Below are 68,098 nucleotides of genomic sequence, written 5' to 3'. Positions count from 1 at the left end.
GATGCTGAAATTTTTGTGTCTCACAATGATTTCTCTTGTCTCCTGCGGGGGAAAATATAGCAATAAACCAGGAGCCATCAGAACTACTTGATTTACCAGTGTTGGGTTTGTTTGCTTTTTACTGACATGCACGGTGGGGTCGAGGTGGGTTACAGGCCATTAGAATTGCAACAAAAGCAACCCTTCTGGAATTGCAACAATAGTAATGATCATGTCTCTGCTAGGCCACATTCAGGTGCTTTCATCCATTGTCTGTTGGATCCGAATTTCCCAGCCCAGGTGCATCAAGCATTCAGACAGTACAGTGACATGTAGCCAGTTACTGGTCCAAACTTCTCATAGACCAGGGTCACATGCGTAGTTGTTCGGTACCTCTACTGGCCACATTCAGAAACAAAAGAGCATCATCGTCTGTTTGATGAGACCTTGCACATATGGTGTGTGCTCTATAAAATGGCCTCCTGACACACACATGTCACAGTTACCAGTGGGGATCTAAAGCGTGAATTTCAGCCCTGAAATCACAAGCCCAGACCCCTTGCCTTAAAGCAGTAACTCGTTTGAGCTGCGAGCCATGAGTTGGTTGTTCGTGACTGGGGCTGGCCACTAGAGGGACAAGATCTCTTGCACTAAGCCAACGTATGAAATAACCACATAAAGCCAATGAGAGGGGGTGTGTCCTAACACTGCCCTTGTCTCCTCCAGCTTTGCTTTTCCGTGTTGTTGCCCTGAGGTTTCTCCTCTGCAATTCTTTCAATAGGATTCATAGAGAGCCAGCTTGCTGCAGGTTTGTGAGCTAGTGGCCATGGGGCGAGCCCCTAGGATGAGCAGGCAGGAGATGGGGAAGGTGAGGCTGGAGGAGAGAGAAGTCCTATCAGACTCCAGTCTCCTGCTGTTCAGATCAATCAGCAAATGGCTATGAAAGCCTGTGGGATTTGGGCAAAGACAGGTGGTGGAATGAAAAAAACAACACACAAACTAGGGGCAAGCGATCATGTCTCAGACATTCTGAATGAAGCCAAGACATATGGGCCAGCCTGTCCACGGGTAGCTGTAGCCATTTCTGTTTAAGGGCAATGGACCAAATTCATCCCTGCCACTAAAGTGTGTACTCATCTCATTCAATGAAGAGGGCCAGATCTCCCTCTGGTGCACATCGGTGTTGCTCCATTGGAGTGAATGGGCAAGAGCTCCAGGGGGAGTAAATCAGTGTAGCTTCATTGACTTAAATGGACCTCTGTCAGTGTACAGTCGTGGTCACGAGTTAATCACTTGCTTTCTTTCTTGCTTGCTTGCTTGCTTGCTTGTAGATGCTCTTAAATTAAAAGAAGAGAAAAGGAAGGCAGGTTTTTAACTCAGCTTATTTTTGAGATGAGCACTCTTCCCAGCAGAGAGAGGGTCACGTTTCTCATCAGAGCCCCCAGGGATGGGGAGAACTCACAGCCCCAGCTGATTCTAGCTCCGCCAATGAGACAGAGCCAGGAAGGGAAACACCCAATTCCTGTCCCAGACGCTGGAAATTCAAACGAGCTTTGTGTTCCCCTTCCCGCCGGGAGCCATGGCTGGAGAGAGCAAGGCAGAAAGTCTCTGGCATGAACTTTCTTGTCCCATCTGCCTGGAGTATTTCCAAGAGCCGGTGTCTATCCACTGCGGGCACAACTTCTGCAGAGACTGCATCAGCCAGTGCTGGGGGGAGTCGGAGCCCAACTTCTCCTGCCCCCAGTGCAGAGAAACCGCCCAGCAGAGAAACTTCAGGCCCAGCAGGGAACTGGCGAGAGTTATCGAAATAGCCAGAGGGCTGAGTTTCCAGGCAGCCAAAGGCTCAGGAGGCGAGCGAGTGTGTGAGAGGCACCAGGAGGCCCTGAAACTGTTCTGCGAGGAGGATGAAACCCCCATCTGCCTGGTGTGTGATAAATCCAAGGCTCACAGATCTCACACGGTGGTTCCCATAGAGGAGGCTGCCCAGGAGTACAAGGTAGGAAATCTCCGCCCGGCGTCAGTGTTTGTACCTATGGGGTTTTTTCAGATATATTTCCAGGCCCAGAGTAGAGCTGCTCATGCAGAGGTCACGTAGCCTGTGGCCATAACTGGGGGTCCCCAGGCTTTCCAATGTTTGGGTTTCCTTCTAGTGTCACCTGAACTCTAGTGTCATTTCCTGCTGTCACAAAGGATGTTTTTTTGCTAACTACAGTGTTGTGATAAAGATTTTGAACCTTACACATGGATCTCTGCTCTGACTTGAGGACCAATTTCCAGGAGTGGGTGGGGAAAAATATTCATTATCTTGTGATGCCCTTTTCCTCGGTGAATATTTCTGTTCCAACACACGTTCCTGCTGAGCGGGACACACCGGAACCAGCACTGCCAGCCCCCACCGTTCTTAAATCCTGCGATCTTTGGAAAGATTCAGTCAGACTGCGGGAATTTATCCTCCCACGCTCTGCTTCATTCATTTCAAACCAACAGAGAAATAACTTGCTTCTTGGTCCCCAAAAGATGCTGGTGGAGGCGAGGTGAGGCAGGGGTGCAGTCAGAGCTCCTGACTGGAGGACAGATGAGGAATTTTTGGAGCAAACCTGGCACCATCTGTTTTACTAGGATCAGCAATCTGAGAACAGAGTTGTAGGAAAGAGATCTTCACTGAACACACCGAGAGGCCAGTGCTACAGGGGCCGGCAAACTTTTTGGCCTGAGGGCCACATCAGGTTTCCAAAATTGTATGGTTGGCTGGTTAGGGGAGGCTGTGCTTCCCCAAAGAGCCAGGCATGGCCTGGCCCTTGCCCCCTGATGAACCCCCCCGAGACCCCTGCCCCATCCATCCCTCCCAGTCCCCTGACTGCCACCGGACTCCCCACCCCTGAGTGCCCCCCGCTGCCCCATCGAACCCTCCCTCTCTTTCCTGACTGCCTCCCACGGGGATCCCTGCCCCCATTCAACCCCCCCTATTCCCCGCCCTCTGACCGCCCTGACCCCTATCCACATCCCTGTCCCCTGACCACCACCTCGAACTCCCCTGCCCTCTAGCCCACCCCCCTTCCCCCTTACCGCGCTGCCTGGAGCCCCGGTGGCTGGCAACGCAACAGCCGCACCGCCGAGAGCACCAAGACAGGCAGCCGGGGCGCCCGGCTGGAGCCAGCCACGCCACCGCGCAACACAGAGCCCCGGGTCAGGCCGCGGCCCTGCAGCTGCGCTGCCCGGCAAGAGCGCGCAGCCCCACCGCCCAGAGCCTTGTGCTGGCTGCGCAGTGAGCTGAGGCTGCGGGGGAGGGGCCGGGGACTAGCCTCCTGGGCCAGGAGCTCAAGGGCCGGGCAGGAGGGTCCTGTGGGCCAGATGTGGCCTGCAGGCTGTAGTTGGCCCACCTCTGCACTAGAGTTTGTGCACTGGCTGCCTGGATCCAGTTTGTGCTCCTAGCCCCCAGGTGTCAGAGTGAACTAGTTCTCCTCTGCTGCTTGCTGCTTGCCCCCAGTTCCTGCAGCGTCCCTAGCCTGGCCTGTGCATTGCCCTGTGGGTGCCCTCCCGGTCTGCTGCTGGGTTAAGTAAACTGGAAAGCTACATCCATGCACTGGTGTTATTGCCGGGGGATACGGGGTGGGGGGAAGTGAAATTTCAAAAGAAAATTGCTCCTCAAGTTCCAAAAGAAAAAAAATGACTCCCTCCGCCCCCTGCATTTCTCTTTGCCCAGGAACAGGTCCAGACCCGACTGCAGGCTCTGAAGGAAGAGAGAGAAAAGCTCCTGGGATGGAAACTGACTGGAGAGAAGAGAAGCTCTGAGTACTTGGTAGGTGCCCAATGGTGTTACCCAGCAGGGCCCTGGGGATGAAGGGCAGTGTGGGACATTTGTGTGTCTCTCTGGGTCCCTGTGCTGCTGGTTTGGGATTCTGCATGTCTGTCTCTGGGTCCGTCTTCACTACCCTCTGGATTCGCTACTCCCTAGTCTAGACACGATAAATTGACCCCCGAGTGCTCTCCTGTATTCCAGCGCCAGGAGAGGCGCTGGCGGAGTCGATGGGGGAGCGGCAGCAGACGACTCACCGCGGTGAAGTCGATCTAAGTACGTCAACTTCAGCTACATTATTCAAGTAGCTGAAGTTGTGTAACTTAGATTGATACCCCCGCCCCCCTCAATGTAGACCAGGGCTCTGTTCCCCTCTGTGGGCTGGGGTGGGACTGGGACTGGGACTCCTTGCCTGGCTCTGAGGCAGATTCCCCAGGAGCAATGGGCAGCCCTGGGGCAGGGCAGACGCTGATCGAATCCAGCAGCAGGTGCAGCCTGTGCTCCCCTCTGCCCGGGATGGACGGGATGTGGGGTCATGGCCCGACCTCCTCCCTTCAGTTCTGGTAGTGCCAAGGCTGTGTTAATGGTCCATCCCCAGATGTCAGAGAGGCCTGCTGGGCTCGGCTTCAGGCTTGATCTTTGTCTGTGTCTGCAAAACACTGTCTTTTTCACCCTGGGCAGTGCAGTTGTAGCCATGTCGGTCCCGGGATATTGGAGAGACAAGAGGGGGAGGTTAGATCTTTGCACCAACTTCTGTTGGTGAAAGAGACAAGCTTGTACGCTACCCAAAGCTGTACGCTACCCAAAGCTTGAGGTCTGGGCTGGAGAGCTCTGGGTGGCTCGAAAGCTTCTCTCTCTCTCTCTCTCTGACGGAAGATGCTCCAATCAAAGAGATCACCTCAACCCCTCGTCTCTCTCTTATAGATGAGCACTAGAGAGTCAATAGCTGAGCGACAGCCAAGCTCTCATGCTAAGCGCTGATGTTTTCACAGTGCTCTAAAACCCACCTGCATCCTGACCTTGTCTTGGAAAATCACGGTGCCCCATCCAGGCCTGAGACAGAGTTATTGGACTGAATCAGGAGTCAAGTGGCCAAGGGGCTGCAGAGGTGAAGGGCTCAGACAAAAATAACCTGACATTCAATTTGTTTCCCATTCTCATAACTTTTCTGTGCCCACCTATGGCTCAGATCATAGCACCGATCAGCCCCAAACTGAGCTGGGTCTGAATGGATTTCACCTTGGCTGGCGACCGGCTCCAGGGCCACACCAGGGAAGCAGCATCTTAGAAGTTATAAGAGGTTCTTTCAGGCTCTGTAAATACTCATACATCTTGGATATACACATGGGAAAGTGATGTGAGCATGCTCCAGGAGACAGGTGCACCTCAAGCCAGGGTGCGGAGTGGTAGCCAGCAGCTGCAGAAATGGGACAGAGTTAAGGTTGGGTGGCAGTGTGCATGGGAGGCGTGACCTTAACTCTGCATTCCCTTGATTTCAGAGCTGTGTTTGTCTTTGCTTCACTCTTGATTTCATGGTATAAATTTATGGACTGGGGCTGCACTAGAGATCCTGATTTCTGCACTAACACAGTTAGTCTCTTCAGAGGGGTGGCTGAGCATCCTCCAGGGCATGTGAATATCTGGAGCTTCCTAAGTGAAACTTAGGAGTTTTAGTTTGTTTTCTTATTTTGTGTTTTCTTTACCCCGTTCAGTCTCTCTCAGGAAGTCTCTGCTCACGTACCTCTGAATCCTGCCCTTTCTACTGTTCGAAGGACTGAGATTGTCACAGGTCACTGATCACAAGAGAAACAAGCCATGTGAGATGGGAAGGGAATTTAGGGCGAGGTGGGACTTTCTAGGAAAATGTCTCTGGTCACATGGGGAAAGTTTCTGTCTGCTTTTGAGGTGCTGAATATTTAGAAATCCCCCCTCCTGCTGACACAGGGCTCTGTGAAATCTCCCCTGCCTCTCGGTGTGTCCTTGATGTGCCTTTTCCCTGTTTGTGCCTCTTCTTTACAGGGAAAGACAGATGCTGAGAGAGAGAAAATTGTGTCTCAATTTAAGCAGCTGCACCAGTTTCTGGAGGAAGAAGAGCGACTCTTGCTGGCCCGGCTGGGAGAGCTGGAGAAGGAGATTGTGAAGCTGCAGGATGAAAATATCACCAAACTCTCCGCGGAGATTTCCCGTCTCAGTGAGCTGATCAGCGAGATGGAGGGGAAGTGCCAACAGCCAGCGAGTGAATTCCTGCAGGTGAGACCTCAGAGCCTTGGGGATATTTGGGAAATGGATGAACAGGGAGACCCATGTGGCTTGGAGTGCAGGATCCTAACACTACAGTGGAACTCACTATTTCTAGTTTTTTCATAGGAATCCTCTCTCTCGCTCTCTCTTTAATGGTACCTCATTTAATTGTTAGGAACTACTGTTAAAATGTGAATTCGCTGGTTTACAATCACTTCCACTTGCTTCTGTTTTATTATTCTCTTTTATATTATTAGTAAGTTGATGAGGGGTCTGGAACAGCTTCCATCTGAGCAGAGATTAAAAAGACTGGAACTGTTCAGCTTAGAAAAGAGGTGACTAAGAGGGGATATGGTGGAGGTCTATAAACTTATTCCGGTGCGGAGAAAGTGAACGGGGTCACCCAATGAAATTTAATAGACAGCAGGTTCAAAACACACATAAGGAAGTGCTTCTTCATAGACCTCACAGTCAACCTGTGGACCTCGTTGTCCTGGGATGGTGTGAAGGCCAAAAGTATAAGTGGAGTAAAAAAAGAATTAGATCAGTTCATGGAAGACAGGTCCATAAATGGCTGTTAGCCAAGATGGTCAGGGACACAACCCCATGCTCTGGGTGGCCCTAAAGCTCTAACTCCCAGATGCTGGGACTGGGGATGGATCACTTGAGTTTGCTCTTTTTTGTTCATTCCCTCTGAAGCATCTGTCAGAAAACAGGACACGGGGCAGATGGGCCATCAGTCTTGTGTTGTTAGGATTGAGGGATCCCGGGAGAGGGGCCCCTTTGTAGGGTTTAGATTTTAATGGTCTTTTTTTATAGTGTTCTGGGTCCACTTAAGGCCCACATCACTGGGGGAGCGGAGCCCGTTAATAACACACATGACTTCATCTACTGCTCATGAGGCAGGGAAATATTATTTAAATAATGTGATCCCCATTTCACGGAGAGAAAGGGGGACTTTGTTTTGGAAATCATCCCAGGCCAGCTGCCGCTCTCCCCATGACACCACCAAGACCCCTGAACCAGGATCACAGTGTGGCCCACTCCACTCTCTTTTCCATTGGCCGACGTCCTTCTCTTGGTTATCAATCGTAACTGAGCTCTTTGTTCTCTCTCCCCCCTCCCCCCCCAGGACATCAGAAGCACCTTGAGCAGGTACGTGGCTCTGTCTCACTCTCAGGGACACGTCACTGAGCGTGGCAGGGGCTTGAGCGCCATGCGACGCCCTCATCTCCTCAGGGCACCATGGCCAGCTGTGCGGGGCAGGGTCACCCCTCAGATCCAAATCTCCCCTCTGCTGACGTTACTCCTGGGATTGATGCTCTTTATCTGAGATGCTGAGATGATGAAGCATGAGGGCAAGTTAATAGACCCGAATAGATTCATGAAATCTCTTGTGTCCCAGGGAACGGGAATATGGACCCTTCCAGAGCAGCGGTGTTCTAATATGTTCAGCTTATGTCCGTTTGGCGCCCTGCATGAGGTGATTTGGGGTTAGTGGTCTCCATCCATTTCTGACTGAGCAGGTGTCCACACCACAAAGCTTAGCAGAGTCAATGCAGCTTGTTGGCCCATCTCCCTGCTCCACTTCCCCTCGATGTCGTTTCTCTCCGGGTCATGCTGGAAACAAACTGGGCCGCTGTGGGTGAAGCTTGTGCTGCCATTGCCTGAGCGGTACCTGCTCTCAGGCCGGGATACATAGAACAGTCCAGCCTCCAGGCCCTGCAGTCCAGCAGCTTTCGCTGGCATGAAATTCATCTGAGATGCGTATAAAATCGTGATTTACAATCAGTTAATTAGAGAATTCTGTTTCTCTCCAGGTGCGAGCAGGGGAAGTTCCAGCAGCCAGTGGAGATTTCTCCTGATTTGGCAAAGAGACTTGGTGATTTTACCCAAGAAAACATTGTGGTAAAGGAGACTCTGAAGAAATTCCAAGGTAGTGAGCAGGGATTGAAAAAGGAAAATGGAGACTGGTCTCTGTGAAGGTTGGAGGAAACGGGCTGTGTCCAATTAGCTGTGAATGTAAAATTCAATTTAAGAACATGGAAGAAATATAAACAAAGTTTTGAATTTATTAAGACATTTTTTCCCTAGATATACGATATTTATGGAGGAACAACAGTAGTCTGAATGTGATTCGTTGTCACTTTGTTTGCCCTAATTCTTGAGGACTGCAAAATACTTGGTTGAGTGAAACTGTGTGCTAATGCAGAGGGCTCCATCTACTCTTCCTGAGTCTGTTTCGCTCCAGTCTGAGCTGTCTAGGAATTTTCTCTTGTAGAAAGATGAGATACACTAAATGCCACATAAGCCATGTTTATAACCATGTTATTAGTGCAGAAAGGGGTCCATAAGCTTGAGAGTGGCCCGTGTCCATATGGGCGAATTTTACACTATGTCTCTCTCTCTATCTCTCTCTCTGGGTCTCCCTGCCTTTTCCCTTCTGTTCGTGGCTCAGAACTAAAGCACAGTTATTGTGATTAATTGTAGAAATCCTGCATGAAACATAATTTTGATACCATGAAATCTCTTTCTCTCCCTCTCCTCCCAAGATGCTCTGGTGTTTAAACTGCAGACAGCAAGTAAGTGGATCTCTGGCAAAAGGGGGTAGTGTTATGAGTCGGGTTTTAGATGGATTGAGAGAAAAAGACAGTTTGTGTTTGTGGCACTGGATTCATTTGAGGAACAAGCTTCTGAGATCGAACAAAAGAGAGTCCCCCATCCATAGAGAGTGAGCATTGCAGGGGAGGGGGCTGGCCTTGAGCACTCCGATATATTATTAACCCCTTAATTGTTGTGCAGTGTACTGACTGAATGAGGGCACTGTCTCCTCTGTTATGCTGAGTGGGGGTGGGGGCCTGGTCTGACCCTCTCTCGGAGTGTCCATAGGACATCGCCCCCTTCCCTGTCTCTCCCTGTGGGTCCCACCTCTCTCTTCCCCCCTGGACTCTTGGGTTGCCAACTAGGCCTCTCCATCCTCTCTGTCTTTGTGTGGTCTTCTGTTCACAATGCCTCTTCCTCTTCCCTTCCCCATGGGCTGGGGGCCCTGCCCTGGCATACCCACCAACTCCCTCCTGCCTCCTTCCACCCAGGGCTACTGCCTCCTTCCCTTGTCCCAGCTGCACTGGGGTTTGCGCTCCCCTCTCTGCTGGCTCCTTGATTCCCTCTGACTGGGGGTGTCTCCCCAAGAGGCGGCTGAGGCTGATGCCTCTTCGGTCTCACCCCAGGCTCTGCTGCCTGCCCTGCCCAGTCCCTGTGGCTGGGAGTGGGGAGCCACAGCATGGGGAGCAGGGTAGAAGATTGAGATAATAGAATATCAGGGTTGGAAGGGACCTCAGGAGGTCATCTAGTCTAACCCCCTGCAGGGCCAATCCCCAATTTCTGCCCTAGATCCCTAAATAGCTCCCTTAAGGATTGAACTCACAACCCTGGGTTTAGCAGGCCAATGCTCAAACCACTGAGCTATCCCTCCCCCAGGTCTGCAGCTATAACTGGCCCTGGGAGGTGGGAGCCACGGTGAAATCCCTGCTCAGCCCCAGCACAGAGGCAGCTCCCTGAGACCCGGGACAGAGAGGCAGGAAATCAGGGAGGGTCCCAGCCAGGATGGGGCTGCTGGGGAGTGTGAGAAATGGTCCCATCCTCCCCCAGGGTTGAGCTCTGCCCCTCACGCTCTGATTCTCTCTCCCCCCAGTGACTCTGGACCCAGACACGGCTCATCCCCAACTTGTCCTGTCCACAGATCGGAAAAGTGTGAGATGCGGGGAGACACGGCAGCGACTCCCCGACAACCCTGAGAGATTTGACTGGAATCGCTGCGTGCTGGCCTGTGAGGGGTTCACCTCGGGGAGACATTGCTGGGAGGTGGAGGTGGGGGATGGGCGATGCTGGGCTGTGGGGGTGGCCAGAGAGTCTGTGAGGAGGAAGGGGTGGTTCAGTTTTAACCCTGAGGAGGGGGTCTGGGCTGTGCAGTGGCTGCAGGGGGATCAATACAAGGCTCGCACCTCCCCTGAGACCACAGTGTCCCTGGGTCAGGTCCCCAGCAGGATCCGGGTTTGTCTGGACTGTGACGAGGGGCAGGTGGCATTTTTCAGTGCTGACGACAAGGTCCTGATCTTCACTTTCCCACCAGCGTCTTTCAATGGGGAGAGAATCTGCCCTTGGTTCTGTTTCTGGGACAGCAAAACCCAGTTGAGACTCTGTTCCTGATACACAAGATTATCTATCCCCCTGCAGGCCATGAAATGGGCTTCTCTCACCTCTGACACCCTCATTTCTACACTCTGGAATCTAAAGTGGGCTGGTGACCTGTTCTCCCCGCTCCAAAAAAAACCAACGAAACAAAACCACTCAACCGTCAGGGACATTGTCCAGCCTGTTTGTCGCTGTTCTCTATGATCGCAGAGGACTCTAGCAACCTGGTCAGAGAGCAAGAGGAGGAGTCCTGGGTGAGGGAGAACAGTACAGGTGGCAAATCTTTGGGGCAGGGGAGTGGCAAGAGAAAATGGTTAATCATCACTTTTGATGAGGGTTTTCTAGAATTTAACAAAGCTATTTTTATATCAAGCCCATGGAGGTTGTGTTTTATGGTTCCCATAAATCATTGACTGCTGCCGGCTTTTTTGTTTTTTCACCAAGTGGATTCTGTATCTTCATAGCTGTAAAGATGCTGAAATTTTTGTGTCTCACAATGATTTCTCTTGTCTCCTGCGGGGGAAAATATAGCAATAAACCAGGAGCCATCAGAACTACTTGATTTACCAGTGTTGGGTTTGTTTGCTTTTTACTGACATGCACGGTGGGGTCGAGGTGGGTTACAGGCCATTAGAATTGCAACAAAAGCAACCCTTCTGGAATTGCAACAATAGTAATGATCATGTCTCTGCTAGGCCACATTCAGGTGCTTTCATCCATTGTCTGTTGGATCCGAATTTCCCAGCCCAGGTGCATCAAGCATTCAGACAGTACAGTGACATGTAGCCAGTTACTGGTCCAAACTTCTCATAGACCAGGGTCACATGCGTAGTTGTTCGGTACCTCTACTGGCCACATTCAGAAACAAAAGAGCATCATCGTCTGTTTGATGAGACCTTGCACATATGGTGTGTGCTCTATAAAATGGCCTCCTGACACACACATGTCACAGTTACCAGTGGGGATCTAAAGCGTGAATTTCAGCCCTGAAATCACAAGCCCAGACCCCTTGCCTTAAAGCAGTAACTCGTTTGAGCTGCGAGCCATGAGTTGGTTGTTCGTGACTGGGGCTGGCCACTAGAGGGACAAGATCTCTTGCACTAAGCCAACGTATGAAATAACCACATAAAGCCAATGAGAGGGGGTGTGTCCTAACACTGCCCTTGTCTCCTCCAGCTTTGCTTTTCCGTGTTGTTGCCCTGAGGTTTCTCCTCTGCAATTCTTTCAATAGGATTCATAGAGAGCCAGCTTGCTGCAGGTTTGTGAGCTAGTGGCCATGGGGCGAGCCCCTAGGATGAGCAGGCAGGAGATGGGGAAGGTGAGGCTGGAGGAGAGAGAAGTCCTATCAGACTCCAGTCTCCTGCTGTTCAGATCAATCAGCAAATGGCTATGAAAGCCTGTGGGATTTGGGCAAAGACAGGTGGTGGAATGAAAAAAACAATACACAAACTAGGGGCAAGCGATCATGTCTCAGACATTCTGAATGAAGCCAAGACATATGGGCCAGCCTGTCCACGGGTAGCTGTAGCCATTTCTGTTTAAGGGCAATGGACCAAATTCATCCCTGCCACTAAAGTGTGTACTCATCTCATTCAATGAAGAGGGCCAGATCTCCCTCTGGTGCACATCGGTGTTGCTCCATTGGAGTGAATGGGCAAGAGCTCCAGGGGGAGTAAATCAGTGTAGCTTCATTGACTTAAATGGACCTCTGTCAGTGTACAGTCGTGGTCACGAGTTAATCACTTGCTTTCTTTCTTGCTTGCTTGCTTGCTTGCTTGTAGATGCTCTTAAATTAAAAGAAGAGAAAAGGAAGGCAGGTTTTTAACTCAGCTTATTTTTGAGATGAGCACTCTTCCCAGCAGAGAGAGGGTCACGTTTCTCATCAGAGCCCCCAGGGATGGGGAGAACTCACAGCCCCAGCTGATTCTAGCTCCGCCAATGAGACAGAGCCAGGAAGGGAAACACCCAATTCCTGTCCCAGACGCTGGAAATTCAAACGAGCTTTGTGTTCCCCTTCCCGCCGGGAGCCATGGCTGGAGAGAGCAAGGCAGAAAGTCTCTGGCATGAACTTTCTTGTCCCATCTGCCTGGAGTATTTCCAAGAGCCGGTGTCTATCCACTGCGGGCACAACTTCTGCAGAGACTGCATCAGCCAGTGCTGGGGGGAGTCGGAGCCCAACTTCTCCTGCCCCCAGTGCAGAGAAACCGCCCAGCAGAGAAACTTCAGGCCCAGCAGGGAACTGGCGAGAGTTATCGAAATAGCCAGAGGGCTGAGTTTCCAGGCAGCCAAAGGCTCAGGAGGCGAGCGAGTGTGTGAGAGGCACCAGGAGGCCCTGAAACTGTTCTGCGAGGAGGATGAAACCCCCATCTGCCTGGTGTGTGATAAATCCAAGGCTCACAGATCTCACACGGTGGTTCCCATAGAGGAGGCTGCCCAGGAGTACAAGGTAGGAAATCTCCGCCCGGCGTCAGTGTTTGTACCTATGGGGTTTTTTCAGATATATTTCCAGGCCCAGAGTAGAGCTGCTCATGCAGAGGTCACGTAGCCTGTGGCCATAACTGGGGGTCCCCAGGCTTTCCAATGTTTGGGTTTCCTTCTAGTGTCACCTGAACTCTAGTGTCATTTCCTGCTGTCACAAAGGATGTTTTTTTGCTAACTACAGTGTTGTGATAAAGATTTTGAACCTTACACATGGATCTCTGCTCTGACTTGAGGACCAATTTCCAGGAGTGGGTGGGGAAAAATATTCATTATCTTGTGATGCCCTTTTCCTCGGCGAATATTTCTGTTCCAACACACGTTCCTGCTGAGCGGGACACACCGGAACCAGCACTGCCAGCCCCCACCGTTCTTAAATCCTGCGATCTTTGGAAAGATTCAGTCAGACTGCGGGAATTTATCCTCCCACGCTCTGCTTCATTCATTTCAAACCAACAGAGAAATAACTTGCTTCTTGGTCCCCAAAAGATGCTGGTGGAGGCGAGGTGAGGCAGGGGTGCAGTCAGAGCTCCTGACTGGAGGACAGATGAGGAATTTTTGGAGCAAACCTGGCACCATCTGTTTTACTAGGATCAGCAATCTGAGAACAGAGTTGTAGGAAAGAGATCTTGCTGAGAGGCCAGTGCTAGCTGCGGAGGCACTAGGGTTTGTGCATTGGCTGCGTGGACCCAGTTTGTGCTCCTAGCCCCCAGGTGTCAGAATGAATTAGTTCTCCTCTGCTGCCTGCTGCTTTTCACCAGTTCCTGCAGTGTCCCTGGCCTGGCCTGTGAGTTGCCCTGTGGGTGCTCTCCCGGCCTGCTGCTGGGTTAAATAAGCTGGAAAGCTAAATCTGTGCAGCAGCGTTATTGCAGGGGGAGGGTGGGATTCGTTGCTCCTCAAGCTTCAAAAGAAAAAAAAATTACCGCCCCACCCCCAATTGTCTTTGCCCAGGAACAATTCCAGACCCGACTGCAGGCTCTGAAGGAAGAGAGAGAAAAGCTCCTGGGATGGAAATTGACTGGAGAGAAGAGAAGCTCAGAGTACCTGGTAGGTGCCCAGTGCTGTTACCCAGCAGGGCTGTGGGGATGAAGGGCAGTGAGGGAGGTTTCTGTGTCTCTCTGGGTCCCTGTGCTGCTGGTTGGGGATCGTGTGTGTGTGTCTCTGTTCCTCTTTGTGGGCTGGGGTGGGACTGGGACTCCTTGCCTGGCTCTGGGGCAGATTTCCCAGGAGCAGTGGGCAGCCCTGGGGCAGGACAGACGCTGATCGAATCCAGCAGCAGGTGCAGCCTGTGCTCCCCTCTGCCCGGGATGGACGGGATGTGGGGTCATGGCCCGACCTCCTCCCTTCAGCTCTGGCAGTGCCAAGGCTGTGTTAATGGTCCATCCCCAGCTGTCAGAGAGGCCTGCTGGGCTCGGCTTCAGGCTTGATCTTTGTCTGTGTCTGCACACACTCTCTGTTTCACTCTATGCAGTGCAGTTGTAGCCATGTCAGTCCCGGGATATTGGAGAGACAAGAGGGGGAGATTAGATCTTTGCACCAACTTCTGTTGGTGAGAGAGACAAGCTTGCACACTATCCAAAGCTGTTCTTGAGGTCTGGGCTGGAGAGCTCTGGGTGGCTCGAAAGCTTCTCTCTCTCTCTCTCTCTGACGGAAGATGCTCCAATCAAAGAGATCACCTCAACCCCTCGTCTCTCTCTTATAGATGAGCACTAGAGAGTCAATAGCTGAGCGACAGCCAAGCTCTCATGCTAAGCGCTGATGGCTTCACAGTGCTCTAAAACCCACCTGACGTTGTCTTGGAAAATCACTGTGCCCCATCCAGGCCTGAGACAGAGTTATTGGACTGAATCAGGAGTAAAGTGGCCAATGGGCTACAGAGGTGAAGGGCTCAGACAAAAATAACCTGACATTCAATTCGTCTCCCATTCTCATAACTTTTCTGTGCCTACCTATGGCTCAGATCATAGCACCGATCAGCCCCAAACTGAGCTGGGTCTGATTGGATTTCACCTTGGCTATCATCCGGCACCCAGGGCCACACCAGGGTAACAGCACCGTAGAAGTTATAAGATGGTCTTTCAGGCTCTGTAAATGTGCATACATCTTGGATACGCACATGGGAAAGTGATGTGAGCACGTTCGAGGAGACAGGTGTTCCTCAAGCCAGAGTGGAAAGGGGGCAGAGTTAAGGTTGGGTGGCAGCGTGCATGGGAGACACAATCTTAACTCTACATTCCCTTGTCTTCAAAGCTGTGCTTGTCTTTGCTTCATTCTTGATTTCATGGTATAAGTTTATGGCCTGAGGCTGCACTAGAGATCCTGATCTCTGCACTAACACACTTAGCTTTTTGGCACTGAATTCTCATGGCTCTCCACAGGTGTGGCTGGGCATCCTCCAGGGCATGTGAATATCTGGAGCTTCCTCAGTGAAACTTGGGAGTATTAGTTTGTTTTCTTTCTTTACCCCGTTCAGTCTCTCTCAGGAAGTCTCTGCTCACGTACCTCTGAATCCTGCCCGTTCTACTGCTCGAAGGACTGAGATTGTCACAGGTCACTGATCACAAGAGAAACAAGCCATGTGAGATGGGAAGGGAATTTAGGGCGAGGTGGGACTTTCTAGGAAAATGTCTCTGGTCACATGGGGAAAGTTTCTGTCTGCTTTTGAGGTGCTGAATATTTAGAAATCCCCCCTCCTGCTGACACAGGGCTCTGTGAAATCTCCCCTGCCTCTCGGTGTGTCCTTGACGTGCCCTTTCCCTGTTTGTGCCTCTTCTTTACAGGGAAAGACAGATGCTGAGAGAGAGAAAATTGTGTCTCAATTTAAGCAGCTGCACCAGTTTCTGGAGGAAGAAGAGCGACTCTTGCTGGCCCGGCTGGGAGAGCTGGAGAAGGAGATTGTGAAGCTGCAGGATGAAAACATCACCAAACTCTCCGCGGAGATTTCCCATCTCAGCAAGCTGATCAGCGAGATGGAGGGGAAGTGCCAGCAGCCAGCGAGTGAATTCCTGCAGGTGAGACCTCAGAGCCTTGGAGATATTTGGGAAATGGATGAACGGGGAGACCCATGTGGCTTGGAGTGCAGGATCCTAACACTACAGTGGAACTCACTATTTCTAGTTTTTACATAGGAATCCTCTCTCTCGCTCTCTCTTTAATGGTACCTCATTTAATTGTTAGGAACTACTGTTAAAATGTGAATTCGCTGGTTTACGATCACTTCCACTTGCTTCTGTTTTATTATTCTCTTTTATATTATTAGTAAGTTGATGAGGGATCTGGAACAGCTTCCATCTGAGCAGAGATTAAAAAGACTGGAACTGTTCAGCTTAGAAAAGAGGTGACTAAGAGGGGATATGGTGGAGGTCTATAAACTCATTCCGATGCGGAGAAAGTGAACGGGAATGTTTTTTACCTCTTCCGATTACACAAGAACCAGGGGTCACCCAATGAAATTTAATAGACAGCAGGTTCAAAACACACATAAGGAAGTGCTTCTTCATAGACCTCACAGTCAACCTGTGGACCTCGGTGTCCTGGGATGGTGTGAAGGCCAAAAGTATAAGTGGAGTAAAAAAAGAATTAGATCAGTTCATGGAAGACAGGTCCATAAATGGCTGTTAGCCAAGATGGTCAGGGACACAACCCCAGGCTCTGGGTGGCCCTAAAGCTCTAACTCCCAGAAGCTGGGACTGGGGATGGATCACTTGAGTTTGCTCTTTTTTGTTCATTCCCTCTGAAGCATCTGTCAGAAAACAGGACACGGGGCAGATGGGCCATCAGTCTTGTGTTGTTAGGATTGTGGGATCCCAGGAGAGGGGTCCCTTTGTAGGGTTTAGATTTTAATGGTCTTTTTTACAGTGTTCTGGGTCCACTTAAGGCCCACATCACTGGGGGAGCGGAGCCTGTTAATAACACACATGAATTCATCCACCACTCCTGAGGCAGGGAAATATTATTTAAATAATGTGATCCCCATTTCACGGAGAGAGAGGGGGACTCTGTTTTGGAAATCATCTGAGGCCAGCTACTGCTCTCCTCATGACACCACCAACCACCCCTGAACCATGATCACAGTGTGGCCCACCCCACTCTTTTTTCCACCAGCCGAAGTCCTTCTCCTAGTTATCACTTGTAACTGAGCTCTTTGTTCTCTGTCTCCCCCCCCAGGACATCAGAAGCACCCTGAGCAGGTATGTGGCTTCGTCTCACTCTCAGGGACTCGTCACTGAGCGTGGCAGGGGCTTGAGCGCCATGTGAGGCCCACATCTCCTCAGGGCACCATGGCCAACTGTGCGGGGCAGGGTCACCCCTCAGATCCAAATCTCCCCTCTGCTGACATTACTCCTGGGATTGATGCTCTTTATTCGAGACACTGAGCTCTGGTCTACACTAGGACTTTAGGTCGAATTTAGCAGCGTTAAATTGATGTAAACCTGCACCCGTCCACACGATGAAGCCCTTTTTTTTTTTTTTTTGACTTAAAGGGCTCTTAAAATCGATTTCCTTACTCCACCCCTGACAAGTGGATTAGCGCTTAAATCTGCCTTGCTGGGTCGAATTTGGGGTACTGTGGACACAATTCGACGGTATTGGTCTCCGGGAGCTATCCCAGAGTGCTCCATTGTGACCGCTCTGGACAGCACTCTCAACTCAGATGCACTGGCCAGGTAGACAGGAAAAGAACCGCGAACTTTTGAATCTCATTTCCGGAGACTGCGGGAACTGTGGGATAGCTATCCACAGTGCAACACTCCGGAAGTCGACGCTTGCCTCGGTACTGTGGAAGCACTCCGCCGAGTTAAGGCACTTAATGCACTTAGAGCATTTTCTGTGGGGACACACATACTCGAATATATAAAACCGATTTCTAAAAAAACGACTTCTATAAATTCGACCTAGTTTCGTAGTGTAGACATACCCTTAGATGATGAAGCATGAGGGCAGGTTAATAAACCCGAATAGATTCATTAAATCTCTTGTGTCCCGGGGAACAGGAATATGGACCCTTCCAGAGAAGCAGTGTTCAAATATGTTCAGCTTGTGTCCATTTGGCGCCCTGCGTGAGGTGATCTGGGGTTAGTGCAGTAGTTGTCAAACTTTTCTACTGGTGACCCCTTTCACATAGCAAGCCTCTGAGTGCGACCCACCCTTATAAATTAAAAACATTTAGCACCATTATAAATGTGGATGCAAAGTGGGGTTTGGGGTAGAGTCTGACAGCTCGCGACCCCCCATATAATAACCTCGTAACCCCCTGAGAGTCTCGACCCCAGTTTGAGAACCCCTAGGTTAGTGGTCTCCATCCATTTCTGACTGGGCAGGTGTCCACACCACAAAGCTTAGCAGAGTCAATGCAGCTTGTTGGCCCATCTCCCTGCTCCACTTCCCCTCGATGTCGTTTCTCTCTGGGTCATGCTGGAAACAAACTGGGCCGCTGTGGGTGAAGCTTGTGCTGCCATTGCCTGAGGGGTATCTGCTCTGAGGCCGGGATACATAGAACAGTCCAGCCTCCAAGCCCTGCAGTCCAGCAGCTTTCGCTGGCATGAAATTCATCTGAGATGCAGATAAAATCGCGATTTACAATCAGTTAATTAGAGAATTCTGTTTCTCTTCAGGTGTGAGCAGGGGAAGTTCCAGCAGCCGGTGGAGATGTCTCCTGATCTGGCAAAGAGACTTGGTGATTTTACCCAGAAAAACATTGTGCTAAAGGAGATTCTGAAGGAATTCCAAGGTAGTGAGCAGGGATTGAAAAAGGAAAATGGAGACTGGTCTCTGGAAGGTTGGAGGAAACGGGCTGTGTCCAATTAGCTGTGAATGTAAAATTCAATTTAAGAACATGGAAGAAATATAAACAAAGTTTTGAATTTATTAAGACATTTTTTCCCTAGATATACGATATTTATGGAGGAACAACAGTAGTCTGAATGTGATTCGTTGTCACTTTGTTTGCCCTAATTCTTGAGGACTGCAAAATACTTGGTTGAGTGAAACTGTGTGCTAATGCAGAGGGCTCCATCTACTCTTCCTGAGTCTGTTTCGCTCCAGTCTGAGCTGTCTAGGAATTTTCTCTTGTAGAAATGCCACTTAAGCCATGTTTATAACCATGTTATTAGTGCAGAAAGGGGTCCATAAGCCTGATAGTGGCCCATCTCCACATGGGCGAATTTTGCACTGTGTCTCTCTCTTTATTTGTCTTTCTGGGTCTCCCTGCCTTTTCCCCTCTGTTCGTGGCCCAGAACTAAAGCACAGTTATTCTGATTATTTGTAGGAAATCCTGTGTGAAACATAATTTTGATACCATGAAATCTCTTTCTCTCTCTCTCCTCCCTAGATGCTCTGGTGTTTGAACTGCAGACAGCAAGTAAGTGGATCTCTGGCAAAAGGGGGTAGTGTTATGGGTCGGGTTTTAGATGGATTGAGAGAAAAGAACAGTTTGTGGCACTGGATTCATCTGAGGAACAAGCTTCTGAGATCGAACAAAAGAGAGTCCCCCATCCATAGAGAGTGAGCATTGCAGGGGAGGGGGCTGGCCTTGAGCACTCCAATATATTATTAACCCCTTAATTATTGTGCAGTGTACTGACTGAATGAGGGCTCTGTCTCCTCTGTTATGCTGAGTGGGGGTGGGGGCCTGGTCTGACCCTCTCTCGGAGTGTCCATAGGACATCGCCCCCTTCTCTGTCTCTCCCTGTGGGTCCCACCTCTCTCTTCCCCCCTGGACTCTTGGGTTGCCAACTAGGCCTCTCCATCCTCTCTGTCTTTGTGTGGTCTTCTGTTCACAATGCCTCTTCCTCTTCCCTTCCCCATGGGCTGGGGGCCCTGCCCTGGCATACCCACCAACTCCCTCCCGCCTCCTTCCACCCAGGGCTACTGCCTCCTTCCCTTGTCCCAGCTGCACTGGGGTTTGCGCTCCCCTCTCTGCTGGCTCCTTGATTCCCTCTGACTGGGGGTGTCTCCCCAAGAGGTGGCTGAGGCTGATGCCCCTTCGGTCCCACCCCAGGCTCTGCTGCCTGCCCTGCCCAGTCCCTGCGGCTGGCAGTGGGGAGCCACAGCATGGGGAGCAGGGAGATGCAGCAGGGGAGGAGATGGAGATGCAGAATCTGAAGCTATAACAGCCCCTCTAGGCCCTGGGAGGTGGGAGCTGCGGTGAAATTCCTGCTCAGCCCCAGCACAGAGGCAGCTCCCTGAGACTCAGGACGGAGAGGCAGGAACTCAGGGAGGGTCCCAGCCCGGATGGGACTGCTGAGGAGTATGAGAAATGGTCCCATCCTGCCCCAGGGCCGAGCTCTGCCCCTCACGCTCCGATTCTCTCTCCCCCCAGCGAATGTGACTCTGGATCCAGATACGGCTCATCCCTGATGTAACAGGCCTGCTGATTGGCTACATGTGAAACGGAGAAAGACACGGAAGCAAGTGCCCAACAACCCTGGAAGCGATTTCCCAACGTTTCTGGGAGGTGGGGATGGGTGATGCTGGGCTGTGGGGGTGGCCAGAGAGTCTGTGACCAGGAATGCGGGATTCAGTTTTAACCCAAAGGAGGGGCTCTGGGCTGTGCAGTGGCTGCAGCGGGATCAATATAAGGCTCGCACCTCCCCTGAGACCACAGTGTCCCTGGGCCAGATCCCCACCAGGATTCGGGTTTGTCTGGACTATGACGAGGTGCAGCTGGCATTTTTCAGTGCGGACAGCATGGCCCCGATCTTCACTTTCCCACCATCATCTTTCAATGGGGAGAGAGTCCACTCTTGGTTCTGTTTCTGGGACAGCGAAACCCAGTTTAGGCTCTGTCCCTGATCCACAGGGTAAAATATCCTACTGCAGGCCATGAAATAGGCTTCTCTAGCAGCTGACATCCTCATTTCTACAACCCTGGAAGCTAAAGCGGGCTGGTGACCAGTGTTCCCTCTCCCGTGTGCGCAAAAAATTTTCCTCTGTGCAAATTGTTGTGCTTCTGTACAAATTTTTGTGTGTGCGGTGTTTTGCCGTGTGCACAGGGTTTAGGATCTGTGTGCGCCCGCACACGCGCACAGCTTAGAGGGAACACTGCTGGTGACCTGTTTTCCACCCAAAAACCAACCAACTGAACTCTCAGGGACACTGATGAGCCTGATTTTCACTGTTTTCTATGATCCCGGAGGACTCTAACAGTCTGCGTAGTCAGAGACTAAGAGGAAGGTCCTGAGTGAGGGAGGCGAGTCCACAGTTGGGGAACCTTTGGGACAAGGGGAGGGGCAGAAGACAATTGATAATCTTCACTTTTGATGAGTGTTGTCTAGAATTTAACAAAGGTACTTTTATATCAAGCCCATGGAGGTTTGTTTTATGGTTCCCACAATCCTTGGCTGCTGCAGGCGTTTTTGTTTTTTCATCGAGTGGATTGTGCCTTCACAGCTGTAAAGATGCTGAAATTTTTATTGCCTCACAATAATTTCTCTTGTCTCCTGCTGGGTAGAATATAGCAATAAACCCAGGAGCCATCAGAACTACTTGATTCACCAGTGTAGGGTTTGTTTGCATTTTACTGACATGCTCAGTGGGCTCGAGGTGGGTTACAGGTCATTGGAATTGCAACCGTAGTAATGATCATGTCTCTGCTAGGCCATATGCAGATGCTTTCACCCAGTGTTTGTTGGATCCAAATTTCCCAGCCTAGGCGCATCGAGCATTCAGACAAACAGTGACATGCAGCTAGTTATTGGTCCAAACTTTTCATAGACCAGGGTTGTTGTGTAAAGCCTCCGCCCACTCCAGTAGAATATGATTGTCATATTTGTAACTTTTCAGTCATTGCTAGTATGATCATTGAGTTCTGTAACCTTTTGCAAAACTTTGTTACTTTTAGTCATTGTTAGCATGACCTTTTAAATTTTGTAACTTTTGCAAGCTTTGTAGTCCTTTCACTTACCACTTGTATAACTTCCAAGCTTTGCAATATTCCATCACACCATCACGGAGAATGTGAACAAGGGAGTGTATGTGGGACTGGGCGGAGAGGAACTGCAAGGAGAAAAGAGCCCGGAGACAGGTGTGTCTGATGTAATCTGCCCGGAGAAGGCAATCATAGGGTGCTGTAAAGAAAAGAAGAACCTGGTATGAGTGAAAGGAACAAGGTCTGGGAATGTTTCTCTGTGACGGACACATAAGGAAAATTCAGTGTATGTGACAGGAGCTGCCCAGTTCCAATAAAAGGAAGAAAGCATGCTCACAAGCCCTTCTTCTTTTTGACCTGCTTGCTGGCCTGGATCCGTGACCGCAGGCGGACACACCAGATCTACTATGCTTTGGCTTCTTGGCTTCCTATGCTGTCTCCGGTAACTCTCTGCCTGCATGAGCGTGTGGGTACATGAGGGTATGAATGCGGTGAATGTGTGCGTGCATGAATAAGCGCCATCCCTTTTCTGTTTGATCCAACAGCGGCATTTAATAAAACCAATATAAGTGTAACCCTGGGTTGGTTTCTAGTGAAATTGAGGTAACGTTAGAGGTGGAGAATGCAGGCAACCACCAATAGGGTACACTAGTGGAAAGGGGTGACATGGAGTAGAGAGTGCATATGGGTAGCCTAGGAGCCGCGGTGCACCTGCTCCCCCTTCCTGATTTTGGGCACGATGCCACTGTTTAGAAAGGGGAAAAGCCCCCCCGAATCCACAATGGAGGGGAAGGGGGCAAAATTTCCTTATCTCTTCCTCTGGGCCCACTCCAAGGGTGTTGACCGCTGGGTCCCAGGGACAGTTTCGTCAGGGGACACCATGGTGGATGTAGAAACTACATACCAGAAATATTGTGAGTTTTATCATCCGGATTCAAAGACTAAGGATAGGGTTGTTGTGGCAAACTTGTTGTGCTTGGCAAACTGCTAAAGGTGATTATAATTCTGAAACTGTGCAAGTGAAGCGGGAGTTGGAACGAGTAAGGGCGGGAAGGGATATGTGGAAGGCACAAGCGGCAGGGGCAAGTTGTCAGCAGCTAGCAATCTCCGCCATCAGGGTGACGGAGAGAGCTGAACAGGCCGAGGAAGAGGGGGAACAATCTAAGGAGCTGGAGGTCCAGGTGGAGTGTTTGCGGGGATTGGTGTGAGAGCAGGGGACCTGTCCAGGCGGGAGAGCAGCAGGACCCCTGGGATCGGGGACAAAGGCGCTTCTCCTATATGACCCCAGAGACTGGAACGGGGACATATGGTATGACCCTGACCCGGGATGGCTGCCAGATGGGCCAGGAGCTCGGCTAGCCCCGGGGGCAGCTGTGCAATGGTTAACTTTCCAGCATGCCCCCCCCACAGCCCAGGGAGGGAGCCTGAGACCTGTAACTGGGGTAACTATGCAGGAAATAGCCTTGACCCCTGCGGAGATAACTTCTCTGGCTCAGGGGTTAGGGCCAGCCAAGACAAGCACATTGTCGGAATGGGCGTGTCAGTTTCTAGGGGGTTAAACCCAGAGGAGGTTAGGAAGGGGTTAAAGCCAGGGGAGGTTAGGAAGCTGTGGAGGACGGCATCCACCATACCGGCATGCGATATGGGTATCGCACTGTGGACGCAGGCAGCTGGACAGTGGCAGTCCCTGTTCGTGCTTTTCGCAACTTGGCTCAAGGAGAGGCACTGCAGGAGGTCAGCCCCCAGTATGCAGCAGGCTCCCCGGCTCTGGGGGAGGCCCCTGACGTCTTTGTGGAGAGAATGGTATTAGCGGGATTGTTAACTGGGCGGTGTCCGGCCCGTGCCCTGGGGAGAGCGATCCCCAGGACCCTGTCCGAGATTGTGGTTCCAACGGCCGAATTAAGGCTTAGTGCAGCAATGTTGCCTGAAGATGTTCAGATGGCTATGGGAGTGTGGAGGCAGGGAGAGCCCCTAGACATATCACACCTTAAGGAAGCGGCGCGCCAGGCCACCAGAGCAGTTGGTCAGCTAGGAGCTGGGATTCCTGCTCCCATTGCTGCGGCTGTACCCCCAGCGCCTCAACACAGGCGCCCCCCATGGGACACCAGTCAGCTCCGCATACAGTTGTGGATGGCCTTAAAGGACCAGGGGGAACCCATGGGCCAATGGGATGGGAAACCCACGGCGTCCCTAGGACTCCACTGTATTCAGCTGGAGTTGAAGCTCCCAGAGCCAGGAGGCGATATTTGGGCCAAAAAAGCAACCTCAAATTAGGGGAGCCCCGACTCTCTGAGCTCCCAATAACTGGGAGAGGAAAGCACCCAGGGATGGACCTGGGTGGGACCTCTCCAGGTGGACTCGGCAGGAAAGTTGCAGTCGCACCTTTGGGTGGGGGCACCATATGAGCACCCTGAGACATCTGAACTAGATTTTCTGGCGCTGGTGGACACCGGCATGGCTGTCTCACTGCTTCCCTGCCCTGTGCCGGGAGTGCCAATCCAGGGAACCATTGAGATCCAGGGATTTGATGTCCCTGCACCAAGGTGCCAAGTGTTGGGATGACTGGTCATCCGGGTGGGGAATCATACCCGAAGATGGCCCTGGATTTATAGCCCCGCAACTACAGAACCAGTTTTGGGCATAGATTGCTTGCGGGAGGGAGGAATAGTAGTTGATTGTGCTAACAAAGGTTTATAGAGGACCCCAAAGAAAGACTGGACCCCTGAAGTAGGGAAGGGAGATACCGGATTGTTGACGGTAGTATGTTGGGAGTGGCGGCAGTGACCGGGGATAGCAAGGAGGAATGGAGGAAGCATTTTCCCCAGGCATGGGTGGCTCACAAGCTGGACTGTGGTAAATGGACTGGGGAACCAGTGAAAATAGAAGGACCAGCGGTCCCCCCACAGAAACAATGTCCTATCCCCACTGTGGCACGCCAGGCAGTAGCAGAGATAGTTAGAGAGCTGGAAGGGCAGGGAGTAGTGAAAAGAATGACTTTCCCCTTTAACTTCCCCATATGGCCTGTGAGGAAAGCTGATGTCTCACGGAGACTGACTGTCAACTATCGGAGAGTCAATGCAGTGACCCCCCAGTGGGCACCAGTAGTCACAGACATGACCCAGGTGTTGCAAGACATACCAAGGGAAGTGATAGTGTTCCAAATTGACCAAAGCCCCCATAGGAAGTGGGTCCATTGGGGACAGCTCAAGCATGAAGGGGGAACCACCCTGACTCCATGTTCCTCTCTACGGTTTACAATGTTTAAGTCTTTTTCGCAGCTTCTGTTTTTCAGAGCACCGGAGAGAGCTGGTACCAGCTGAAGGACAATTGGAACATACCATGGTGCATTGTGGCGACAAACTTCTATGTTGTCTTATGTTCTGTGTTTCGTGTTTCGTGTTTCATATCTCATGTTTGTCTTGTAGCGCTTGTCTCATTGCTAGCATTACGGTGTATGGTGTTTGGGGAAAGGGGGGATATTGCATTAGGCAACAAACCATACGCACAGCCCTTTGTAACTCTAATCAGACCCCTCCCTCTCCCTACCCCTCCGCCTCCTGCCAAATTGTCAATCACACACCTATCCCCCTGGTGGCCACCTCTGTCCAAAAGCCTGTGATACATCAAGATTATTACTGCCTCTTTACCGATTGTTTCACCTCCCCACCGAATGCTCTTATTTTCATCTCAATGTAGTACATGAGAATGGCTGTTTGACACTCATTACATCCGCCGGTCAATATTTTGATATGTATTTTTGTTACTGTGGACATGCTACGTGTAATGAAAATCTGGAATTGCTCCGGCAATCAAAGCACTGGCATGGATGAGCGGCGGCACGCCATCCCCCTTTGGATGATCACCACAGTTTGGGTGACCAAGGGGTGGGAAATGTTTTGTGTAAAGCCTCCGCTCAATCCAGTAGAATGTGATTGTCAGATCTGTAACTTTTCAGTCATTGCTAGTATGATCATTGAGTTCTGTAACCTTTTGCAAACTTTGTAACTTTAGTTATTGTTAGCATAGCCCTTTAAGTTTTGTAACTTGTGCAAGCTTTGTAACCTTTTCAGTTACCACTTTGTATAACCTCCAAGCTTTGCAATGTTCCATCAGGCGATCAGAGAGAGTGTGAACAAGGGAGTATGTGTGGGAGATAAGGGAGTGTGAACCAGGGAGTGTATGTGGGACTGAGTGGAGAGGAACTGCAAGGAGAAAAGAGCCAGGAGCCAGGTTTGTCTGATGTAATCTGCCCTGAGAAGGTGATCACGGAGTCCTGTAAAGAAAAGAAGAACCTGGTATGCATGAAAGGAACAAGGTCTGGGAATGCTTCTCTGTGATGGACACAGAAGGAAAAACTCAGTGTATGTGACAGGAGCCACCCAGTTCCAGCAAAAGGAAGGCACGCACACAAGCCTCCTGCTTCTTGACTTGCTCACTGGCCCGGATCCGTGACCGCAGGCGGACACACCAGATCTACTATGCTTCGGCTTCTCGGGTTCCTCTGCCGTCTCCGGTAACTCTCCACCTGTGGGGGTGCATGAGGGTATGAATGCGGGGAATGTGTGCGTGCATGAATAATCTCCATCCCTTTTCTGTTTGATCCAATAGTGGCATTTAATAAAACCAATATAAGTGTAATCCTGGGTTGGTTTCTAGGGAAACTGAGGTAACAAACAAGTCACTGTATGAAATTTTAGTTTGCACTGACTTCGCTAGTGCTTTTTATGTAACCTGTTGTAAACCGAGGCAAATATCTAGAGGAGTTGGTGTGCCCCCTGGAAGACCTGAGTTCCCCCAGGGGTACACGTACCCCTGATTGAGAACCCCTGGGCTGAAGGACCAGAGAGCTGTATTCTCCTCTCTAGGACTCAACGGGGTTGTCCACCAGCACAATCACACAGCTCCCAGCACAGCCAGGGTCAATGAGAGGGATCCAGGAGCTCAGCCAATGAGAGGGATCCAGGAAATGAAACCTGCAGCTGGGCTGTACCAGAGAAGTGAAACTAACTTGGTCCCCCACATCTGCAGTGCAGGGAGCCATGGCTGCTGTGCAAAAACTCCAGGATGAAGCCACTTGTTCCATCTGTCTGGAGTATTTCCAAGCCCCGGTGTCTATCCACTGCGGGCACAACTTCTGCCGGGCCTGCATCAGCCAGTGCTGGGGGGAGTCGGAGCCCAACTTCTCCTGCCCCCAGTGCAGAGAAACCGCCCAGCAGAGAAACTTCAGGCCCAACAGGGAGCTGGCGAACATGGCGGTGCTGGTGAAACAGTTGAAGTTACAAGCAGGGAAAGAGCCAGAGGGGGAGCGCGTGTGTGAGAAACACGGGGAGCCTCTGAAACTCTTCTGTGTGGAGGATCAAAGCCCCATCTGCGTGGTGTGTGACAGATCCAAGGCTCATAGAGACCACCCTGTGATACCAATCGAAGAGGCTGCCCAGGAGTACAAGGTAGGAAAACACCATCAATGATTCGAAACCCAGCTGGCAGGAATTGGATAAAGTCTGACCTTGGAATTACTAATCTGTGTTCTTTACTTTAAAGGATTTGGGGGTCTGTTAGGGTGATCAGATGTCAAGTGTGAAAAATCAGGGTGGGAGTTAATAGAGTCCTATGTAAGACAAAGCCCCTGATATCAGGACAGTCCCTATAAAATGGGGACATCTGGTCACCCTAGGGTCTGTGAATTAGACCTAAGTCATGCTGCCTTTTGCCTGTTTAACAACTCTCTTTGTAACCAGGTTCTGTAGGAGCAGGACAGATTAAAAAATGTATTAAAGCTAAGGTTAAAAAAATTACATAGTACACAGGTTAAGAAAAGAGTGTCTGTACATCTGGGTATAGTGCTTAGATTATCCACAAATACAGGGTTTGTTTTAAAAGTCATAAGATACATAGCACATAATCAGCAATAAACCAAATTTAGGTGAATACATTTAACAATACAGTTTAGATATTAGCATCCAAGTTTTTGGGTACATCACTCATGAAAAGATATACAGAGAGTGGGTTGTGGAAAGCAAATATATCAAAGAGTGAAGACTGTCCCTCAATAATTGAAAATTTGGGGTAGGTTGTCCATTAGAAAATACAACCATCAGGGTAGTATTTCAGTCACACCCAAGGAAATGAAGAATGAATCTCTCATCTGCTATAGCGGCTCAGCTGCGGGTAGCCTCTCACTGGAAAAAGAAAAACAGCCCAACCAGAGAGAAATTTATTCTGCCTCTGTCTGTGCCAGTCATTTCAGTCTCCTAAGAGTAACAATTCAATTCTTCCTTCCAAAACATCCTGGCCAGTCATAAACCAGCACAGTGGACTATTCAGAGCCTCTGGGTTACATGGATTATCCAGACCAGGGTTATAATATTGCTAACCAATAAAACAATCCAGTAAATTGTGAGATGCAAATCTGGTTACATTCAAAAGCTCTAGGAAGTGAGTTTTCCTACAAACAGCACCAGCAACTCCTGTAAAGTTGAATACATTGTGTAAATTCTTTCTAAAGTCTGAATCGGATCCATAGGTTTTGTTTATTTAAATTGTTTTCTGTGAAGAAGACAGCCAGGATGCCCCTCCCAGCAGAACAGATCACATGCCGTGTTTCTTTGCTCAGGAACGAATCTGGACACAACTGCAGACCCTGAAGGAAGAGAGAGAAAAACTCCTCAAATACAGACAGGCCAAGGAGGGGAAAAGCCAGGAATACCTGGTAGGTTCCTGTTATGAATCTGTAGGTTGGTGGTGGGGGGGAATAACACGACTACTGCTTACTGACTAAGGGTGTCTCTGAAGGCCGACCCCCCCCCCTCCATTTTTCCCTCTCTTCAGGATCCTTTAAGAACTCTCAGAGGCTTTCTCTGGTAAACGGTACCCGTTCTGGTTCATACCAGAACCAGTTTACAACAAGCCAAAGTCCATTCCAAGAACACAAAGAAAAAGTCCATATTTAGCTCTAGAGAGAGAGAGAGAGAGAGAAGGTGGGTGAGGTAATATCTTTTATTGGACCAACTTCTGTTGGTGCAACGTACAAGCTTTTGAGATGCTGGTCCGCTAAAAGATGTCACCTCACCTACCGTGTCTGTCTAATATCCTGACCAGCTATGGAAGATATTTAGCTCGGGCACTTTCTCTCTCCCTCCCCTGCCCCCCCGGGCTCTTCTTCCATTCTGGTTTGATCTCCCAAATGTTCCCCCTCACTGGAGCTCCGACACCCACTCCCAAACACAGTCAGGGTTTCCCAGCGCCCGGAGCCTCCTGCTCACTGGGCTTTACCCTCCTAGCTTCCTGGTGTCATGGTCCTGCCGGAGCCTTCCTCTGCAGCTACGTATACACTGCTGCCTAGGTCAGCAAAACTTCTGTCGCTCAGGGGGGGTGAATATTCCCCCCCCCCCCGCCCCCCGAGCGACGTCAGTTACACCGACATGTTCACAGTGCTTCTCCCACCGACATAAGTTATGCTGCTCCCGGGTGATTTTTTTTATGGCAATCGGAGAACATAGAGCGTTGTACGTGTAGACATTGCCTTCCTCTTTGCACTAGCCATTCCCTGAGGACAGCCACCTCTATCTGCTCTTTGCCGGCAATTGCCTGATTCCCCTCAGCTGGGGCTTTGTCCAAAATCTGGATTGGTTTCACCCAGTGGTCCCAAAACGTTTGAAGGTCGCACCCCCCTCCATCCCTGTCCAAGCCTGCTCCTGCTGGGAGTGGGGCCATGGCTCCGGATGGGGGGAGAGGCTGGGGCCATAGCTGGGGCTGGAGCCACAGCCAGGGCCTGGGGGGCAGGGCTGGAAGCAGAGCTGCGCCGAGGGGCCAGGTGCGGGGTTGGGAGCTGAGGCTGTGGCTGCAGGTGGGACTGAAGCAGAGCTGGGGACGGGGAGGGGCTGGGCGGCGCTCCCTCCCTGCCCCCTGTGGGGGCTGGCTCAGGCCCCGCTGCACCCCCTGAAGGGGGGAGCGCCCCACAGTTTGGGGACCTCTGGCTTAGCCCCACACTCTTCAGCTCCTGGGGCAAGGGGCCCTGTTCCAGGGTGTGTCTTGGGTTTGCACAGCTCCTCTGTTCCTCTCGCTCTTTGCATGCATGTTTGCAGCCGTGTGTGCATCACAGTTGCCCACTTTCACGCAGTAAATAAGCACCCTGACTTTCACAATAAGCCAAAAATCTAGCTAATCCCATTTCAAAACAAGGCCAAAACAAGCCAATCCCTAAGAACGCCAACACTCTGTGAGACTAGATCCCCCTGGAGTGCAGTCTGGGACTGTGGTGGGCCCACTGTGCACCCCTGACTCTCTCCTCCCCTTGCCCTGTGTGCTCCCCCTTGCCCCTGCTTGCTGGGAGCCAATCAAAAAAAAGAAGCAACAAGCCAAACAAGCAACAAGCCACAAGCCCCAAACTAGCCAATAAGCAACACATAAGCCAATTAAGCCAAAACCAAGTCCAATGTCTGCATTTTTTTCCTCGGGTTTGGCATGTCTGGTGTGTGTCTTTCTTTTGTCTCTGCATGAGCATCGTGATTCTCCTAAATTGTTTGTTTTGATCTATACTGATTTTCACCCCTTCCTTCGGCTTCTGTCCCAATAAACCGCTGCCCTTGTCGCTCTGAAACCTGCTCTTGGAAGAATCTGGTTTGTTGGAGCCCATTGATCAGATGATACATGAAGAGGCAGCAGAAAGACAAATTAGGGCCAACACAGCATTAAGAGACATTATGACCAAAGTGGGAAGCTTTAGGGGAAAACACTGATCTACTGGCGTGGGGGGAGTTTCTATCAAAAGGCCCTGTTGACATTTCACAAGTGGCAATGAAATTCTCTTGAATGTGCACACCTGGCCATGGGGGGGGGGGGGGGGTCAATGAAAATATGTTACTTTTAGGGCTGTCAATTAATTGCACTTAACTCAAGTGATTAATTTGTTTTTAGTTACCTCAATTAAAAAAAATTAATCACGATTAATTGCAGTTTTAATCTCACTGTTAAACAATAATACCAATTTAAATGTATTATAAATATTTTTGGATGTTTCCTACATTTTCAAATATATTGATTTCAATTACAACACAGAATACAAAGTGTACAGTGCTCACTTTATATTATAATTTTTGATTACAAATATTTGCACTGTAAAAAGGATAAAGAAATCGTATTTCAATTTACTTTATACAAGTACTGTAGTGCAATCTCTTTAACATGAAAGTGCAACTTACAAATGTAGAATTGTTTTTTACATATCTGCACTCAAGTATAAAACAATGTAAAACTTTAGAGCCTACAAGTCCACTCAGTCCTACTTCTTGTTCAGCCAATCACTAAGACAAATTTGTTTATCTTTTTGGGAGATAATGCTGCTTGCTTCTTATTTTGTAGCCAGCGTTGCAAGGTATTTACGTGTCAGATAGGCTAAACATTTGTATGCCCCTTCATGCTTTGACTTCTAGATTGCATCTTTTGTTTATCTTTTTTTACAGTGCAAATATTTGTAATAAAAAAAAAACAATGTAAAGTGAGCCCTGTACACTTTGTATTCTGTGTTGTAATTGAAATCAACATCCAAAAATATTTATAATAAATTTAAATTGGTATTCTATTATTGTTTAACAGTGTGATCTAAACTGATTATTATTTTTAATCTTGCAGTTGATTTTTTGAATCGTTTGACAGCCCTAGTTAATTTACATCTGGTGCAAGGTATGCCACGACATGTCCCCTGCCCTACCTTTTCCTTATTTGTGTCTGCCCGTTACAGGAGAAGACGGATGATGAGAGACGGAAAATCATGTCTGACATTCTGCAATTGCGCCAGCTGTTGGAGGAACAAGAGCGACTCCTGCTGGCCCAATTGGGAGGCCTGGAAAAGGAGATTGGGAAGATGCAGAATGAAAATGTCACCAAACTCTCAGCGGAGATTTCCCGTCTCAGTGAGTTGATCAGTGAGATGGAGGGGAAGTGCCAGCAGCCCGCGAGTGAATTCCTGCAGGTGAGACCCCTGATTCTTGCAAGGCATTTGGGGAAGGGGGAGAGGATAAAACTCACGAGTCATGGAGTGCAAAATTCAGACCTCAGTATAGAGCTCACAGTGTGTAGTTTTTAAACAAATTATGTTGCTATTAATGAATTTTCCTCCTCCCTGTGAGTAGGAAACTGAGACCCAGCGAGATTAAGGGAACGTCTCCGCTGCAAGCAGGAGTGTGACTGCAGCTCATGTAGACATGCCTGAGTCAGCGTTGATCTAGCTCGCTCCAATAACAATTGCTGGGAAGCCAGGGCAGTGCAGGTGGCACCATGGACTCACTGCTCAAGTACATACCCAGGGTCCCAGCTGGGGTGTATAATCCATGCTGCTGCAGCAGCTTCACTGCTATTTTGATTGGAGCTAGCTCACGTACGTCCCCACATGCTGCACGTGCAGTCATGCCTCGGATGGCAGTGTAGCCGTGCCTTAAGTGAGTGCCACTCTGTCTCTGCCCAAGAGCTGAATGGAGTTTTCCTGCACCTCAATCAAGTGCTTGGCCACAAAGCCAAACGTCCTCTCCTACAGATATCATTGCCCTCTGCTGGCTGGGTAAAGAACCCAGGAGAAGGGCTTAGAAGGCAGATATGCTAACCACTTAAACACCAACTCAGCAGCATTGGGATGGTGTGTAGCCAAATACCGAGGCCCATGTGGCTACTTCATTCAAACACAGATCTGGAAATGAGGATGATAATTATTAATTACTGTTACACTTATTTGTGGTCCAAAGTGATTGTGACAGGGAAGTACAGTTAACTAAGCAGTTAGGTACAGAGGATATCCCTGAGATTACACTGTTAAAGAGAATCATAGAAAGTAGGACCGGAGGGGATCTCGAGAGGTCATGTAGTCCTGTCCCCTGCATGGAGGCAGGGTCTCTAGGCCATCCCTGACAGGTGTTTGTCTAAACTGTCCTTAAAAACCTCCAGTGACTGAGATTCCACAACCTTCCTATGTAATTTGTTCCAGAGCTTAACCACCCTGCCAGTTAGGAAGCTTTTCCTAATGTCCAACCGAAACCTCCCTTGCTGCAATGTAAGCCCATTGCTTCCTGTCCTGTCCTCGGTGGTTAAGAACAATTTATCACCCTTCTCTTCATAACAACCTTTTACATACTTAAAGATGGTTATCATGTCCCCCTTCAGTCTTCTCTTTTCCAGACTAAACAACCCCAATTTTTTTCAATCTTCCCTCATAGGTCATGTTTTCTAGACCTTTACTCATTCTTGTTGCTCTTCTCTGGACTTTCTCCAATTTGTCCACCTCTTTCCTGAAGTGTGGTGTCCAGAACTGGACACAATACTCCAGTTGGGGCCTAATCAGCACAGAGTAGAGTGGAAGAATAACTTCTTGTGTCTTGCTTACAACACTCCTGCTAATTCATCCCAGAATGATGTTTGCTTTTTTTGCAACAGTGGTTACACTGTTGACTCATAATTAGCTTGTGGTCCACTATGACCCCCAGATCCCTTTCCGCAGTACTCCTTCCTAGGCAGTCATTTCCCATTTTGTATGTGTGCAACAGATTGTTCCTTCCTAAATGGAGCACTTTGCATTTGTCCTTTTTGAATTTCATCCTATTTAATTCAGACCATTTCTCCAGTTTGTCCAGATCATTTTGAATTCTAATCCTGTTCTCCAAAGTACTTGCAGCCCCTCCCAGCTTGCTTTCGTCCACAAACTTTATAAGTGTACTCTTTCTGCCATTGTCCAAATAATTTATGAAGATATTGACTAGAACTGGATTCAGGAGAGATCCCTGTGGGTCCCCATTTGATATGCCCTTCCAGCTCGATTATGAACTATTGATAACGCTTCTCTGAGTACGGTTTTTCAAACCTTAGAGCAGGTATGTCGAGGCTTCTATTGCTCTAGTTTACATGTGAGATAAATAAAAAAATTAAAGGGCACCAAGATAATTTGTCAGCTCTGATTCATGTCCCTGTGATACGGAGCTCCTTTTCTCTCTCTCTCTCCCTCCTCTAGGATATCAGAAGCATCTTGAGCAGGTACGTGGCTCCTCACTTCCTCTGATCCCTCACGGTGCTGGGAAAGGGCTTGCATATGCATCTTCCCAGCCACTAATCTTCCCTGCTTAAAGACATGCTGGGTAGAGTTGATTGGGAGACAGGGGATGAGTCACTGGATGGTCCCCTGTTCTGTTTGGTCCCTCTGGGGCACCTGGCCTTGGCCACTGTCGGCAGACAGGACACTGGGCTAGATGGACCTTTGGTCTGACCCTGTCTGGCCGTTCTTATGTTTTTATGATTAACCCCCCCTCCCCCCCCCCCCCCAAAAAAAAAACCCCACGGGGAAAGAAATACAAACACGGCAAAGTCATTTTTATTCCACAAGCTTCAAAAAGCAGCGTTTCCTTTTCCTTAATGTACCTATTTTCATTTATTTACTTGGGTTTTAAGAAAGTATTTTCTTTTTTTTCCAATTTAAAAAAAAACCCACTGAAAACAAAAGATTGATAACACAGTTTTCAAAAGTGCCTGAGTGACTTAAGAGCCTGAACAGCACCAGACTTAGACTCCTGGGGCCCGGAACCTCAAAGGTATTTAGGCCCTTCACTCCCATTGATTTCAGTGGAAGATAGGCACCTAAATATGTCTGGCAGTCTGGGCCTAACCCTTCCCCCCCCTCAGTTGGAGGGAGTACTTGAACTGGGGGTTTCCAATGTCCACGGTGACTACTGGAATCCCTGGGCTAGAAGTTCTGAAGGAGTCTCTTGTCCCCCCAGCCATTTTGTGTAAGTTCTCCAGTAAGCATGGGTGGCGCGTATAAAAGGCCAGGGAAGGCTGAGCCTCCTGAAAAGGCCGGCCATGCAGGGGGGAAATGCCGCAGATACAGCACGGGTCACCTGTCTGGAGGCGTGCTGGCCAGCCACTGCCTTTGGAGAACCAGAAGCAAAGCTCCATGGAAGTGGGAAGGTCCCCCACTGGTGCCTGGACCATGGCCTTGCCTTCGCTCCGCCCTACCCCCACTTGACCTCTTCCCCCATGGCCCTGCCTGCCTCTTTCCACCCATGCTGTGTTTCTCTTCCCCCGAGGCCACTCCCTGCCCACCCCTTGCTCCTCTCCATCCCTCCCCGCCGCCCCCGGGTTGCTTGCATAAGGCAGGAAAAAGTGATGGGGCCAGGGCTGGGCCTCCAGGGGAAGAGGCCAAATAGGGGCGGGGTCTCAGGGGCATGGTCTCTAGGGTGGGGCCATGGTCCAGCCACCAGTGGCCCCCGCCTCACTTCTAGGGAGCTTCCAGCGTGTGAATCTCCCCAAATGGAAGACTCATGTGCCACCTATGCCAATAGGGACCCAATCCAGCAGAGGTGATGTCTGAGCATGGTTACCAAATTGGGCTGCACGGGAGGCTTAGGCAGAGGAATGCCTCTCTTCCCCCAGTTAGTGGATTGTTCTGGGGCTTGGGCATCTGGACATCTGGTGAGAAGCAAGAACGTAGGCACCTAGGGCACTTGCACTGTGAAAATGTCAATGCTGAGCAAATTTAGGTGCCTTTAGGGTTTGGCAGCAGCTGGAGCACATGGATTGTGGCACCTAAAATCGGGACATTGGCACCCAAATCTGAGGTTTTGTTGCCCAAGTAACTTTGTGGAGCTGGGCCTACCTGCCCCGAGTAGAGCAAGTTATCCAGCAGGCTGCTCCACTTCACAGCTTTCACTTCCAAGATGATCAGAACATAATGAATGCATAATTACACAGCAAACTGCGATTCCTTAGCAAAGCCTGTTTCTCTCTAGGTGTGAGAAAGGGAAGGCCCAGGTGGCGGTGGAAAGTCCTTCTGAGCTGGAAAAGAGAATCTGTGATTTCTCCCAGAAAAGGATCATTCTGGAGAAGTTTCTGAGGGAATTCAAAGGTATCAAGAAGTGCAAATCAAAATGTCACTGTGGGAAGACATGGGCTCTGGATAAACAGTGTTGATGTCAAGCCCAACTCAATAATAGTAAAAAAATAGGTTATACATTCCCGGGAAGGGCCAAGGGAAGAGAAAATGTTATATCATAAAAATAAGACCAATAGGATCTTGTAAAGGGGATAAGGCAAAATGCCCCATTTATTGTAAATATAATACAAAGATAAAAACACACAATTCTATGTTAGGTTTCAGAGTAACAGCCCTGTTAGTCTGTATTCGCAAAAAGAAAAGGAGGACTTGTGGCACCTTAGAGACTAACCAATTTATTAGAGCATAAGCTTTTGTGAGCTACAGCTCACTTCATCAGATGCATATCGTGGAAACTGCAGCAGACTTTATATATACACAGAGAATATGAAACAATACCTCCTCCCACCCCACTGTCCTGCTGGTAATAGCTTATCTAAAGTGATCATCAGGTGGGCCATTTCCAGCACAAATCCAGGTTTTCTCACCCTCCACCCCCCCACACAAATTCACTCTCCTGCTGGTGATAGCCCATCCAAAGTGACAACTCTTTACACAATGTGCATGACAATCAAGTTGGGCTATTTCCTGCACAAATCCAGGTTTTCTCACATCCCCCCCACCCCCATACACACACACAAACTCACTCTCCTGCTGGTAATAGCTCATCCAAACTGACCACTCTTCAAGTTTAAATCCAAGTTAAACCAGAACATCTGGGGGGGGGGGGTAGGAAAAAACAAGAGTACCAATGTACATGGCAGAGGGGCACACTATGCTTCTCTACAAAAGAAAAAGGACACTAAACTTTCTAAACTACTACATGCTACAAGGGGCCACAGCAATGGTTCCCTCAACCCACCTAGCAATATTGTTAACCTATCCAACTATACTCTCAGCCCAGCAGAAGCAGCTGTTCTATCTCGGGGCCTCTCCTTCTGCCCCTCCACCCCCACGAACATGACACAGTTCTGTGGTGACCTAGAATCCTATTTTCGACGTCTCCGACTCAAGGAATATTTCCAAAATACCTCTGAACAGCATACTAATCCACAGAGGTCTCCCTACCAACACTACAGAAAGAGGGATTCTAGGTGGACTCCTCCTGAAGGTCGAAACAGCAGACTGGACTTCTACATAGAGTGCTTCCGCTGATGTGCACGGGCTGAAATTGTGGAAAAGCAGCATCACTTGCCCCATAACCTCAGCCATGCGGAACGCAATGCCATCCACAGCCTCAGAAACAACTCTGACATCATAATCAAAAAGGCTGACAAATGAGGTGCTGTTGTCATCATGAATAGGTCGGAATATGAACAAGAGGCTGCTCGGCAGCTCTCCAACACGAGTTTCTACAAGCCATTACCCTCTGATCCCACTGAGAGTTACCAAAAGCAACTACAGCATTTGCTCAAGAAACTTCCTGAAAAAGCACAAGATCAAATCCGCACAGACACACCCCTGGAACCCCGACCTGGGATATTCTATCTACTACCCAAGATCCATAAACCTGGAAATCCTGGGCGCCCCATCATCTCAGGCGTTGGCACCCTGACAGCAGGATTGTCTGGCTATGTAGACTCCCTCCTCAGGCCCTACGCTACCAGCACTCCCAGCTACCTTCGAGACACCACTGACTTCCTGAGGAAACTTCAATCCATCGGTGATCTTCCTGATAACACCATCCTGGCCACTATGGATGTAGAAGCCCTCTACACCAACATTCCACACAAAGATGGACTACAAGCCGTCAAGAACACTATCCCCGATAATGTCACGGCTAACCTGGTGGCTGAACTTTGTGACTTTGTCCTTACCCATAACTACTTCACATTTGGGGACAATGTATACCTTCAGATCAGCGGCACTGCTATGGGTACCCGCATGGCCCCACAGTATGCCAACATTTTTATGGCTGATTTAGAACAACGCTTCCTCAGCTCTCGTCACCTAAAGCCCCTACTCTACTTGCGCTATATTGATGACATCTTCATCATCTGGACCCATGGAAAAGAAGCCCTTGAGGAATTCCACCATGATTTCAACAATTTCCATCCCACCACCAACCTCAGCCTGGTCCAGTCCACACAAGAGATCCACTTCCTGGACACTACAGTGCTAATAAACAATGGTCACATAAACACCACCCTATACCGGAAACCTACTGACCGCTATTCCTACCTGCATGCCTCCAGCTTTCACCCTGACCACACCACACGATCCATCGTCTACAGCCAAGCTCTGCGATACAACCGCATTTGCTCCAACCCCTCAGACAGAGACAAACACCTACAAGATCTCTATCAAGCATTCTTACAACTACAATACCCACCTGCAGAAGTGAAGAAACAGATTGATAGAGCCAGAAGAGTTCCCAGAAGTCACCTACTACAGGACAGGCCTAACAAAGAAAATAACAGAACGCCACTAGCCATCACCTTCAGCCCCCAACTAAAACCCCTCCAACGCATTATTAAGGATCTACAACCTATCCTAAAGGATGACCCAACACTCTCACAAATCTTGGGAGACAGGCCAGTCCTTGCCTACAGACAGCCCCGCAACCTGAAGCAAATACTCACCAACAACCACATACCACACAACAGAACCACTAACCCAGGAACTTATCCTTGCAACAAAGCCCGTTGCCAATTGTGCCCACATATCTATTCAGGGGACACCATCACAGGGCCTAATAACATCAGCCACACTATCAGAGGCTCGTTCACCTGCACATCCACCAATGTGATATATGCCATCATGTGCCAGCAATGCCCCTCTGCCATGCACATTGGTCAAACTGGACAGTCTCTACGTAAAAGAATAAATGGACACAAATCAGATGTCAAGAATTATAACATTCATAAACCAGTCGGAGAACACTTCAATCTCTCTGGTCACGCAATCACAGACATGAAGGTCGCTATCTTAAAACAAAAAAACTTCAAATCCAGACTCCAGCGAGAAACTGCTGAATTGGAATTCATTTGCAAATTGGATACTATTAATTTAGGCTTAAATAGAGACTGGGAGTGGCTAAGTCATTATGCAAGGTAGCCTGTTTCCTCTTGTTTTTTCCTACCCCCCCCCCCCCGATGTTCTGGTTTAACTTGGATTTAAACTTGAAGAGTGGTCAGTTTGGATGAGCTATTACCAGCAGGAGAGTGAGTTTGTGTGTGTATGGGGGTGGGGGGGATGTGAGAAAACCTGGATTTGTGCAGGAAATAGCCCAACTTGATTGTCATGCACATTGTGTAAAGAGTTGTCACTTTGGATGGGCTATCACCAGCAGGAGAGTGAATTTGTGTGTGGGGGGGTGGAGGGTGAGAAAACCTGGATTTGTGCTGGAAATGGCCCACCTGATGATCACTTTAGATAAGCTATTACCAGCAGGACAGTGGGGTGGGAGGAGGTATTGTTTCATATTCTCTGTGTATATATAAAGTCTGCTGCAGTTTCCACGATATGCATCTGATGAAGTGAGCTGTAGCTCACGAAAGCTTATGCTCTAATAAATTGGTTAGTCTCTAAGGTGCCACAAGTACTCCTTTTCTTTTTACACAATTCTATGTCACTACAATTCCTTACTTATACCTTATTTATACACACATCCATTCATACATTCATTCTGCTTAGTTGTTATAGTTAACCAGCCTAGAAGTTGCCCGTGACAGAGTACTGGCCAGGTAGCCTGTTCACAAGAGTGGAGTCAAGTCCGTGTCAGATGCACATCCGATGCTCCTGGAGGGTGGCAGCAGAACCAGACTCAAAGTTCTCACTTTCTAGAGTCCATTTTTATAGGAATTTATTCCTATGCCAGTCCATGGGAATTGCTTCATCATGTTGTTGCTGAATCAATCAGCAGATGGCACATTCCTGACGGCTGCGTGCTGCCAGATGTTATCTTGTTCTTCGGTTCTTCCATCCTTGAGGCTGTTGGGTGGATTCCAGTCTGCCCTCTGGGGGTCATCTGATTGTCTCCACTCTGCACATTCTTCGGCCCATTGATACTGAATTCCTAGGCTGGCACCTTCCGAACCATTCATTCATTACCATTATTCATCTGAACCAATCATTCATTCACATACGTTCTTTATCTTAATCACAGTTATTCTACTGTCTTTTTAACTTTTGGGGTGTTGCTAATTCATTTGAAACTCCCTGTCTTTTAATATGTAAAGTGAGATAAAACTACAGAGGGTGGGAGTGTCTGTGTCATTTCTAAGAACAGTTGTTGTCACAAAATGTCAACATCAATTACAAAGGTTTCAGAGTAACAGCCATGTTAGTCTGTATTCGCAAAAAGAAAAGGAGGACTTGTGGCACCTTAGAGACTAACCAATTTATTAGAGCATAAGCTTTCGTGAGCTACAGCTCACTTCTTCAGATGCATATCGTGGAAACTGCAGCAGGCTTTATATATACACAGAGAATATGAAACAATACCTATTCCCACCCCACTGTCCTGCTGGTAATAGCTTATCTAAAGTGATTTCCAGCACAAATCCAGGTTTTCTCACCCTCCACCCCCCCACACAAATTCACTCTCCTGCTGGTGATAGCCCATCCAAAGTGATAACTCTTTACACAATGTGCATGACAATTAAGCTGGGCTATTTCCTGCATAAATCCAGGTTCTCACATCCCCCCCACCCCCCCCCACACACAAACTCACTCTCCTGCTGGTAATAGCTCATCCAAACTGACCACTCTTCAAGTTTAAATCCAAGTTAAACCAGAACATCTGGGGGGGGGGGGTAGGAGACTAACCAATTTATTAGAGCATAAGCTTTCGTGAGCTACAGCTCACTTCTTCAGATGCATATCGTGGAAACTGCAGCAGGCTTTATATATACACAGAGAATATGAAACAATACCTATTCCCACCCCACTGTCCTGCTGGAGACTAACCAATTTATTAGAGCATAAGCTTTCGTGAGCTACAGCTCACTTCTTCAGATGCATATCGTGGAAACTGCAGCAGGCTTTAAGGTGTTAGTCTCTAAGGTGCCACAAGTCCTCCTTTTCTTTTATCAATTACAAAGTATCACTTAGAGCAATTGAGTGGTTTACAAGCTTTATGCAGACACCATCAGCAGCTTGCAAGTGAACAAGAGACCCGAAAGATCTTTTAATTGGTAGTGCCCTGTACTTTAAATTGTGGGGGACTAATCATGGAGAATCACAAATATAATTATGGGGAATCACAAAATATGCCTACAAAAATACAATAGAGAACCAACAACAACAAGAGTGAATTTTATTATTTATGCTCTCTTCCTTTGTTTCTCTCTCTGGGTATCTGAGCTCCCTTCCCCTGAGTTTGTGTCACAGAAATAAAGCATGTCAGTTGTAGGAAACCTTATCATAAATATGAGTGTATGAAAATGCATCTCTTCTCCCCCTGTCTTCTCTCTAGACATCCTGGTATTTGAGCTGGAGGTGGAAGGGAGTCAATTTTTGGCAAAGGAGATGGAAAACGTAGGTGAAAAGGGTAAGTTTTCCCCGGGGATATTGTAACAATGAGAAGAACCGAAGAGGAGACGGGTTTGCGGATCTGGATTCACTTGCAGAAGAAAAGTCTGGGATCAAACAGAGCCAGTTTCCTACCTCATGGTAGTTTCCCGCCTCCGGAGACTTGTAGGAAAAGGGCTTGGTGGAGAGGCCATTACTGCTCTAAGCATACGACTGAGAAGAGGTGATATACAGATGGGCTGGGAGTCAGTGGTGTGATGTCTCCATCCCCCAGTGTCTCCTTGGAGCATGACTCCCATCATTCTCTCTCCTCCAGCCCCATTGCTTTCTTGTCTTTTCCTCCTGGACTCTGATGCCATATTCCCACACTTCCTGCCCTTCCATGGGTTGGGTGCCCTTGCACGGGTTGGGTGCCCTTCCACAGGGTTCCCACTGTCTTCCTTCCCCATAGGTGGTGGGTCTCTCCTTCCACCCAGTGTCACTTCCATTTCCCCATGCTGTCCCCTCCTCTCCCCTTCTCTCTGGGCTAGCCAGAGGGTTTCCCCAGTGGACAGCTGAAAATGCTCCCTCTTTCACTCAACTTTGCCCCCACTCCCACCCTAGCTGTGGGGGTACAGCAGCCCCGGTAGGAGCAGATGCAGAGTCAGTTCTTACAGTGCCTCCTAGTGCCTGGCAGAAGGGAGCTGACGTGAAATGGCTGCTCAGCCCCCTGCAGGGGCAGCTCCCTGGGACCTGAGACAGGCAGGAAATCAGGGAGGGTCCCAGCCTCTCCCGGGGCTGAGCTCTGCCCCTAACACTCAGATTCTCTCTCTCCCCAGTGAATGTGACTCTGGATCCAGACACGGCTCATCCCAAACTCATCCTGTCTGAGGATCGGCAACATGTGAAATATGGAGATGCCTGGCAGGATCTGCCCCACAATCCCAAGAGATTTGATTCTTCTCTCTGTGTGCTGGGCTGTGAGGGATTCACCTCAGGGAGACATTACTGGGAGCTGGAGGTGGGCGAAGGGGGAGGCTGGGCCGTGGGGGTAGCCAGAGAGTCGGTGAAGAGGAAGGGACCGGTCAAATATAGCCCTGAGGGAGGGATCTTCTCTGTAGCTCTGCGCAGAGGTGAGTACTGGGCACTCACCTCATCTGAAGAAATCCCCCTGTCTCTGAGCTGGGTCCCCCAGAGGATCCGGGTTTCTTTGGACTATGAAGGGGGGCAGGTGGCACTTTTCGATGCTGATCGCAAGTCCCTCATCTTCTGCTACCTGAGGGCCTCTTTCACTGGGGAGAGAGTCCTCCCTTTCTTCTGGGTGGTGGGAAAGGTGTCCTGGCTCAGACTGGCTCCTTCAGAAATGAGGTTTCAAATCCACATCTCCAACAGTCATTTTCCCCAAAAAGGTCACCATCGTGTCTGCTTCGCACCCCCAGGCTTTCTCCAATATCCAGAAAGAATGAGCAGCACTGAATTAAACCTAGCCACTGCCTCAGCAGAGCACGCAACCCCTGTCTCACACAACTCTCGGCTCAGTACCTTCCAACAAGGGAAACTGAGGCCAAACACTTGTCACCCCCGCAGGCCGATCCACCGCTATCCAGCCCATGCCACCTACCCTATAAGGGGAACAGAGCCCCATTCAGCCCAGGCAGCCACCCCCCAGCCCACAAAAAGGAAAAGTTTTTATTCCCTGTCCGACTTTCTGAAAAGTAAATAGTTTCCAGCTGCCTTGCTCCTCACTGCCCCTGTGCCCCCAGGTAACAATCTCCAGTCCACGGCCGCTCTGCTCCCCTTCACCCGCTAGAAACTGTTTCCCAGTGAGAGAGCCCAGAATGAGCCACTTTCTCTCTCCCTGGAGAGAAGCTGGGAGCTGCGGAGGGATCTAGGCCCCTGTGGGCCCTGATGGCTGGGGATGGCCAGCCAGGGAGGAGCTGGAATTCTGTTCCTCACCTTCCAGCTAAAGAACTAGCCTCTCCCCTGCTGCCCTAGTCACTCCTTGGGTTACGGAGGTGGTCAATAGCGCTGGGCAGGCTGGGAAGTTGTTTGACTGGAGGGGAGCAGAGAGGGCAGAGCCCCTTGGAGAGGGAGGCTTTGGAGTATCAGTCACTTTGTGAACGGGGCTGAGGTTTCTGTACTGTACTGATTAATCTGCTTATTTTAGGAGCAAGGGGCCAGGTTGCGGCTGTGCAATGGCTGCTTATTGCGATTCCTGTGCCAGGCTGATTCCTGAGTCCGTCCTCCTTTGTTTGTGTCCGCCTGCTTTCTCTCCTCATCTACACAGATTGTGAACTCTTAAGGGCAGGGGATGTCTTGAAATACAGCACCATTGGCCCCAGAGCCCAGACGTGTACCGGCACATGCTAACAGAGTTCCAGTACTACCCAATAACATCAGTGAACGACTTACCCCTGGAAGCATGTCCCTTTCTTTACAGCACCGCTTTGTATTTTTACAGGATAATTGGAAATTAAGATTCCCCAGCTGCAAAGAGGGTTTGGTGGACATTAGGCAGTGTTATTTGAGCAAATTCTCTCTTTTTTTAAATGATTCACATAATCTGGGCCCAAAGTGTTTTTAGAACAGGGTCTCTAGAGGATGCTAAAGGGTCCTCTTGTCTGGGCCATTTGGCATTAAATACAGAAATAAACTCAGAAGTGATCAGAAAAAGGGTTGCTGTTTCTTTGTTTGCCCCCCCCCCCCTTGAAATGTTCTGTGCCCTCAAGATGGGTTACAGGGAATGGTAGCCGCAGCCAGATGAACAGCGCCCCCCCCTTTGTCAGTTTAGAAATGGGGCAGATGTGGACAAACCCTCTTTAAGTGGAAAATGCGGCAAACACCTGTATGTGACTGGTCACCAGGCCCAAATGATAGAGCACGTCATATCTGAATGTCCCCTTTGTTCTTTTGCCGGGGACCTGAAGGACGTTCATCAGCTCACTGCTGCGGCAATGTGCTGGCTATTAAACTTAGATTTACCTTTGTAGGTGTTGCTATCTACCCAAGCCATAAGAAAGAAGAAGTAGTAGTTTAGGAAGTATCCTGCCCCATTGCACTCTGTTTAGCTTGCTGGATCCAAATCTTGACGCCTCGATGGAGCTTACATAGTCAAGGCCCCGTGTACAGGCCTCGGGACAGACATCACAGTTATTAATAGGGATCCAAACTAGGACCTTCAGCCCCCAAATGACTTGCTCCTACCCTTGGGGATAAAGGAGTTAGGCTCAGATCCTCAAAGGTGCCTAAATCCCTTTGGTTTCAATGGGAGTTAGGTGCTTGAATACCTTGTGGGCCTTACTCCTTTATGGGTATGTTTGTGTCTCCCTTACCCTAAATCTGAGCAGGTGGAGGAGAGAGGAAGATGTGTCGAGATTCTCCCTTCAGGGATAGAGAGGAGAGGGGCTGGGGTCTCTCCCACAGGATACCTTCATCCTCTACAGCTCTCCCATCTCCTCCACTGTGACCACAGGACTAGCTGGGAGCTTGCTGCAATCACTCAGGTTGTCTCACAGCTCCAGCTCCAGCATCCTCAAAGATGCTTAGGTGCCTAAATCACATATGAGCTAGGCACCTAAATATCTTGGGCCCTGTAGTCTTTCTATAGGCCTCAGCTGGCTGTGGCTCAGATCCCCAGACTGCCCAGGAGTGGGGAAGGTGACTGTCTTGAAGTGAAAAATCTTATTTGAATGTCAGAGATTAGGAGATATCTTATCGCACTCTGATTTGCCTTCAGCAGATCTTGCTTCTGGTGTTTTTTACTGTCAAGATACTTTGCTTTAACCATATTGATCCAAAGCGCTGGTTGAGCAGAGGTCCCACTTCCACAGTGGATTACAAGTTCCCTCATCAGTTGGGGAAGTGACCGTGTGTTGTGCAGAGCCAAGGATATGCTCCAAGCTCAAGGAGAAATAACAATGAATCATCAGGGCATTTCCCAGGTTGTATTTTCAGCTACAGATTAACAGGATGTTGCCCGATTTTATGGGTGATTAATAGATAATATGGGTTATAGGCTCGCCAGTTCATCTGATCAGAAGATAATAAGGTTCTTAGCCCAGAATCAGGCTACATAGAATTTGCAAGGACCTTCTATAATAAACCTATTGTAATAACAAAGAACATACTTTTAATGTAACAAATGATCAAACTTGTAAGAAAAGATATATGGGCAAGCAATCAGAATAGCCCTATAGGCCACAAGCCTGAACGGGATTAATTATATAACTCAGTAAAGCATTCCTGAACGGGAAATGTGCTAGAAATGAAGACACTTTGGTTTATTTTTGAGGGAAATCTCCAAGATTTCCTAGGATTGGGTAGCAGCACCAGGAAATGCTGCTAAAGACTGACCATCCCAGAGGGGGATTTAGTCCTGTAGGGACCAGATCCTCAAAGGTACCTAAATCCCTTGATCTGGGCCTAAAGGGAATGCTTAGATCCTGTCTTTCCCATAAGCTGACTCCACCCTCACCAGCCAGGCCCATTCTATTCTATTTATTTAATTTGGTTGAGTGAATTTCCTGGTAGCGAAAGGCTGTCAGACTCTGGGAACCACAATCCTTATTGGTCTATACCACAGACCCAACACAGGCAGCTCTATACTCAGCACCTCTTTCAAACTGCGGGCTTTTTGTTGTAGTGTAGACGTAACCTCAGAGTTTTGCAGCTAAATACAAGGTGGAACAGATAAGGAGTTAACACATGTTGCAAGGTGAAGTGAGCAGTTAACCCCTCTCCGGCTCAGGACAGAGAAGGTTAGTGGGTTACAGATTGGTGTAATGAGCCATAAATCCAGTGTTTTTTATTAAGCCCATCATTTTTGGTATCTAGCAGAAGGCAGAGAGAACAGAAACCCAGAGATCCAAGGAGACATGACCTCAGTGACTCCTGCACAGGAAATCCAAGAGGAAACCAAATGCTCCATCTGCCTGGATTATATGAAAGAGCTGGTGAACGCAGAGTATGGCCACAACTTCTGCTGAGTCTACATCACTAACTACTGCGAGGCTGGGGGAAAGGGGGATTTCGAACCTTTGTGCTGCCCAAACTGCCGAGCTCGGATCCAGAAAAGGACTCTCCAGCCCAACTGGGAACTGGTGAATAGCACTGAAACCATCAAACTCCTGGAAAGGAAGGGACAGGAGAAGCTGTGCGTAAGACACCAGGAGAAACTCAACCTGTTCTGTGAAGAGGACGGGGAAGTCGTGTGTGTGGCATGTTGGGAATCGGCAGAGCACAGATCTCACAAAGTGCTTTTCGCTGAGGAGGCTGCCCAGAAATACTAGGTAAAGTAGGAAACACTCTGCATCCCGGCCAATTCAATCCTTCCCTTTTCAGACTAATATATGCATGAACGGTGGGTATAATAGGCCAGGGGAGGCTAAGCCTCCCCTAACCCAGGCTGTGGCCCCACCCATGCTCCGCCCTTGCTTCCCCTCTCCCCCGAAGCTGGCGGGGGCTCAGCACTGCTGCTTTCCCCGAAGCCCCACCCCTGTGCTGCCCCTTCCCCCTGAGCCCCTTCCCCCAAGGCCCTGCCCCTTCCCCCCCACCAAGGCCCTGCCTTGGAACCGCTTCTTCCTCCCAAGGCCCTGCCCCCACCCTGCCCCTTCATGCCGCTCCTTCCCCCAAGGCCCTGCTGCTGCGCCATCTCTTCCCCCGAGTCTCTGCTTTGGTGCCACCCCTTCCTCCTAAGGCCCTTCCCCCACCCTGCCCCTTTCCCCCCCGAGGTCCCACCCTCATGCCACGCCCCTTCTCCCCAAGCCCTGCCCTCATGCTGTCCCTTCTCCCAGAGCCCCCCAAGCCCCTACCCTCGCACTGCCCCTTCCCCCCGAGGCCCTACCCCTGCGCCGCCCCTTCCCCCTGAGCTCCTGCCCTCACGCCACCCCTTCTCCTGAGGTTGCCTCTTCCCCCTAAGACTCCGCCCTCTGCTCACTCTTCTCCCTCCACCCCTCATTTGCCCTTACAGCCAGTAAAATGTGGGAGGGCTATGGCCCCCTGGACCCCCCCGTTCCAGCACCCCTGCTTCACAGTCACGATGAACACAGCAACCCTATCTATCCTTCAGGGAGCATTTACAGGGCTGGATTAAGGCACGGGATCTATGGACCCCTGCCTACGGCCCCCTGCTCTTGGAGTCTCCTTCTTGCATCCGATGAAGTGAGCTGTAGCTCACGAAAGCTCATGCTCAAATAAATTGGTTAGTCTCTAAGGTGCCACAAGTCCTCTTCTTCTTGCATTGGAACCCCAATTCTGCCACCCCTCCTTTTTGTAAAGTACACTTTTAGCCTTCCTGTCTGCAGAGAAAAGCTTGAAAATGAAAATCAAGCATAGGTGACCCAGTGACATCAGCCTGAGTTTGCAAAGAGCCTGAGAAAGTAGCTGGAATCCCCAGCACAGGCCTAAGGGCACGTCTACACTTAACACGCCTACGCTACTATGCCAACGCAGCTGTGCCACTATAGTGCTTTGGTGAAGATGCTCTATGCTGACGGGAGAGAGCTCTCCCACTGGCGTAGTTAATCCACCTCCCTGAGAGGCGATGCCTATGTTGGTGGGAGAAGTTCTCCTGTCAACATAGCACTGTCTACACAGGGGGTTAGGTTGGTATAACTACGTCGCTCAGGGCCCAGGGTGTGGATTTTTCACACCTCTGAGTGATGCACTTGTTTCACTATAGGTCTGTAGTGTAGACCAGACCTAAGTGAGGCAGGAGGGGAAGTGTGCATTGTGATCAACCAGGACTCCCAAGTGGACACACCATAGTCGTGAACTAATTAATGGGGGGGCCCTACTGCCTCCCCATCTCCTCCTGAGTATAGGGGTCCCCTGGTAGCTAATCCTGGTGGGGAAGGATGGACCCTGCCACCAGCATCCCCAGTGGTGGGTGGAAGGAATGGGGCCATGAGGGCGGAGTCACGGGAGTGGGAGGGTGGGCATACCTTGGTGTGTCCAGAACTCCAGATTGATTTAATCTGGCTGGCCCTGGGAAAGGTTCCCAGCTCATTCATTAGGGTTATTACACATTGCGTTGTTACCCACATTTCATTATTCACGTACAGAGCAGCCAAATGGGTGCTGGTGTCGGACATGTAAACAGGTCCCTGACCCCAAGGGCTTGCAGTCTATAAAGATGGATGCAAACCAAAGAGGAGGTAGGAAGCCAGCCGGGAGTGGCACGTCCCACCCACTCTCTCTGGAACATGCTCTGCCCGGATCCACACACACTGTGCGTTAAAAAGACCAGAGTCATTTACTCTCCCTCCCGGCCGAGTGGAGCTCAGTGCAGGATCAGAGAGGGAGGGCAGAGGTGGCTGTATGACAACTTTCCACCTCGTTATAGTATCCGCTTCTCAGGGGGGCCGCCTGGACCCCCAGCCCCAGGGACTGCTCTAGCTTACAGTCTGCTGCCATGGCCTGCAAACAGCCAGAGTGCAGTGCGGTCCGGTCACCCCAACAGCTGGCCCCTATGAAGGAGGTTGGGAAGAGGATGGCAAATGGTCATACTGCTGGTCCCGTGTGGCCAGGGATTCCCTCTTATGCCAGGGGATTCCCTCATGGGCAGGTCCAACATGTTTCTACCTCTTTTATACCACACAGAGGCTGGGATTGAACCCAGAACTGGCCGCTTTTGTCAGTGTTACTCACTTCCACCCCAACAAGTGTAAACTCATTTCTGGGGATCAAACTATCCAGATCGCTCAGAGCCAGGGCAGCGCTGGGTGCAGGGCCCCTTGCTGCTGTGCACTGGGCAGCCCGAAACGATGGCTGTCAATATTACTGCCTGGTGAGAGGATCTAGGGGAATCGCTGGAGAGAAACCTCCCACCCAGCACCTCCGGCCAGTGGGTTTTCAGACAACTGGCATCACTTCCTCCTGCCAATGCAGATGCTATAAAAAGAGTTTAATCGAAGGCTAGATTATCTCCATGCCTCCTGGCCCCACTGTTCCAGCGCCCCTGCCCAGGTGGCAGGGTTCGGGTTCAGCCCCAGGTGGCAGGGTTCGGGTTCAGCCCCAGGTGGCAGGGCTCTGGCTTAATTTCTGTGATTTATTGCTTGTTGCTCGTGTCCTGTCCGTGACTTTTAATAAAAATACCCTTGCCAAAATTGTACCCTTACCCATAACTCTTCATGAGTTTGTGCCTTCTCTGTCTCTCTGTGCACTTTATCTGTTTGTGGGCCAGGAACTGTTGTCAGAATAGCATGATTTTCAGTGCTGCATCCTGCCTCCTGCTGCCCTTTCTGCTGTTAGCCCTGGATAGCCACAGGCCAGTGATAACAGATTATCCTAATGCCAGAGATCCCACGTTATACACAGAATGTTGGGCCTCCAAGAGAGCATTAGAAAAATCTGCTCTCTATCATCCATTGTGAATATTCCTTACTAAACATTTTACGGTTGCCCCTTTGGCCCAGGAGGTTAGCCAGAACGGGGCCCTGCACAGGGAGAAATCAGTGATAACAGTCAGCTGTATTCTTTAGTGTAATCTTGTTCATTTGGGGTGGGAAAATGCATCAAGTCCTGTTTCCCTGAACACAGTACAAACAAACAGCAGCAGGCGCTTTTCTCACTCAGAATTCCCCTCGTCTGCCACTCCAGTGAGCTCTGTGCCCAAAAAACTGTCTCAACTTTCTCGCAGGTTCATATACATGATGTCTGTTTGCCTCTAACACGCAAAAACTGGAAAACATGGGTGGGGGGTATCATAGACCAGAGGAGGCTAAGCCTCCCCTAACCCAGGCCTGTGGCCCCCACCCACGTTCCCTCTCTCCCCTAAAGCTGGCAGGGGCTCTGCTCCAGCTGGTGGTTAGGGGCTGGGCGGCTCGGGCTCAGCATGAAATGTCCCCATTAACTTCATTTACTCACAGGAGTAAAGTTAAACCCCTGTGAGCAAGCGTCTGCAGGATTGGGCCCTTAGAGAGCTGCTGGCAAGGGGCAGTAAGGCCCAGAGCCCCAACAGTATTTAGGCACCTAACCCATGGGAGTTAGGTGCCTAAATACTTAGGCGAATCTGGGGCCGAAGTGCACTCCTTCCTCTCCCCTCCCCATTACACAATACCAGAGGGGAGCAGGGCAGGAATTGTCTCTCTCAGAGGACCTGTCCCCACAATCACACCCCCCTCCCAGACCTGCTCCAGATGTGGGCCAGATCACGCGCCAACTGACGCTTAGGTGGGAGAGACACAGCGATGCGGAATTGGGGTTCCCGCCTCGGAGATACAACCCAACCCCCACCCCGGGGTATCGAGGATGCTCCTGAGCCCATAACACTGGACAGCTGGCAGCATACAATGGGCAGCCTTACGGAGTGCTCAGGGCAGCGCCCTCAAAAGAGGGACGACCCCGGGAAAGCCTGGAGAACTGGCAACCCCGTTCAGAGCAGTCACAGGCACAACGAGCGAGGACCTGGCAGCGCCTGTCCCTCTGCGGCTGCTGCAGCTGGCATCAGTCACTGGCACAGCTACTCCTCCACTGTCTCCCCAGCACTGAGATCCAGTGCACTTCTCCTTGGAGCTCGGCCTGGGGGGGACCCAGGGGCGGCGCTCGGCTCCTGGCTTCCGCCAGCCGCCAGTGAGTGCCCTGGGCCTGGCACAGCTGTGGTCAGGCTCCAGCCATGCCCGCCTGTTTGGGGGTTGTTGCAGGAGGAGGCCCACAGGGATGTCTGTCTGCCTAAGTTGGCCTAGCGCAGGGGTCGGCAACCTTTCAGAGGTGGTGGGCCGAGTCTTCATTTATTCACTTTAATTTAAGGTTTTGCATGCCAGTAATGCATTTTAACGTTTTCAGAAGGTCTCTCGCTATGTCTATATATTATATAACTAAACTATTGTCGTGTGTACAGTAAGCAAGGTTTTCAAAATGTTTAAGAAGCTTCATTTAAAATTAAATTAAAATGCTGATCTTATGCTGCCGGCCCGCTCAGCCCGTTGCCGGCCTGGGGTTCCGTTCACCGAGGCCGGCAGCGGGCTGAATGGGGCCTGTGGCCGGGACCCCGGGTGGCAAGGGGCCAGCAGCCAGAACCCCAGACCAGCAGGGGGATAAGCGGGGCCGGCAGCCGGGACCCCAGACCAGCCATGGGCTGAGTGGCTCAGCCTGCTGCCGGTTTGGGGTTCCGTCCGCCGGCTCCTGTCAGCCAGGATCCCGGCTGCCGGCCCCGCTCAGCCCGCTGCCGGTCTGGGGTCCCGGCCCTGTCCACATAGAGTAGGTACCTACCTTCTCCCCGGTTCTAGCCAGTCTCTTTCTCTCTCTGCACTGAGAGGAGGGTGGGAGTGTGCTGAGAACAGGGCTGGGGGTGAAGGAGCAGGCTGGGGGTTGGGGCAGGAGGTTTGGGTGTGGAGTGCTTACCTGGGCAGCTCCCATTTGGTGCGAGGGGTGCAGGTGGGAATGTGGGCATGTGTGTGTGTGCAGGAGCTCCTCTTTGGTGCTCAGGGTGCGGGTGGGAATGTGGGGGGTTCAAGAGTCAGGGCATGGGGTGTGGGGAGCTGGGTATGTGAGGAGGGTGCAGGAGTCAGGGCAGGGGGCTGGGGGTGTGGGCTGGGGTCGTGGGAGTGCTCCCAGCCCCCTGCCCTGAGCGGCTCATGGCAGGGGGCTGGAGGGGATATGCCCTGATTCCACTCTGCTTTTCCCTCTCCCCCTCCGTAGCAAGGGCCTATCGGCAGCAGGGAGGGAGAGAAGGAGGGGCAGGAACCCAGCACGCTGGGGGAAGAGGCGGGTGGAGAGGGAAGCTTGCCTGCCCTGCAAGGAGAGAGCGGGGGGCCGGGGGCGGAAAAGAGCAGGCCGGGCAGGATTTTTAATGGCACGCTGCTGTCTGCCGGGGTCAGCAGCGTGCCATTAAAAATTGGCTTGCATGCCATCTTTGGCACATGTTCCATAGGTTGCCGATCCCTGCCCTAACGCCTGCATGGGGCTCACTCCCAGCTTCAGCTGCACTTTGACCTGGATCAGAATGTTGGGAACCATTAGGAAAGGGATAGATAAGAAAATATCATATTGCCGCTATATAAATCTATCACACACCCATGTCTTGAATTAGGAGGTTGGACTAGAGGTCTCTTCCAACCCTGATATTCTGTGATACTGCGTGCAGATGTAGTCACCCCATCTCAGAAGACAGGTTTCAGAGTAACAGCCGTGTTAGTCTGTATTCGCAAAAAGAAAAGGAGTACTTGTGGCACCTTAGAGACTAACCAATTTATTAGAGCATAAGCTTTCGTGAGCTACAGCTCACTTCATCAGATGCATATCGTGGAAACTGCAGCAGACTTTATATATACACAGAGAATATGAACCAATACCTCCTCCCACCCCACTGTCCTGCTGGTAATAGCTTATCTAAAGTGATCATCAGGTGGGCCATTTCCAGCACAAATCCAGGTTTTCTCACCCTCCACCCCCCCACACAAATTCACTCTCCTGCTGGTGATAGCCCATCCAAAGTGACAACTCTTTACACAATGTGCATGACAATCAAGTTGGGCTATTTGCTGCATAAATCCAGGTTTTCTCACATCCCCCCCACCCCCATACACACACAAACTCACTCTCCTGCTGGTAATAGCTCATCCAAACTGACCACTCTTCAAGTTTAAATCCAAGTTAAACCAGAACATCTGGGGGGGGGGGGGGGGATTGTCATGCACATTGTGTAAAGAGTTGTCACTTTGGATGGGCTATCACCAGCAGGAGAGTGAATTTGTGTGGGGGGGTGGAGGGTGAGAAAACCTGGATTTGTGCTGGAAATGGCCCACCTGATGATCACTTTAGATAAGCTATTACCAGCAGGACAGTGGGGTGGGAGGAGGTATTGGTTCATATTCTCTGTGTATATATAAAGTCTGCTGCAGTTTCCACGATATGCATCTGATGAAGTGAGCTGTAGCTCACGAAAGCTTATGCTCTAATAAATTGGTTAGTCTCTAAGGTGCCACAAGTACTCCTTTTCTTTTTGCATCTCAGAAGAGTTATATTAGAATTGGAAAAAGGTTCAGAAAAGGGCAACAAAAATTAGTAGGGGGGAACAGCTTCCATATGAGGAGAGATTAATGAGACTGGGACTTTTCAGCTTGGAAAAGAGATGACTAAGTGGGGGATATGATAGAGGTCTATAAAATCATGACTGTGTGGAGAAAGTAAATAAGGAAGTGTTATTTATTCCTTCTCATAACACAAGAACTAGGAGTCATCAAATGAAATTAACAGGCAGTAGGTTTAAAACAAACAAAAAGAAGTATTTTTTCACACAATGCACAGTCAACCTGTGGAACTCTTTGCCGGAGGATGTTGTGAAGGCCAAGACTATAACACGGTTCACAAAAGAACTAGATAAGTTCATGGAGCATAGGTCCATCAGTGGCTATTAGCCAGGATGGGCAGGGATCGTGCCCGTAGCCTCTGTTTGCCAGAAGCTGGGAATGGGCGACAGGGGATGGATCACTTGACGATTGCCTGTCTTGTTCATTCCCTCTGGGACACCTGGCATCGGCCACTGTCGGAAGACAGGATACTGGGCTAGATGCACCATTCGTGTGACTCAATATTGATGTTCTTATTAAACTCCCCCTCTCTGCCCCCCTAAAACACCAGACAGAGATTGATTTGTTTCCCTGAGCACCAACGCTGGGAATTTGACGTGGCTCCCTGCCCACAGAGAGAGTCACATTTCTCCCCAGTCTGGAGCCCTTCCTAGACTGAAACTGTCAGCCACAGCTCACAGGAACAGCAGCAAATCAGCCAGATCTAAGGGGAACGCCCCATAGGCTGAGCAGAGGCTGAACACAGGGAAATGAAACTAACCCTGTCACGCTGCCATGGCCGCAGACAGCCCTGTACTAAGTCTCCAGGATGAACTCTCTTGTTCCATCTGCCTGGAGTATTTCAAAGAGCCGGTGTCTATCCACTGCGGGCACAACTACTGCAGGGCCTGCATCAGCCAGTTCTGGGGGGAGATGGATACAAACTTCTCCTGCCCCCAGTGCAGAGAAACCGCCCAGCAGAAGCTTTTCAGGCCCAACAGGGAGCTGGGGAAAGTTGTAGAAATAGCCAGGCAGCTGAGTTTCCAGGTCGCAGTGACGGCCCCCGGAGGGGAGCAAGGGTGTGAGACACACCGGGAGGCCCTGAAACTCTTTTGTGACACGGATCACCAACTAATCTGTGTGATCTGCAGAGAGTCGCAGGTTCACAGAGCTCACACGGTGTTCCCAGTGGAGGAGGCGGCCCAGGAGTACAAGGTAAGGCCTTCCACGGTAAACATCTGATGAAGTGAGCTGTAGCTCACGAAAGCTCATGCTCAAATAAATTGGTTAGTCTCTAAGGTGCCACAAGTACTCCTTTTCTTTTTGCGAATACAGACTAACACGGCTGTTCCTCTGAAAGGTAAGGCCTGGGTGTCTTGTGTTTCAGAGTAGCAGCCGTGTTAGTTTGTATCTGCAAAAAGAACAGGCGTACGTGTGGCACCTTAGAGACTAACAAATTTATTTGAGCATAAGCTTTCGTGAGCTACAGCTCACTTCGTCGGATGCATAGAATGAAAAATACAGTGGGGAGATTTTATATACAGAGAGAACATGAAACAATGGGTGTTACCATACACACTGTAACGAGAGTGATCAGGAAAGGTGAGCTATTACCAGTTTTGTTTTGTTTTGATGATAGTTATTTTCTATATTTTGGCTGGCGTAATGCCCCAGTGAAAGTCCCCAGAGCAGGGGGCAGCTGGCCCGCGCCGGACGCTTGGAGAGAAGTGAAAAAACCAGTGGTATAGTGACTGAACCGTGACAGCATCACTTTGGCTGAAGACAGGTTCTAGGTAATGCATAGTCATGGATCCCGAGGACAGCTAGCAGACTAGCATTGGTGGCGTAGCAGTTAGCATGGCTGCTTTCCAAGCAGTCTGTCTGGGTTCAGTGCCAAACAAACATGATGTTTTCCTCAGCTCTTCCCCTGCTTTTACCCCAGCAAAGCAGTGTTGCCAAGCAGAGAGAGGAGAGGCGCTCCCTTGCCATACCGAGGGCTCTGTGTGGCACAATGGATAGCGTGTTGGACTGCTAGGGAGCAGTGCCTGGCCTGCCTGCATGACGACAGTCATTCAAAGGCTGTGTGTTCAGATCCCACCGGAGTCACTTTAGCTGCTTTCCTGGCTACCATTGTGGCTTGTACGCAATAGGTAGGGCCCTACCAAATTCACGGGCCATCTTGGTCAATTTCACAGTCATAGGATTTTAAAAATCGTAAGTGTCATGATTTCAGCTATTTAAATCAGGAATTTCACGGTGTTGTAACTGTAGGGGTCCTGACCCAAAAAGGAGTTGGTGGAGGGGGTTGGAGTGCTCTTGTTGCTGGCGGCGGTGCTGCCTTCAGAGCTGGGCCGCTGGAGAGTGCTGGCCGCGGGCCAGGAGCCCAGCTCTGAAGGCAGAGCCGCCGCCCGCAGCGGCGCAGAAGTAAGGATGGCCTGGTGTGGGATGGCCACCCTTACTTCTGCGCTGCTGCCTGCAGAGCTGGGCCCTCAGTCAGCAGCTGCCGCTCTCCGGCCGCCCAGCTCTGAACTCAGTGCAGGAGTAAGGGTGGCAATACTGGTACCCCCTTAAATAACCTTGCAACCCCCCTGCCACACCATTTTGGGTCAGGACCCCCAATTTGAGAAATGCTGGTCTCCCCCTGTGAAATCTGTATAGTATAGGGCAAAAGCTCACGAAAGACCAGATTTCACAGGGGAAGACCAGATTTCACCGTCTGTGATGCGTTTTAGTGGCCGTGAATTTGGTAGGGTCCTAGCAATAGTCAGCCACTTGAGTGCAGCCAAATGGGGCCAAGACAAGGGCCGAAAGGCGCGCCTGGCTACCAGTAGGTAGAAGCCTCTACCTGTGTCTCCGCTCAGCAGGGAGACGTATTTAACCCCCTAGAGAATTAAGGAAAAAATGGGAAGGAGAAAAAGAAACCAAAGCCTCTTCCAATGGCTGAGGCCTGGTACAAGCCTTCTGCGGCTGCTCCTTTCAGGCCTATCTGGGTGCCCCCTTCTGGCCGTACCAGGGTTGGGGCACTGCCACTGAGCAGTGGGCAGCTGGGGTCCAGCAATCCCTGGCCTCACACTGAAGAGCCCAACTTTTAAGCCTCTCCACTAACTTAGGTGTCGACTCTTAAGCCACCCCACCTTGTGCTGCAGTATTTAGCCTTCTTGTGTGGGTTCTCTTGCCGGGGAGAACGGGCCCTGCTGGGCTCCATTGGAGGAGGAAACCTGGGCTGGAAAGGATTGTGGTCAGCTGGTCAAGCTCGTGCCCCAGCAGCTCAGGCCAGTGCTCTGACGAGTGTGGGAGGCAGCTGAGGAGGGTGGCAGGCCCGTGGCCTTGGGCCCCAGAGAGGGGAAGAGAGGAGGTGGCCAGACACTCGTCCTGGCAGGCTCGCCCTGCTCTCCTTCTCCTCTCAGATGTGCCTTCCTCCCCTCAGAGTGGCCATTCCCGCCTCTGGCACCTGGATTCTCCCCACATCCCGAGCAGGGAAGCCCCCTGCGCCAGGTGTTGCGGGGCCCTTTCCCAATTTGCTGGAGGGCTCCGCCCTGGAGTGTAGGTCTTGGGGGAAAAGGCAAAGGCTTGTCTCAAAGGCTGATTTTCCAGAGATGGCAGCCAGGGAGCTGCTCTGCTTTGCACCTAGGCTCTGCTTTCACCCTCTCTACTGAGAGTGAAGATGAAGATTAAACCACCTTTAGCCCTTCAGCTCCACGGAAGGTTTCTGTCCACCCTGAGCTGGCTGTAAGACACCTGGGCTAGGATGTGGCCGGTGTAGCACCCCGTGAATGTCCCCACCAGAGACTGTCCCTGGAGCAGGTGGCAGCTGGTCTGTGCCAGACTTTGGGAGCCAGCCACCAGAACCCCTCAGGGCTCAGGAGGGAAGTGAAGAAAACAGCAGTATAGATAATTGAACTCCGCCAGTGTCACTTTGGCTGCAATCTGGCTGAAAACAGGTTCTAGGTAATGCATAGTCATGGATCTTGACAGCTCCCAGTAAGGCAGCATTGGTTGTGTAGTGGTTGGCATGGCTGCTTTCCAAGCAATTCGTTCGGGTTCAATTCCCAGCCAGCTCAGTGTTTTCCTCACATCTTCACCTGCTTTTACCACAGCAATTGCAGTGTTGCAAAGTAGAGAGAAGAGATGAGGTGCCCAACCCATCCATCGCGCAATGGAAAGTGTTTTGGACTTCTAAGGAACAGCACCTAGTATGGTTTGGTTTGACAGTCATTCAAAGGTTGTGGGTTCAAATCCTCCCAGAGTCACTGTAGCTGTCTGCCATTCTGGCTGTTACAGAATAGACAGCCACTTGAGGACAGAAAGGCGCACCGGGCTACTTGGCCACGCTGAGGGGAGGAGGGTCCAGGCCAGCTGGTGCCAGAGGGAGGCCCTCTCTTGTGCACAGGGCTTGGTAGGGAGGACAGACTCCCTGATTCCTGCTGAGGAAACTGTCCACAAACACACACAAAAAGTTAGTTCCAGCCATGTTATTTTTCTTCGCTCAGAAACAAATCCAGACCCGGCTGCAGACTCTGAAGGAAGAGAGAGAAAAACTCCTAGGGTTGAAAGTGTCAGCAGAAGGGAGAAGCCGGGAGTATCTGGTATGTGTGTCCAGTGTTATCACTCAGCAGAAACATGGTGTGGGAGTCTGTCTCCCTGGATGAGTGTGGGGATGGGGGTGTGTGTGTCTCTGACCACGTCTGGTGGGATCACGGGGAACCAATATTCCAGTCAGTTCCTGCCTGGGGATGGTCTCACATGGCTTAAACTGACCTTTGCCCTCCCTGAATTCTGGGCCCTCCAGGCAAGTTAGAGCAGCCTCGGGGTTGCACAAGCTGACTTTGGCTCCCCAAGGGACCCGAGTAGCAGAGACCAGCTGGGATACAGTGGGCTTTTTCCACGCTGCTGTTGTACCTCTTATTCCATAGGCTGGGAGCAGGACTACTGTCGAACATAAATGCCATTCTACCCTGGTCGGGGCAACCCGCAGCACAGGGTTATTCTCAGTGCAATTTAAAAAGGCCTGAAAATTGGGCTTCCCGTGTCTGTGCATGTTGCCCTTTGGGCATATCCCTGTCTCTCCATGGGCTGGATTGTGCCAGCGATTTCTACCCTTCAGTGAGGCTGGACCAGATCCCGAGGATCTCAGAACAGCCCTGAGGGAGCTCAGCAGCTGCTACAGCCATGGTAGGGATGCAATTGCTACTCTGGCCAGTGCAGGCTGTGGGGCCATGGCCCTGCCTCCTCCCTTCCCAGACATCAGAGAAAGTAGGACCAAGATGGATGTTCTTGGCAAAATCTTCTCTCTGACAACTCGGAGAAAGTTCCTCTCTAAATGGCAAGTTCTGAAGTTTGGATCTGCAATGAAATTTGCCCCATTGCACAGTCAGGGCCCAGGGAAATATCCCCTGACCCTCTCCACATCCCTGACCTGCCTTTTCCCTCTTTCTGTCTGTTCATGGCAGGAGGAGACAGACGCCCAGAGGCAGAAGATCATGTCTGAATTTGAGCGGCTGCGGCAGTTCCTGGAGGAACAAGAGCGACTCCTGCTGGCCCGGCTGGCAGAGCTAGAGAAGGGAATGACAAAAATGAGGGATGAAAATGTCACCAAACTCTGCAAGGAGATTTCCCATCTCAACGAGCTGATCCATGAGATGGAGGGGAAGTGCCGGCAGCCAGCAAGTGAATTCCTACAGGTGAGATCTTGGCTCCTAGTATAGACTTGGCAAGCTGGGAAATATTATGTGAATCACACTATTGCACCCATTATAAAGCTGGAGGAACGGTGGCACAGCCAGATGATGTAACTTACCCAAGTCACTAAGGGTGTCCAGGGCAGTTCAAGGAACAGAGCCCAGATCTCCTGCGTCCAAGGTCAGTGCTTTAACCACAAGGCTGCCGGCTGGAACAGGAGCCTGGGCTCTGTCTTTGCAATGCGACGGTGCTAACCGTGACGCTGCCGAACGCACCTCCCTGGGAATGAGGCGTGTGCCCCCTTCATCCGTGGGACATAGAAACAGGTTCAGTGACCACGCGTTCTTTGTTATCACTGTGAGACTGAGCTTCCTTTCTTCTCTCTAGGACGTCAGAAGCACCCTGAGCAGGTACGTGGCATCTTCTCAGTCCCCTCTCTCGCTTCACTGTGCTTGGGCCCATGTCCAATCCTCATCTCCTTCACAGACAACAGCAAAGCATGCAGGGCAGGGTATTCAGGCATTTGCCCCCCTCTGGTGAAGCAAAACTTGGGCTGGATGCTCTTTAATTATTAACCTGAATATAGGAACTTGCTATAAAAACTCCATGGCCCACCTGTGCCACAACAACTGGCACTGTCTACACCAGGGGTTAGGTCAGTAAAACTGTATTGCTCAGGGGTGTGGATTTTTCACACCCCTGAGTGACAGCGTTATACCGATGTAAGTTTGTAGTGTAGACCTGGAATTAATCCAAAGAGTGACAGAGCTGTAGTGATCTGCCAGTTCAAAGTGTCTGTCAGGGTGGACCCAAAGTGTGTTTCAGGATTCTGGCCCTGTCAGATATCAAGCAGCAAAGAGATGGAAAATTTTCCTGTGACTTTGCTTTATTTCCATCATTCAGCTTCCAAGCTCACAGGAATGAGCTTTCTTGCAGGTAGCATTTCCAAGGTGCAATAGGGCCATTAACCAATCCTTTGTATTGTGATGTTTCTTGATGGCCCATCTGATTTTGACAGTCCTTTTGGGTGGGCTGGGGGGACAGTTCCCATGCGTGGGTTCCCAAATTCACAGCAAACATTCTCAAAGTTATAGAGTGTACATATACATATTTTTTATAGCATGGAATATCGGCATTACAAGTGAGATTAGTGCGGGCAGCAATTTACAAGCATTTTACAGGTTTCAGAGTAACAGCCGTGTTAGTCTGTATTCGCAAAAAGAAAAGGAGTACTTGTGGCACCTTAGAGCATTTCACAGAATCTCAATACTAAATACATTCTTATAAGACTAATAGCTATTCTGAGCAAAACTAACACACAAGTGAACCAGTCTGGTCTCAAGCTATGAGTTTTCCAGTTCTTCGCTAATGCCTGCAGCCCAGGCAAGAGCTGGCATCTGGCCTGCCAGCGTCACAGGGGTCACTATAAGAGAGACTTGCTCCGCCATTGGTTGGGCTGGACCTGTTCTGAGGCTGGGTTACACAGGGAAATGTGCTCAACTTAACAGCTTTCACAGCCCATCTGCTTCCACTGACATGTGACTGATATTAAATGATGAATGCCAAAATAATGGAGAATAACGATGAAGTAATCAAATGATGAATCAGAACAGCCTGTCTCCTAGGTGCGAGAAGGGGCAATTCCAGCAGCCAGTGGAGATTTCTCCTGAGCTGGAGAAGAGACTCAGCGATTTCTCTCCGAAAATCCTTGTTCTAAAGGAGACTCTGAAGAAATTGAAAGGTACAACCAGGAAGGGATCTAGAAAGGGAAATAAAAAGTTGTCTCCAGAATTGTGGGATTTGCTGACCAATCAACTGCTAATTTAAAACTAACGGAAAAGAGATAGATCAATATTCTTGAATGAGGGGACTGGGCTGGTGAATTTTCTAGGGCAAATGAAATTTTGATTTCGAAACAACTATGATATGAATGTGAATCATTGTCACCTTAATTTGTTTGCCTGAATTATAGAGGAATGTAATCTCTTTGGAGGAAGCAAGCGTTACGGCCATACAGAGTGCTCTGATCTTATTTCTGCCTGGGTTGAATTTCAGTCTGGCCTCAGTAGAAATTCCCTGGGCATAAATAAAGTTCATGACTGATCAGAGAGGACAACACAAGTCTGATGCATGAAGTCCTCCTTACACCGTATTAAGTGGACTTAAGTCATGCACAGGTTGATCATTCTACATGGGGGAGGGGAGACATTTCACATTCACTCTTAGGCCTTGTCTACACGGCCGCTTTACAGCGCTGCAACTTTCTTGCTCAGGGGCGTTAACCTCCCCCCCCCGCAAGTGCTGCAAGTTTCAGCGCTGTAAAGTGGCAGTGTAGACAGTGCACCAGCGCTGGGAGCTACTCCCCTTGTGGAGGTGGGTTTTTACAGCTCTGGGAGAGCTCACTCCCAGTGCTGGCATGCCCTTAGGGCTTGTCTACACTTCCATTTTAAAGCGCTCTAACTTGCTGGCTCGGGGGGGGGGTGAGAAATCACCCCCCTGAGTGCAGCAAGTCTGGGCCGCGCTCCCAGTGCTCGGAGCTAACCCCCTCGTGGAGGTGGATTACCAGGAGCGCTGGGAGACCTCTCTCCCAGCGCCTGCGCGGGACCACACTCGCACTTCAAAGCGGTGCCGCGGGACAGTAGCGTAGCTAGGGGGGAAGCGGGGCAGCGGCTGCTCCCCCACCGAGCAGAAGTGACGCTTCTTTAATTACTTGGCGCCTTTACAATTTTTACTCACCCGGCGGCGCTCCGGGTCTTCGGCGGCGGGTTCGGGGGGGACCAGAGATGAAAAAAGGCACCACTCCCTGATACTCACCCGGCGGCTCCCTGGGTCTTCAGCAGCACTTTGGCGTCGGGTCCTTCACTCGCTCCGGTCTTTGGTGGCATTGGCCTTCAGTGCCGAAGACCAGAGCGAGTGAAGGACCCGACGCCGAAGCACTGCTGAAGACCTAGAGCGCTGCCGGGTGAGTACAAGCGGGTGGCCTTTCTTAATCTCCCCTCCCCCTGTTTTTTCCACCTGGCTATGCCACTGCCACGGGAGCGCTCCCGCGGCAGAGCTTTGAAGTTTCCAGTGTAGCCATGCCCTTAATTTCTCTTTCTGTCTGGGTATCTCTGACCCTTTCCTTCTGCGTTTGGCCCAGCCGGCAAGCACATGTATCCTGATTATCTGTAAAACTGGGCCTTCAGTATTAAAGCTGGTCAAAACGTTTCATTCAAAAAAAGTTTGGTAGAAATTCCCATCCCCCCTGAAAAAAACACTTCCAAAACCACAAAGAAAACAAACAGAAACAAACAAACAAACCCCCCCTGATTTTGTTTTTATTTTTTTTCCCCAAAAATTCTCTAAATTTTGATTTTCCAGGTCGTCATCCCCCTCCCCATTCTTTTTTGGCACCAAATACAAGTGGGGTATTTTTGTTTTGTTTTTTCACTTTTACATTTTTCTTTCTCTTTTGCCACCGTGTAATATTTAAACACTTCTTCTTGTTATGTCCCCAAATTCATCCCAGCTCTGGTTATGGACGGCAGAAATCCCACCATAACGTGACAGCATGACATCTTATCTTTCTCCTCTCTCTCTAGACACCCTGCCCTCCGAACTGGAGAGAGAATGGGGTGAGTACCTCTGGGAAAGGTGGGGCCGGGGAAGAAGGCTGCAAATGGGAAGAGATCATAACAGTTTGTAAAAAGAAAAGGAGGACTTGTGGCACCTTAGAGACTAACCAATTTATTAGAGCATGAGCTTTCGTGAGCTACAGCTCACTTCCTCAGATGCATATCGTGGAAACTGCAGCAGGCTTTATATATACACAGAGAATATGAAACAATACCTATTCCCACCCCACTGTCCTGCTGGTAATAGCTTATCTAAAGTGATTTCCAGCACAAATCCAGGTTTTCTCACCCTCCACCCCCCCACACAAATTCACTCTCCTGCTGGTGATAGCCCATCCAAAGTGACAACTCTTTACACAATGTGCATGACAATCAAGCTGGGCTATTTCCTGCATAAATCCAGGTTCTCACATCCCCCCCACCCCCATACACACACAAACTCACTCTCCTGCTGGTAATAGCTCATCCAAACTGACCACTCTTCAAGTTAAAATCCAAGTTAAACCAGAACATCTGGGGGGGGGGGGGTAGGAAAAAACAAGAGGAAACAGGCTACCTTGCATAATGACTTAGCCACTCCAAGTCTCTATTTAAGCCTAAATTAATAGTATCCAATTTGCAAATGAATTCCAATTCAGCAGTTTCTCGCTGGAGTCTGGATTTGAAGTTTTTTTGTTTTAAGATAGCGACCTTCATGTCTGTGATCGCGTGACCAGAGAGATTGAAGTGTTCTCCGACTGGTTTATGAATGTTATAATTCTTGACATCTGATTTGTGTCCATTTATTCTTTTACGTAGAGACTGTCCAGTTTGACCAATGTACATGGCAGAGGGGCATTGCTGGCACATGATGGCATATATCACATTGGTGGATGTGCAGGTGAACGAGCCTCTGATAGTGTGGCTGATGTTATTAGGCCCTGTGATGGTGTCCCCTGAATAGATATGTGGGCACAGTTGGCAACGGGCTTTGTTGCAAGGATAAGTTCCTGGGTTAGTGGTTCTGTTGTGTGGTATGTGGTTGTTGGTGAGTATTTGCTTCAGGTTGCGGGGCTGTCTGTAGGCAAGGACTGGCCTGTCTCCCAAGATTTGTGAGAGTGTTGGGTCATCCTTTAGGATAGGTTGTAGATCCTTAATAATGCGTTGGAGGGGTTTTAGTTGGGGGCTGAAGGTGACGGCTTCACCTTCAGCCCCCAGCTAAAACCCCTCCAACGCATTATTAAGGATCTACAACCTATCCTAAAGGATGACCCAACACTCTCACAAATCTTGGGAGACAGGCCAGTCCTTGCCTACAGACAGCCCCGCAACCTGAAGCAAATACTCACCAACAACCACATACCACACAACAGAACCACTAACCCAGGAACTTATCCTTGCAACAAAGCCCGTTGCCAACTGTGCCCACATATCTATTCAGGGGACACCATCACAGGGCCTAATAACATCAGCCACACTATCAGAGGCTCGTTCACCTGCACATCCACCAATGTGATATATGCCATCATGTGCCAGCAATGCCCCTCTGCCATGTACATTGGTCAAACTGGACAGTCTCTACGTAAAAGAATAAATGGACACAAATCAGATGTCAAGAATTATAACATTCATAAACCAGTCGGAGAACACTTCAATCTCTCTGGTCACGCGATCACAGACATGAAGGTCGCTATCTTAAAACAAAAAAACTTCAAATCCAGACTCCAGCGAGAAACTGCTGAATTGGAATTCATTTGCAAATTGGATACTATTAATTTAGGCTTAAATAGAGACTTGGAGTGGCTAAGTCATTATGCAAGGTAGCCTGTTTCCTCTTGTTTTTTCCTACCCCCCCCCCCCCCAGATGTTCTGGTTTAACTTGGATTTTAACTTGAAGAGTGGTCAGTTTGGATGAGCTATTACCAGCAGGAGAGTGAGTTTGTGTGTGTATGGGGGTGGGGGGGATGTGAGAACCTGGATTTATGCAGGAAATAGCCCAGCTTGATTGTCATGCACATTGTGTAAAGAGTTGTCACTTTGGATGGGCTATCACCAGCAGGAGAGTGAATTTGTGTGGGGGGGTGGAGGGTGAGAAAACCTGGATTTGTGCTGGAAATCACTTTAGATAAGCTATTACCAGCAGGACAGTGGGGTGGGAATAGGTATTGTTTCATATTCTCTGTGTATATATAAAGCCTGCTGCAGTTTCCACGATATGCATCTGATGAAGTGAGCTGTAGCTCACGAAAGCTCATGCTCTAATAAATTGGTTAGTCTCTAAGGTGCCACAAGTCCTCCTTTTCTTTTTGCGAATACAGACTAACACGGCTGTTACTCTGAAACATAACAGTTTGTGTTGGTGACCCTGGATTCACTTGCTGAAGAAGCTTCTGAGATCAACAAAACCAAAGCTGCTATGACTAGAGAATGGGCATTCCAGAGAGGGGGATGGCTTTAAACACTCCAGCATATTAACCCCTTAACTGGTTGGACCGAGCCTCTTGCTGTCTCCGGTCATCCTCTTCGATCTCTCTCTCTTGCCGGGTTGGGGGGTCTCCCTTCACCCTGTCCTTGGGGACTCTCTCCTGGGTGCTCCATCTTGTCCACCCAGGTGGGGAGGAGACCCTCTCCTGCTGGTGCCTCCTTCTCTTCCTCCCCTTGTGGGCTGGGGGCCCTTTCTTGTCCTTGCCATCCATCCCCCGTTTGCTGGGGCAGGGGAGTGTCTCATCACCCCTCCTCCACCTTCCACGTGCTGCTGACCCATCCCTCTGCCCCACACCCAGTGTCAATCCCCAGCCCCTTCCTTCTGAAGTGGGGTTTGCACAATGTCCCTCCTGTGTACGGTCCTACCAATTTCACGGCTTTGAAAAACGCGTCACAGACTGTGAAATCTGATCTCCCCTGTGAAATCTGGCTATGACGGGGGAGGGACATGGCTGGGGGTGCCCCAGCCTTGGGCTCCCACTGTGGGCTGGGCTCCAGCTGCTAGTCCCAGTCCAGGCTAGGGAGGGACAGGACTTCCTCTTCTCCTGCAGGGGCTGCTCTGAGAGGCAGGTCAGACTCACCTCCCCCCAGGCGCAGGAAGCTCTGCAGATGCTGGCTGGGACAGCTCCTGATCCCCCCATACCCTGCGACCCTCACTTCTGCGCTGCTGCTGCTGCTGCAGGCTTTAGAGCCTGGCGCCCAGCCAGCAGCAGCTGCTCTCCGGCTGCCCAGCTCTGAAGGCAGAGCCCCCACCACCAGCAGCGCAGAAGTAAGGGTGGCAATCCCACAACCCCCCTACAATAGCCTTGTGACCCCCCCCCCCCATGGCCTCCTTTTGGGTTGGGACCCCCACGGTTACAACACTGTCAAATTTCAGATGTAAACACCTGAGACCGTGAAAATCCCACGACTGTGACACTGACCAGAGTAGGTCCCTACCAAATTTATGGTCCATTTATTTGCCATCTCCTGCTTCCTCCCTCCTGGCTGGCAGGGCTGGGGAGGCATCTCCCCAGCAGCCCTCCCTATAGGCGCCGACTCCGTGGGTGCTCGGGGGCTGGAGCACCCACAGGGAAAAAATGGTGGGAGCTGAGAACCCACCGGCAGCCCCCCATCAGTTCCCCCTCTGCCCCCAGTGTTTGCTGTCCGCTGGCAGGCCCCACTCATCAGCACCTCCCCCACCCTCCTGCAGCCTCCTGCCCACTGGGAGGGGGAGGAGCGAGGGCACCCGTGCTGGGGGGAGGGGTGGAACTGAGCGGAAAGAGGCGGGGTGGGGTGGAGTGGGGGCGGGGAGAGGAGGGATGGGGTGGGGCCTTGGAGGAAAGGGTGGAGTAGGGGCGGGGCCTGGGGGCAAAGCACCCCCCTCCCCGCACATTAGAAAGTTGGTGCCTGTGGCCTCCCTCCCCTGCTCTCTCCCTGCTGCCCGGAGCAGGGCAGCCCCTGCAGGGGGACCAGGGAGATGCCACTGGGGAGGAGGCAGAATCTGCAGCCAAAAACGTCAGCTATAACAGCACCTCTAGGGCCTGGGAGGAAGGCCACCGAGAAATCCCTGATCAGCCCCAGCACAGAGGCAGCTCCCTGCTGGGGCAAGGCAGGAAATTGGGAAGGGTCCCAGCCGGCTGGGGAGTGTGAGAAATGGTCCCAGCCTCCCCCAGGGCCGAGCTCTGCCCCTAACGCTCGGATTCTCTCCCCCCAGCGAGTGTGACTCTGGATCTAGACACGGCTCATCCCGAACTCGTCCTGTCTGAGGATCGGAAAGGCGTGAGGAGGGGACACAAGCGGCAGCTTCTTCCTGACAATCCGGAGAGATTTGACGCTGAGCTCTGCGTGCTGGGCTGTGAGGGGTTCACCTCTGGGCGACATTTTTGGGAGGTGGAGGTGGGGGATGGAGGAGGCTGGGCCGTGGGAGTGGCCAGAGAGTCTGTGAGGAGGAAGGGAGAGTTTATTTTTCGACCTGAGAAGGGGATCTGGGCTGTGGGACTGTGGAAGGGTCGGTACTTGGTTATCACCTCTCCTGCGACCCCTCTGTCTCTGAGCTGGGTGCCCAGGAAGATCTGGGTGTCTCTGGACTATACACAGGGGCAGGTGGCATTTTTTGATGCGGATAGTGAAGCCCCGATCTTCACTTTCCCACCGGCCTCATTCATGGGGGAGCGAGTCCACCCCTGGCTCTGGGTGGAGATGGGATGCCAGCTCAGGCTGTGCCCCTGAGACGTGGGGTGAAATTCACCGCTGCACCTTTCCTCCAGGCAGAGGCTCCCCCGGCACCTGGACTCCCCGTTTCTGGGACTCTGGCCAAGTGCAGGAAGCCTCTGAACTGACACAACCTCAGGTTGCTGGATGTGATTAGGGCAGAGAGCCCAATCCCATTGCCCAGTCTAGCCCTAGCCACTCTGATTCTGGAGCGCTCTGGCAGTCTGCAGGTCCGATGGAGGGAGAGGGAGCCACAGGGTAGGGACAAAGGTGGGGACTGGAGAACAGTTTTACTCCAGTGACTTCACTCCTGATTTACACCAGGGTAGGTGAGAGGGGAATCAGACCCAGTGACTCCCAAGGGGTCACTCCTGATTCACACTGGAGTGAGTGAGGCCAGGAGGAAGTCACCTCCAATGGGAGTGACTCCTGATTGACACTGGTGTGCATGAGAGGGGAATTAGCTCCAATTATTCCAATGGGAGACATGGCTAGAAAGGGTTAAACATCCTGCAAAATAAATAACCCTCAAAAGACATGTAGGGAGATAATGTTTGTGTTTTTGTGTATTTACATATGTATGAGTAGGGTCTACAATGTAATCAACAGTCCCTGTCTATGCTGTATTCTGATAATTCAGAGGTCAAAAGAAGAGCCTATCATTTAAATGAATTCTAAACATGGGATATCTCGGTATTCATCTCTCTTTGAAATGTACTTTGAATGGTGGAGGAACAAGCAAATGGCCTTATGTTAATTCGTATAGCTAAGTATTGGTGATGTACCTCCTTCAAAGTCACCTAATTACCTTTTGTTCCCTGAGTAACTCCAACTTGTCAAAAGACATGAAATTGTATAAAAGATCCTTGGATCCTGATTCTGTCATCTTAGATTTGCTTAAGCGTCATCAGGGAAAGTTTGAGTCGCAAGACTGAGGTCCCACTTATGCTGGTACTCACTGAAGGTGATATTGGACATTGGACTATAATCTAGGAAGACAGGTTTCAGAGTAGCAGCCGTGTTAGTCTGTATTCGCAAAAAGAAAAGGAGGACTTGTGGCACCTTAGAGACTAACCAATTTATTTGAGCACAAGCTTTCGTGAGCTACAGCTCACTTCACTGGATGCAAGTGAGCTGTAGCTCACAGAAGTTTATGCTCAACTAAATTGGTTAGTCTCTAAGGTGCCACAAGTCCTCCTTTTCTTTTTATAATCTATGAAGTATTTC

General features: G+C 50.3%; 5 protein-coding genes across 14 annotated transcripts in view; all 5 read left to right on the top strand.

Annotated features, from left to right (window-relative positions):
- LOC140897815 (zinc finger protein RFP-like) overlaps window positions 1-1,391 on the top strand; it is a 13,007-nt gene extending 11,616 nt beyond the window's left edge. For 2 of the 4 annotated variants that reach the window (XM_073310913.1, XM_073310912.1), the window contains exon 9: window positions 1,311-1,387. In XM_073310913.1, the coding sequence (XP_073167014.1) occupies window positions 1,311-1,354 (44 nt within the window). In that variant the 3' untranslated portion in view covers window positions 1,355-1,387. Of the gene's footprint in view, window positions 72-1,310 lie in introns of those variants that run through there. The other 2 variants (XR_012154814.1, XM_073310914.1) reach the window with 2 other exon arrangements.
- Window positions 1,392-1,553: 162 nt separating this feature from the next.
- Window positions 1,554-12,069, top strand: LOC140897817 (zinc finger protein RFP-like). 5 transcript variants are annotated; one of them, XR_012154817.1, is made up of 9 exons: window positions 1,554-1,975; window positions 3,683-3,778; window positions 5,795-6,025; window positions 7,149-7,171; window positions 7,837-7,952; window positions 8,569-8,598; window positions 9,708-9,842; window positions 10,250-10,461; window positions 11,989-12,069. XR_012154817.1 is itself a non-coding variant. In XM_073310920.1 (8 exons), exons 1-8 carry the CDS (start codon window positions 1,559-1,561, stop codon window positions 12,030-12,032), a joined length of 1,092 nt encoding a protein of 363 aa, XP_073167021.1. In that variant the 5' UTR covers window positions 1,554-1,558; the 3' UTR covers window positions 12,033-12,065. The 5 variants fall into 5 exon arrangements, 3 of the variants coding, with proteins under 3 accessions (XP_073167021.1, XP_073167022.1, XP_073167024.1); XM_073310920.1 differs by lacking the exon at window positions 10,250-10,461 and having other exon boundaries at window positions 11,989-12,065; XM_073310921.1 differs by lacking the exon at window positions 11,989-12,069 and having other exon boundaries at window positions 10,250-10,746.
- Window positions 12,070-12,231: 162 nt separating this feature from the next.
- Window positions 12,232-20,547, top strand: LOC140897819 (zinc finger protein RFP-like). The gene is made up of 7 exons (XM_073310927.1): window positions 12,232-12,653; window positions 13,637-13,732; window positions 15,466-15,696; window positions 16,853-16,875; window positions 18,301-18,416; window positions 19,017-19,046; window positions 20,007-20,547. The coding sequence occupies exons 1-7, from the start codon at window positions 12,237-12,239 to the stop codon at window positions 20,042-20,044; spliced, it is 951 nt and encodes a 316-aa protein (XP_073167028.1). The 5' UTR covers window positions 12,232-12,236; the 3' UTR covers window positions 20,045-20,547.
- Window positions 20,548-26,550: 6,003 nt separating this feature from the next.
- On the top strand, window positions 26,551-46,202 carry LOC140897812 (zinc finger protein RFP-like). 2 transcript variants are annotated; one of them, XM_073310909.1, is made up of 8 exons: window positions 26,551-27,001; window positions 28,168-28,263; window positions 31,294-31,524; window positions 33,547-33,569; window positions 35,318-35,433; window positions 40,880-40,954; window positions 41,754-42,047; window positions 43,082-46,202. In XM_073310909.1, exons 1-8 carry the CDS (start codon window positions 26,594-26,596, stop codon window positions 43,141-43,143), a joined length of 1,305 nt encoding a protein of 434 aa, XP_073167010.1. In that variant the 5' UTR covers window positions 26,551-26,593; the 3' UTR covers window positions 43,144-46,202. The 2 variants fall into 2 exon arrangements, with proteins under 2 accessions (XP_073167010.1, XP_073167009.1); XM_073310908.1 differs by having other exon boundaries at window positions 41,754-43,173.
- Window positions 46,203-53,317: 7,115 nt separating this feature from the next.
- Window positions 53,318-67,896, top strand: LOC140897813 (E3 ubiquitin-protein ligase TRIM39-like). 2 transcript variants are annotated; one of them, XM_073310910.1, is made up of 7 exons: window positions 53,318-54,137; window positions 57,413-57,508; window positions 58,373-58,603; window positions 58,989-59,011; window positions 60,215-60,342; window positions 62,183-62,215; window positions 66,375-67,896. In XM_073310910.1, exons 1-7 carry the CDS (start codon window positions 53,718-53,720, stop codon window positions 66,887-66,889), a joined length of 1,446 nt encoding a protein of 481 aa, XP_073167011.1. In that variant the 5' UTR covers window positions 53,318-53,717; the 3' UTR covers window positions 66,890-67,896. The 2 variants fall into 2 exon arrangements, with proteins under 2 accessions (XP_073167011.1, XP_073167012.1); XM_073310911.1 differs by having other exon boundaries at window positions 53,531-54,137; window positions 60,227-60,342.
- Window positions 67,897-68,098: the final 202 nt, after the last annotated feature.

Source organism: Lepidochelys kempii, chromosome 14, assembly GCF_965140265.1.
Source record: "Lepidochelys kempii isolate rLepKem1 chromosome 14, rLepKem1.hap2, whole genome shotgun sequence".
Taxonomy (NCBI): Eukaryota; Metazoa; Chordata; order Testudines; family Cheloniidae; genus Lepidochelys; species Lepidochelys kempii.
This window is presented reverse-complemented; position numbering and strand designations above follow the sequence as displayed.

What these genes read in the sequence shown, in the direction of transcription:
- LOC140897817 (XM_073310920.1), top strand. Translation starts at nt 1,559, where the DNA reads ATGGCTGGAGAGAGCAAGGCAGAAAGTCTCTGGCATGAACTTTCTTGT. An exon ending in AGGCTGCCCAGGAGTACAAG is followed by an intron (nt 1,976 to 3,682) that starts GTAGGAAATCTC and finishes CTCTTTGCCCAG; the next exon opens with GAACAGGTCCAGACCCGACT. An exon ending in ATCAGAAGCACCTTGAGCAG is followed by an intron (nt 7,172 to 7,836) that starts GTACGTGGCTCT and finishes GTTTCTCTCCAG; the next exon opens with GTGCGAGCAGGGGAAGTTCC.
- LOC140897819 (XM_073310927.1), top strand. Translation starts at nt 12,237, where the DNA reads ATGGCTGGAGAGAGCAAGGCAGAAAGTCTCTGGCATGAACTTTCTTGT. An exon ending in GATTCTGAAGGAATTCCAAG is followed by an intron (nt 18,417 to 19,016) that starts GTAGTGAGCAGG and finishes TCTCCTCCCTAG; the next exon opens with ATGCTCTGGTGTTTGAACTG. An exon ending in GTTTGAACTGCAGACAGCAA is followed by an intron (nt 19,047 to 20,006) that starts GTAAGTGGATCT and finishes CTCTCCCCCCAG; the next exon opens with CGAATGTGACTCTGGATCCA.
- LOC140897812 (XM_073310908.1), top strand. Translation starts at nt 26,594, where the DNA reads ATGGCTGCTGTGCAAAAACTCCAGGATGAAGCCACTTGTTCCATCTGT. An exon ending in GGAAAAGCCAGGAATACCTG is followed by an intron (nt 28,264 to 31,293) that starts GTAGGTTCCTGT and finishes TGCCCGTTACAG; the next exon opens with GAGAAGACGGATGATGAGAG. An exon ending in CCGCGAGTGAATTCCTGCAG is followed by an intron (nt 31,525 to 33,546) that starts GTGAGACCCCTG and finishes TCCCTCCTCTAG; the next exon opens with GATATCAGAAGCATCTTGAG.
- LOC140897813 (XM_073310910.1), top strand. Translation starts at nt 53,718, where the DNA reads ATGGCCGCAGACAGCCCTGTACTAAGTCTCCAGGATGAACTCTCTTGT. An exon ending in CAGCAAGTGAATTCCTACAG is followed by an intron (nt 58,604 to 58,988) that starts GTGAGATCTTGG and finishes TCTTCTCTCTAG; the next exon opens with GACGTCAGAAGCACCCTGAG. An exon ending in GACTCTGAAGAAATTGAAAG is followed by an intron (nt 60,343 to 62,182) that starts GTACAACCAGGA and finishes CTCTCTCTCTAG; the next exon opens with ACACCCTGCCCTCCGAACTG.